This window comes from Aegilops tauschii, chromosome 7 (genome assembly GCF_002575655.3).
Source record: "Aegilops tauschii subsp. strangulata cultivar AL8/78 chromosome 7, Aet v6.0, whole genome shotgun sequence".
NCBI lineage: Eukaryota > Viridiplantae > Streptophyta > Magnoliopsida > Poales > Poaceae > Aegilops > Aegilops tauschii.
This window is the reverse complement of record NC_053041.3, coordinates 558,888,523-558,960,611: the sequence shown is the minus strand read 5'-3', so window position 1 is coordinate 558,960,611 and position 72,089 is coordinate 558,888,523. Positions and strand designations below refer to the sequence as shown.

The window sequence follows — 72,089 nt, the reverse complement described above, 5'->3', positions numbered from 1 at the left end:
AAATGTTCAGGACCTGAAAAAAGTTCTTGAATTGGAAAACTATGTTCGCAAAAATTTAAAATAAAAAATATTAATAAATAAAAAATGAACTTGAAAAAAGAGAATGAAAAATATGTAAATGGAGCAAAATGTGAAAATAAAAAAAGGAGGAAAGGGAAAAAAATAAGAAATATAGAAACAATGAAAAATCAGGAAAAATAACAAAGAAAAATAAGAAGAAAACCAGTTCATGAAAGCATTCTAGAACCTTCGACTTTCTAGACAGCGACCTACTCGCCGAATAGGAACGGACGTGACCATTGAGGAAGTCTCGGCCAAATGGCTCAACGGTCGTCCGAGTGCACGGGCCTCCACGTGTGATCAATCAATCATTTGCTTGGACGCTCACTGGTACGTTGGAAAGTTCCATTACAGTATACAGTATGGGACAACAATCTTTTGTCATGTAATACATGAACACGAATAGACCACCCTAACCTCCTCCTAAAATACAATACAATGGTAACCACATCTTTCCTCGTATTCCTCATATACTTCTTTCTCAGGCATATGGCCATTGCCCTCAGCCGCCACAGGAACCTGATGTCGCCGTCATCATCTCGGAGCATCTAGTCGCTGTTATCATCAGCAACACATTAGAGCTTCCTCGGTCGAATCCACATGCCACCAGGATTGCATCGACACGAAAAAATCTATTCAAACGAAGAAAATCTCGAAGAGTGCATCTTGAAGGACAAAATTTGCCATTTAATCTACATCGACTACTACAATCCTATGTTGTGATCGGTGATGTTTTTTAGCATCCATATATTGACCTAGAATATCGCCAATCTCCTAGACATTGTTCCTTTTCCTATTGTTGTTGTTGGTTGTGTCACATGATCCGTGCCACCTGTGGACATGAACTAGATGTTGGCAATTTCGGCATCACCTTGCTGCGGTCGTTGGTATGTCAATTTTTTGTGTCAATTTGTTTAGCAGTTAGAACAGGTAGCTTATAAGCAACTTTAGACTAAAAATAACAACAACGTGAATGTTCTTAGGAAATTAGACCTTCAAATTTTTATTTTCTGAATGGCCTTTTAAAAGTACATATCTCATTCTCACATATGTTCAAAAATTTGCTTTATGCCTACCATATTTCTATAGCCCGATCCTCGAGCATATTATTTTATTAGAAGGGTGTTGTCGTGCCGGGATATTCTTTCTCCCATTGCAACGCACGGACATATTTGCTAGTACATACACATGTGTCATGCATGTAATACGTAATCAATTTCATCCATAAACAGCTACAAAGATAAAACTGTACATATATCAAAAAGTAGCGAGTACCTTCCTCGAGTATGAACCTCATATGATATTATCTCTGGACAAAAGGATGTTGTTGCTACTATTCTTTCTCCAGCAACATATACTTAGCAGCAGTTCTCCAAAAATTACGGCTTGTCTCTGGCCGCCATGTGTGCTCCCCTACATGCTTTGGATCTGTTCTATTATTGAAGGGGGAGCAATCTAGGTATCACGCAAGGGTCAGGATGAGGAACTGAGAACCTAGCTCGTGCAGTCCTTCCAAAGGGCAACTATCCATCTTGCAGTGTGCTAGCACACGCTGACCGTGGGTCTTCATGTACGCGACCTCCCCGGTGGGCAGGGTATGGCGCCTGCCATACCTTAATTTTGAGCAAATTTTTTTTAAGATACAGAGGCTGCACTGTCCATCGATGCTAAATCCTAAGGCGCCGAATATAGGCCATTTCCCGATCTCTTATTTTCTGTATGGGCCGGCCCTTTTAGGGCTCCAGTTTTCAAAAACGGAAGCTGAAGAAAAGGGGCTGCACTGTCCATCGATGCTAAATCCTAAGGCGCCGAATATAGGCCATTTCCCGATCTCTTATTTTCTGTATGGGCCGGCCCTTTTAGGGCTCCAGTTTTCAAAAACGGAAGCTAAAGAAAAGGGTTCACACTGGGATTCGAACAGGTGCTTCGTTATACATTGCACTAACCACCCCGCCACCGCCAACTGACGTCCAAACTTTCTTATTTTTATCTTTTTTCTTCTTTCCTCCTTCTTTTCTTCTTCTATGTTCGCTTTTCTGTTTTCTTTTTTCTTCTTCCTAGGTTCAACGAACTTTTACCAAATTTGTGAAATTCTTCTTCAAAATCGATGAACTTTTATCAAATTCGATGAACTATTTTCAAACTCAGTGAACTTTTTTAAAAATTTGATGAACTTTTTTTAATTTCGATGAAATTTTCTTCAAATCCGATGAACTTTTTTCAAAATCGATGAACTTTTTTCATATTTGATGAACTTTTTTCGAATTTGATGAACTTTTTTTAGAATCAATGAACTTTATTTCAAATTCAATGAACTTTTCTTTCACTCTTTTGGAATATTTTTTTGAAATCGATGATTTTTTTTCAAAAATCATTATCTTTTTTTAAAGTTGATGATTTTTTTTTCAAAATTCGTGAACTATTTTCAAAGTTGATGAACTGTTTTCAAAATCGGTGAACTTTTTTTAAAATTGATGAACCTTTTTGTAATTCTGATGAACCTTTTTCAAATATGTGAACTTTTCTCTCAAGATTTGTGAACTATTTTTCAAACGGATGAACTTTTTTCAAAATCAATAGACATTTTTCTCGAAATAGGAAAGTGCGCTACAGTAATGTTTGCATGTGTAGAAAACGTACTTAAACAATTCGCTCTGGAACTGGTCAGTAGCACGTTGTTCGTCAGATGGTAACCAGTTCTTGTTCGCTGTTGTCACGACGTGAGTTCGATCCTTGAGGCGAACAAATTTGTGTTAGTTTTTGCTTTTTGGCGCTACCCCATGAAACAGCATATATCGTTGGAATTTTTCTGGGCCGGCCCAGTCGCATCGCCGCATCGCCCTTCGGGCGCCCGTACGACGAACTGGCGCTGAGAGCGCCGGTTAGGAGCTCTCTCCATCGATCGCTAATAGAAAAGGTTAACTTATGGGCCAACGCGGCCAGTGGCCTGATGGGCCGAGACAGCCAGCCACCCACGTCACGAAACGACGAGTCACGGCTGGCCTGGCCAGGTTCGAGCATAGGCTTTTCTCTCGTCTCGACCAGTACTCGACCTCTCGACACGACGCTACGCGGCAACCCTAGCGAGCGGCGGCGGCGGCTGGCCAGGTCTCCAGGAGCCCAGGAGGAGGAGCGGCGGCGGCTGGCCAGGTCTCCAGGAGCCCAGGAGGAGGAGCGGCGGCGGCTGGCCAGGGCGGCGGCACCGCGGCAGCAAGCGACGGTGGCGCAAGCCGGGGCCTAGGCGCCTAGCGGCGGCGGCAGTAGCGGTCCGGTAGTCCGGCCACTTTTGACTCCGGCGCAGTTCTGGCCAGATTGAAGAAGATGGAAAAGAAAGGAAAGGGAATAAAGGAAAGGGGAGGAGGTAATTTCTGAACTTTTCTGATTTTTTGTAGCAAATTTAACAGTAGCTGTAGCTTGAAGCAGATTGTAGATTTGTAGTGACCGAATGGATGATATTTTAACAGTAGCTTAAAGCAGATTTGTAGCAAAATTTAACAGCAGCTTGAAGCCTTAAATTAAATGTGAATAAGCTTGCTAGACTCACAGAGATTTATCATGAGGATTTCTCAGATTATGAATGTGACCATATAGTTGATAACCTAGAGCTATTCCTTATCCATATGAGAAGAATTGAAGACTTTAGAGCTTGTCATGATATTGCAAGCCTAGCTGAAAAGATGGTTGAACTTGAAAGGCATGTTATGTTTCCCGCTGTTTATCGCCTCATTGAGCTGGCATTGCTACTACCGGTAGCGACGGCAACAGTTGAAAGAGTTTTCTCATCAATGAAAATCATCAAGACTAAGTTGCGCAGCAAGATGTCTGATGCTGGCTTAATGACTTGATGGTGTGTTACATTGAGCGAAAGATCTTCAAAAGTATTGATCTTGGTAAAATTAAGGAAGATTTTCAGAAGGAGGGTAGGGCACTGCCATTGCTTGGGTCTTCTAGACGCCATTAAAAGCTTCATTATCGGCATGTTTTAGGTTTTTTCCTATTTAAACATGTCTACATTTTTATTGCATTTGGTTATTGGTTTGTAGTGAGCATTGTTAGTGTGTATTGACTCCTTTGATTCACATAAAAAAAATTCTAATGAGACTTCGCCCCACCTTAATTTTTTTTCGTGGTCCGCCCAGAGCAATGTACTTCAGTCCAAGCATGGCAAATTATGTACAGATAACAACAAAATATTTAAACAAACCTCCAATGTCTTGAACGAAGGAACTCGAACCCCCAACTCAAACCTGAGTACTTCAGTTATTCTTCGGGAGCTCCTTCAAGAAGACGCTAGTGTATTCTGAAATCTGGAGCTCGCTATATGCTAATACCCAGGGTCTCCTTTGCTAATTAATAACTGTCTGCACTGCTTCATACTATTCCTACTCGTCCATAAGAAATAAAGCAGACAAAGCACAAGCGTGATGGTATCAGTTTTAATTTGCATGATGGAGAATTAACATATAATACTTCATAGCACATGATATACCTACCAAATTTCAAACCTGACTTGACCTGGACACATACGTTGAAGCATCTCACCATCCCGCCTTCACCTGCGCTCCAACACCATGCAGCTCATAGTCTCGGGGCCATCAGATGTGGCCTTCTGCGCTGAAGCACCTCTAGCGCCAGCGATCAGCAGGTATATGCGCAATGGTGCCATCTCAGAATCCGTCAGAAAAAGCTCGAGAAGATCATCGGAGTTAGCTAGTAGCCGTACTAAAGAGAGAAAGGAGCGGGATGGGAGTTGCACTGAGAAAAAGAAAGCTGACTTTCACAAAGAGGTTGATCGACTACGGCTAGATGCGCAAGCATCGTACATAAGCACACGTAACAGATGGATTTCTTCCTGCCGCTGACGCTTCCAGTGTTAGATGTTATGTAGATCAAACTTTCTTCATAACATCAATTACTTTACCTGCCAGCACCACGGCAGTATAGACAATCCAGGTAGATTTGGCCATGCAGGCTCAAGGGATGTCTGACCATGTTACAGATGCCACTCTCCATGAAGTTGCTGCTACAGGTTTTGTTGAAGACATGCTGACATCCTTATTGATCTTGAACTCCGGTAGGCACTGGAAATTGTCCGGACTCCATGAACCGTGACAGCGCCAATCTATCAAATCGATTGTGAAAGCGCACATCTATCAATCGAGGAGTCCAGCCACGTGAACAGCACCTAGCCAACCGCCATCTCTTGCCAACGCAACGCCATGGTCCTTGTCAGGATCGAGATGCGGCTGTCTTCTCTACGTCTTGTACATGTCAATCGAGTTTCATGTTCATCCGCATCAATGTTCTCTGGATGAGAAGGCATAGGGAGAAAAATACTGCGTGAAGATTTTTTTGTGCGCGAGGATTCTTCGGGGAAGGATGGATCGTGTAGGAGTAGTTCGATAGATTGTTTTTTCTACACGTACCCTAGATTGGTTTTTTTACAGCCGTGCTATTTTGTTTTTTTCTTAGGTTGCAAAGATTATATGGGTCGATCCTCACCGTTATAACTCGGTCCCACCAGATTAACGGCCGGTAATTTCTAATTAAAGTGGTAATTTTTAGTTCCGCAAAAAAAAGTGGTAATTTTTAGGGAGTCTGTAATTAGTATAAGTAAGTATAAGTATGAGTACAGATAGATTAATTTGCATAAGAATTTTGACATATGCATGCAACGATATCATTTTTTAAATTTGTATATAAGAAATCACAATCCAATCATTAAAAAAAATGTTACATTTGCATATAGTATTTGTTCTCGACGATGCCCGGCCCGCATCCTCGCCGTCGACCCGTTCGCGACGACGTCCTGCTTCAGAGGACCCATGTCCGGGACTGGGCTCCGCCGGGCTGGCACTGGGAGGTGCTACCTTCAGGGGCGTGCCGCTTGTTGAGGAACCCGGCTCCAGGTCCCGTCGTCGACCCTGAGCTCCTTTGGTGGCGTTCGCGTGGGCCACTTTCGGTGCGGAGAGAGCCGGCCCCGCCGGAGGTGGTACGTCGCTGTGTCAGGGAGGAGGACGAGCACGTCCGTTGCTACATGGCTGCTATGGACGTCAGGTTCTCTAATACCTGGCAGGTTCTTCGGGGATCTCACCCGAGCTATGATCCGGTGATGGTTCCTTCTCTTTGTGTGTCCACCGCCCGTGCCTCAGGAACCGCGAGTGAACTAGATTATTCTGTAGTATTTGATCTTTATTAGCTAGCTAGCTAGTGATGTATTCGATATATAATATTCGAGACGATGTATCCAAGATTATATATATTATTCGAGACGATGTATTCGAGATTATATATATATATATTATTCGATAATATTCGAGACGATGTATTCAAGATTATATTCGATGATGCATATTAATTATATGTACTATGATTCAGTTTCTCCTTATTGATTGCATGCATGCATTGTAATTTGAATACTAAATTGTTTTATATTTCTTCTGGATTAGTTAAATAAAAGTTATGGCGGACAATACCGGCAGAGAAGGAGAAGAGGCCCTGTTCGAGATCATACGCTCTCCTCGCCGGCCAGATGATCAGAATGAAGAAGATGACGGCTCCCAATATCTGAACAATACCGGGGAGGGTGATATGATATTCGATTAAGACGGCCGAATTGATGAAGTGCAGAACTATGATTATGATGACGAAGAAAATGTTGATCTTGAAATAACAGAGACCGACGAGATATATTTATATAAGCAGGCATCTGGTGATCATCACATGTTTTAAATGATTTGAAGATATATTAACCAATCGATCTTTCTTTTTTCAGCCTTCCGGATCGAGCAAATCTTCTACAGGCAGCAGGACAGTGCGAGGCCCGGCCAAAAAGTTGAAGCAGGGCGTAAAGTACAACATCAATGCCATCAAAACTAATGGCGAACCAATATTTCCTAAGAAGAATGCGAACAAGTTCATTCGTCAGTGCGGAGTTCTTGTTAAGGACCAACTCCCGATCTCCATGCAAGAATGGAAAAAGCCAGCAAAGCAACGTCCAGATCTTACTTGGGTCAACGACAGAGCAAAAGATCTGCTTTGGGAATCTCTCATGGAACATTTCACCCTACCAGATCATTTCACAGATGCAGATGTGTAGAAAGTGAAGGCCGCTGCTCTTACGAAGATGGCAGTTGCATTCAACAACCACAAGAAAACTATATGGGCCAAGTACGTCGAAGGAGAAAAGAAGACTCTAGAATTCACGGGAACACTGGAGAAGCAAAGAGAGCACTGGCCCGATTTCGTGAAATTCAAGGAATCAGAATTATCGAAGGAATGTTCGAGAGTAAATAAGGCCAATGCCGCAAAAAAGGAGCAGTTCCATAAGCTGGGGCCAGGTGGCTACGCGGTGGCAATGCCTAAGTGGGATAAGTCTGAGCAAGAGATGGTGGATGCAGCGGTCACTCCAGTTACATTGAGCTGCCCCCCCCCCCCCAGGTGCAGGACTTGGTTCTATGCGCATGTGGGGTGATAACCCACAAGTATAGAGGATCAATTATAGCCTCTTTCGATAAGTAAGAGTGTCGAACCCAACGAGGAGCTAAAGGTAGAACAAATATTCCCTCAAGTTCTATCGACCACCGATACAACTGTACACACGCTTGACGTTCGCTTTACCTAGAACAAGTATGAAACTATTTGGCAAGAATAAATCTATGAGTACTTTGCGGGAATAAAACTACGAATAAATTGCAAGGTAATAAAAGTGGATGGATTTTGTCAACAAGAACGTCATTTGTCCCTAGGCAATCGTTAACAAGTACCGGTAATCATTCTTGTAATTTTATATGAGGGAGAGGCATGAGCTAACATACTTTCTCTACTTGGATCATATGCACTTATGATTGGAACTCTAGCAAACATCCGCAACTACTAAAGATCATTAAGGTCATGAAACCCAACCATAGCATTAAGTATCAAGTCTTTATTCCCAGACGTCATACCCCACCTACTCGGATTTATGTTTCTGTCACTCTCGCAACCCACCGTAAGCAAACCATGAACATATTTCAACACCCTACAGCGGGGGCCCCTCACGTTTGCGCGAGACAGAGGGCACCGTAGGACAGCACCATAAATATGTTGGGGAACGTAGCAGAAATTCAAAATTTTCGACGCATCACCAAGATCAATCTATGGAGTATTCTAGCAATGAAGGGAAGCGGAGTGCATCTACATACCCTTGTAGATCGCGATGCGGAAGCGTTGCAAGAACGCGGATGAAGGAGTCGTACTCGTAGCGATTCAGATCGCGGTTGATTCCGATCTAAGCACCGAAGAACGGTGCCTCCGCGTCCAACACACGTGCAGCCCGGTGACGTCTCCCACGCCTTGATCCAGCAAGGAGAGAGGGAGAGGTTTGGGAAGACTCCGTCCAGCAGTAGCACAACGGCATGGTGATGATGGAGGAGCGTGGTAATCCCGCAGGGCTTCGCCAAGCACCGCGGGAGAGGAGGAGGAGGGAGAGGGGTAGGGCTGCGCCGAAAGAGAGACGTTCTCATGTCTGGGCTCGGGAACCATGCAGACATGACCGAGACGTTCTCCGGTCAATAACCAACAGCGGGATCTGGATACCCATGTTGGCTCCCACATGTTCCACGATGATCTCATCGGATGAACCACGATGTCGGGGATTCAACCAATCCCGTATACAATTCCGTTTGTCTATCGGTATGCTACTTGCCCGAGATTCGATCGTTGGTATCCCGATACCTTGTTCAATCTCGTTACCGGCAAGTCTCGTTACTCGTTCCGTAACTCACATCATCCCGTGATCAACTCCTTGGTCACACTGTGCACATTATGATGATGTCCTACTGAGTGGGCCCAGAGATACCTCTCCGTTTACACGGAGTGACAAATCCCAGTCTCGATTCGTGCCAACCCAACAGACACTTTCGGAGATACCTGTAGTGCACCTTTATAGCCACCCAGTTACGTTGTGACGTTTGGTACACCCAAAGCATTCCTACGGTATCCGGGAGTTGCACAATCTCATGATCTAAGGAAATGATACTTGACATTAGAAAAGCTCTGAGCAAACGAACTACACGATCTTGTGCTAGGCTTAGGATTGGGTCTTTTCCATCACATCATTCTCCTAATGATGTGATCCCGTTATCAACGACATCCAATGTCCATGGTCAGGAAACCGTAACCATCTATTGATCAACGAGCTAGTCAACTAGAGGCTTACTAGGGACATGGTGTTGTCTATGTATCCACACATGTATCTGAGTTTCCTATCAATACAATTCTAGCATGGATAATAAACGATTATCATGAACAAGGAAATATAATAATAACCAATTTATTATTGCCTCTAGGGCATATTTCCAACAGTCTCCCACTTGCACTAGAGTCAATAATCTAGTCCACATCACCATGTGATTAACACTCATAGGTCACATCACCATGTGACCAACATCCAAAGAGTTTACTAGAGTCAACAATCTAGTTCACATCACTATGTGATTAACACTCATTGAGTTCCGGTTTGATCATGTTATGCTTGTGAGAGAGGTTATTAGTCAACGGGTCTGAACCTTTCAGATCCGTGTGTGCTTTACGAATATCTATGTCATCTTGTGGATGCTACCACGCGCTATTTGGAGCCATTTCAAATAATTGCTCTACTATACGAATCCGGTTTACTACTCAGAGTCATCCAGATTAGTGTCAAAGTTCGCATCGACGTAACCCTTTACGACGAACTCCCTTTCACCTCCATAATCGAGAAAATTCCTTAATCCACTAGATACTAAGGACAAGTTCGACCGCTGTCATGTGATCCATTCCCGGATCACTATTGTACCCCTTGACCAACTCATGGCAAGGCACATTTCATGTGCAGTACACAGCATAGCATACTGTAGAGCCTACGTCTAAAGCATAGGGGACGACCTTCGTCCTTTCTCTCTCTTCTGCTGTGGTCAGGTCTTGAGTCTTACTCAATACTCACACCTTGTAACACAGCCAAGAACTCCTTCTTTGCTGATCTATTTTGAACTCTTTCAAAATCATGTCAAGGTGTGCGTTCTTTGAAAGTATCATCAGGCGTCTTGATCTATCTCTATAGATCTTGATGCCCAATATGAAAGCAACTTTATCCAGGTCTTCCTTTGAAAAACTCCTTTCAAACAATCCTTTATGCTTTCCAGAAATTTTACATCATTTCGGATCAACAATATGTCATTCACATATACTTATCAGAAATGTTGTAGCGCTCCCACTCACTTTATTGTAAATACAAGTTTCTAACAAACTTTGTATAAACCCAAAAACTTTGATCGCTCCATCAAAGCTTATATTCTGACTCCGAGATGCTTGCTCTAGTCCATGGAAGGATCGCTGGAGCTAGCATACCTTTTAGCATCCTTAGGATCGACAAAACCTTTCTGATTGTATCACATACAACCTTTCCTTACGAAAACTGGTAAGGAAACTTGTTTTGACATCCATCTGCCAGATTTCATAAATGCAGCTAATGCTAACATGATTCCGACGGACTTAAGCATCACTACGGATGAGAAAATCTCATCGTAGTCAACTCCTTGAACTTGTGGAAATACTCTTTGCCACAAGTCGAGCTTCATAGACGGTAACATTACCGTCCACGTCCGCCTTCTTCTCAAAGTTCCATTTATCTCGGATTTCATGGCTTCTAACCATTTGTCGGAATATGGGCCCACCATCACTTCTCCATAGCTCATAGGTTCATCGTTGTCCAACAACATGACTTCCAAGACAGGATCACGTACTACTCTGAAGTATTACGCATCCTCGTCATCCTACGAGATTTGGTAGTGACTTGATCCGAAGTTTCATGATCATTATCATAAGCTTCCACTTCAATTGGTGTAGGTGCCACAGGAACAACTTCTTGTGCCCTGCTACACACTAGTTGAAGTGACGGTTCAATAACCTTATCAAGTCTCCACCATCCTCCCACTCAATTCTTCCGTGAGAAACTTTTCTTCGAGAAAGGACCCGTTTCTAGAAGCAATTACTTTTGCTTCCAGATCTGAAATAGGAGGTATACCCAACTGTTTTGGATTTTCTATGAAGATGCATTTATCCGCTTTGGGTTCGAGCTTATCAGCCTGAAACTTTTTCACATAAGCATCGCAGCCCCAAACTTTTAAGAAACGACAACTCAGGTTTCTCTAAATGGTCTCGTCTCAACGGAATTGCGTGGTGCCCTATTTAAAGTGAATGCGGTTGTCTCTAATGCCTAACCCATAAACGATAGTGGTAATTCGATAAGAGACATCATGGTATGCACCATATCCAATAGGGTGCAGTTATGACGTTCGGACACACCATCACGCTATGGTATTCCAGGCGGTATTTATTGTGAAACACTTTCCACAATGTCTTAGTTGTGTGCCAACTCGTAACTCAGATACTCATCTCTATGATCATATCACAGACATTTTATCCTCTTGTCACGACGATCTTCAACTTCACTCTGAAATTACTTGAACCTTTCAATAATTCAGACTTGTGTTTCATCAAGTAAATACACTCAGCATCTACTCAAATCATCTGTGAAGTTAGAACTTAACGATATCCACTGCATGCCTCAGCACTCATTGGACTGCACACATCAAAATGCATTACATCCAACAAGTTGCTCTCTTGTTCCATCTTACTGAAAACGAGGCCTTTCAGTCATCTTGCCCATGTGGTATGATTTGCATGTCTCAGGTGATTCAAAATCGAGTGAGTCCAAACGATCCATCTACATGGAGTTTCTTCATGCATATATACCAATAGACATGGTTCGCATGTCTCAATCTTTTCAAAAACGACTGAGTCCAAAGATCCATCTACATGGAGCTTCTTCATGCGTTCTATACCAATATGACTCAAATGGCAGTGCCACAAGTATGTGGTACTATCATTACTATTTTATATCTTTTGGCACGAACATGTGTATCATTGCGATCGAGATTCATTTTAGGTGCAAGACCATTGAAGGTATTATTCAAATAAACAGAGTAACCATTATTCTTCTTAAATGAATAACCGTATTGCGATAAACATAATCCAATCATGTTTATGCTCAACGCAAACACCAAATAACAATTATTTAGGTTTAACACCAATCTCGATGGTAGAGGGAGCATGCGATGCTTGATCACATCAACCTTGGAAACACTTCCAACATACATCGTCATCTCACCTTTAGCTAGCCTCTATTTATTCCGCAGCTTTTATTTCGAGTTACTAACACTTAGCAACCGAACCGGTATCTAATACCCTGGTGCTGCTAGGAGTACTAGTAAAGTACACATTCATATAATGTATATCCAATATACTTCTGTCGACCTTGCCCGCCTTCTCATCTACCAAGTATCTAGGGTAGTACTGCTTCAGTGACCGTTCCCCTCATTACAGAAGCACTTAGTCTCGGGTTTGGGTTCAACCTTGGGATTCTTCACTAGAGCAGCAAACGATTTGTTGTTTCATGAAGTATCCCTTTTGCCCTTGCCCTTCTAGAAACTAGTGGTTTTACTAACCATCAACAATTGATGCTCCTTCTTGATTTCTACTTTCGCGGTGTCAAACATCGCGAGTTGCTCAAGGATCATCATCTATCCTTGATATTTATAGTTCATCACGAAGCTCTAATAGCTTGGTGGCAGTGATTATGGAGAACCATCACTATCTCATCTGGAAGATTAACTACCACTCGATTCAAGCGATTGTAGTACTCAGACAATCTGAGCACATGCTCAACGATTGAGCTTTTCTCCCTTAGTTTGCAGGCTTAAGAAACTTGTCAGAGGTCTCATACCTCTTGACGTGGGCACTAGTCTGAAATCCCAATTTCAGTCTTCGGAACATCTCACATGTTCTACGACGTTTCAAAAACGTCTCTGGTGCCACAATTCTAAACCGTTAGCATTACGCACTGAACTATCACGTAGTCATCAAAACGTGCATGTCAGATGTTTCGTAACAACTATAGACGACGATGAGGTTCAGCACACCGAGCGGTGCATTAAGGACATAAGCCTTCTGTGCAGCAATGAGGACAATCCTCAGTTTACGGACCCAGTCCGCATAATTGCTACTACCAACTTTCAACTAAATTTTCTCTAGGAACATATCTTAAACAGTAGAACTAAAGCGTATGACATAATTTGCAAAGACCTTTTGACTATGTTCATGATAATGAAGTTCATCTGATTATTGAACTCCCACTCAGATAGACATCCCTCTAGTCATCTAAGTGATACATGATCCGAGTCAAACTAGGCCGTGTCCGATCATCACGTGAGACGGACTAGTCATCATCGGTGAACATCTCCATGTTGATTGTATCTGCTATACGACTCATGTTCGACCTTTCGGTCTCTTGTATTCCGAGGCCATGTCTGTACATGCCAGGCTCGTCAAGTCAACCTAAGTGTTTCGCATGTGTTCCGAGGCCATGTCTGTACATGCTAGGCTCGTCAACACCCGTTGTATTCGAACGTTAGAATCTATCACACCCGATCATCACGTGGTGCTTCGAAACAACGAACCTTCGCAACGGTGCACAGTTAGGGGGAACACTTTCTTGAAATTATTATAAGGGATCATCTTACTTACTACCGTCGTTCTAAGCAAATAAGATGCATAACATGATAAACATCACATGCAATCAAATAGTGACATGATATGGCCAATATCATTTTGCTCCTTTGATCTCCATCTTTGGGGCACCATGATCATCTTTGTCACCGGCATGACACCATGATCTCCATCATCATGATCTCCATCATTGTGTCTTCATGAAGTTGTCACGCCAACGATTACTTCTACTTCTATGGCTAACACGCTTAGCAATAAAGTAAAGTAATTTACATGGCGTTATTCAATGACACGCAGGTCATACAAAAAATAAAGACAACTCCTATGGCTCCTGCCGGTTGTCATACTCATCGACATGCAAGTCGTGATTCCTATTACAAGAATATGATCAATCTCGTACATCACATATATCATTCATCACATCTTCTGGCCATATCACATCACATAGCACATGCTGCAAAAACAAGTTAGACGTCCTCTAATTGTTGTTGCAAGTTTTTACGTGGCTTGTATAGGTTTCTAGCAAGAACGTTTCTTACCTACGTAAAACCACAACGTGATATGCCAATTTCTATTTACCCTTCATAAGGACCCTTTTCATCGAATCTGTTCCGACTAAAGTGGGAGAGACAGACACCCGCTAGCCACCTTATGCAACTAGTGCATGTCAGTCGGTGGAACCTGTCTCACGTAAGCGTACGTGTAAGGTCGGTCCGGGCCGCTTCATCCCACAATGCCGCCGAAACAAGATAAGACTAGTAGCGGCAAGAAGAATTGGCAACATCTATGCCCACAACTACTTTGTGTTCTACTCGTGCATAGAAACTACGCATAGACCTAGCTCATGATGCCACTGTTGGGGAACGTAGCAGAAATTCAAAATTTTCTACGCATCACCAAGATCAATCTATGGAGTATTCTAGCAACGAAGGGAAGGGGAGTGCATCTTCATACCCTTGCAGATCGCGATGCGGAAGCGTTGCAAGAACGCGGATGAAGGAGTCGTACTCGTAGCAATTCAGATCGCGGTTGATTCCGATCTAAGCACCGAAGAACGGTGCCTCCGCGTTCAACACACGTGCAGCCCGGTGACGTCTCCCACGCCTTGATCCAGCAAGGAGAGAGGGAGAGGTTTGGGAAGACTCCGTCCAGCAGCAGCACAACGGCATGGTGATGATGGAGGAGCGTGGTAATCCCGCAGGGCTTTGCCAAGCACCGCGGGAGAGGAGGAGGAGGGAGAGGGGTAGGGCTGCGCCGAAAGAGAGACGTTCTCATGTCTTGGGCAGCCCCAAACCTCAACTATATATAGGGGGGGGGAGGGGCTGCGCCCCCTCTAGGGTTTCCACCCCCAAGGGCTGGCGGCCAGCCCTAGATCCCATCTAAGGGGGGCGGCCAAGGGGAGGAGAGGGGGGGGCGCCACTAGGGTGGGCCTTAAGGCCCATCTGGACCTAGGGTTTGCCCCCTCCCACTCTCCCATGCGCCTTGGGCCTTGGTGGGAGGGGGGGGGCGCACCAGCCCACCTGGGGCTGGTTCCCTCCCACACTTGGCCCACGCAGCCTTCTGGGGCTGGTGGCCCCACTTGGTGGACCCCCGAGACCCTCCCAGTGGTCCCGGTACATTACTGATATCACCCGAAACTTTTCTCGTGACCAAAACAGGACTTCCCATATATAAATCTTTACCTCCGGACCATTCCGGAACTCCTCGTGATGTCCGGGATCTCATCCGGGACTCTGAACAACATTCGGTAACCACGTATATCTTTTCCCTATAACCCTAGCGGCATCGAACCTTAAGTGTGTAGACCCTACGGGTTCGGGAACCATGCAGACATGACCGAGACGTTCTCTGGTCAATAACCAACAGCGGGATCTGGATACCCATGTTGGCTCGCACATGTTCCACGATGATCTCATCGGATGAACCACGATGTCGGGGATTCAATCAATCCCGTATACAATTCCCTTTGTCTATCGGTATGCTACTTGCCCGAGATTCGATCGTCGGTATCCCGATACCTTGTTCAATCTCGTTACCGGCAAGTCTCTTTACTCGTTCCGTAACTCACATCATCCCGTGATCAACTCCTTGGTCACACTGTGCACATTATGATGATGTCCTACTGAGTGGGCCCAGAGATACCTCTCCGTTTACACGGAGTGACAAATCCCAGTCTCGATTCTTGCCAACCCAACAGACACTTTCGGAGATACCTGTAGTGCACCTTTATAGCCACCCAGTTACGTTGTGACGTTTGTACACCCAAAGCATTCCTACGGTATCCGGGAGTTGCACAATCTCATGATCTAAGGAAATGATACTTGACATTAGAAAAGCTCTGAGCAAACGAACTACACGATCTTGTGCTAGGCTTAGGATTGGGTCTTGTCCATCACATCATTCTCCTAATGATGTGATCCCGTTATCAACGACATCCAATGTCCATGGTCAGGAAACCGTAACCATCTATTGATCAACGAGCTAGTCAACTAGAGGCTTACTAGGGACATGGTGTTGTCTATGTATCCACACATGTATCTGAGTTTCCTATCAATACAATTCTAGCATGGTAATAAACGATTATCATGAACAAGGAAATATAATAATAACCAATTTATTATTGCCTCTAGGGCATATTTCCAACAAAATAAATATACAATCATACCAACCAAGATCACGATTAACCCATAGGACAAAACGGATCTACTCAAACATCATTGGATAACCATAGATCATTGGGAAATAATATATGGAGTTGAGCACCATGTTTAAGTAGAGATTACATCGGGGGAGAGAGTTGGTGTTGACGGTAGCAAGATTGTTGATGTAGATCGCCGTCCCGATCGTTGCCCCGGTGGCACTCCGGCGCCACTGGAAGCGCGGGGTTGAGAGTCCCCTCCTTCTTCTTCCTTGGCCTCCCCCTAGATGGGAGGAGGGTTCCCCCTCTGGTCCATGGCCTCCATGGCAGCGGAGGGGTGGGAGCCCCTCCAAGATTGTATCTCCCTCTCTGTTCTCTTCTGTTTCGCGTTCACCTGATCTGGCCGAAAACCGTTTCTTATATTCCGAAAGATCCGTAACTCCGATTGCGCTGAGATTTTAACACGATTTTTTCCGGATATAAGCTTCCTTGCGCCTGAGGTAGAGCTCCAACCGACGTTCGAGGAGGGCACAACCCACCACCACACGCTAGGAGTCTCTGGCGCGCCCTGGTGTCTTGTGTGCTGTGTGGGCCTCCGTTTGCGGTGATTCCAACTCCGAAAAATCACATATATTCCAAAATAATTCTCCGTAAAATTTTATTGCATTTGGACTTCGTTTGGTATGGATACTCTGCGATACAAAAAAAATACAGAAAACAGGAACTTGCACTGGGCACTGGATCAATAGGTTAGTCCAATAAATCATATAAAAAGTTGCCAAAAATATGTGAAAGTTGTATAATATTGGCATGAAACAATCAAAATTATAGATATGACGGAGACGTATCAGCATCCCCAAGCTTAATTCCTGCTCGTCCTCGAGTAGGTAAATGATAAAAAAGATAATTTTTGATGTGGAATGCTACCTAGCATAAACTTGATCATACATCTAATCATGGCATGAATATTAAGACATAAGTGATTCAAAGCAATAGTCTATAATTTGACATAAAGACATCAATACTCAGGCATCCCAACAAACAATCATGTGTTTCAAAGTATCAACGCTAAAGAAAGCTATCCCTACAAAATCATATAGTCTTGTCATGCTCTGTCTTCTTAACACAAAGTATTTATCATGCACAACCCCGATGACAAGCCGAGCAATTGGTTCATACTTTTGAACGCGCTTCAGCTTTTTCAACCCTCACGCAATACATGAGCGCAAGCCATGGATATAGCACTATGGGTGAAATAGAGTATGATGATAGGGGTAAATATGAAGAAGACAAAAAGTAAGAAAGTCTCACATCGATGCGGCTAACCAACGGGCTATGGAGATGCCCATCAATTGATATCAACGTGAGGAGTAGGGATTGCCATGCAACGAATGCACTAAGAGCTATAAGTGTATGAAAGCTCCATATGAAAACTAAGTGGGTGTGCATCTAATTCTATAATGAAAAATTCCCACTAGTATATGAAAGTGACAACATAGGAGACTCTCCATATGAAAAACATGGTGCTGCTTTGAAGCACAAGTGTGGTAAAGGATACTAAAAATGCCCCTTCTCTCTTTGTTTGTTTATTTATTTTATTTTCTTTTTTTCTTTTTCTCTCTCATTGTCCGGAGTCTCATTCCGACTTGTGGGGGAATCATAGTCTCCATCATCCTTTCCTCACTGGGGCACTGCTCTAAAAATGAATAATGATGATCATCACACTTCTATTTACTTAAAACTCAAAAGAAATAAAAATTACAACTCGATACCTATGCCAAAGTATGACTCTATATGAATGCCTCTGGCAATGTACCAGGATGTGCAATGATCTAGCGTAACATGTATGAAAAATGATGAACGGTGGCTGAGCCACAACTATTATGTTAGCTATATGATCATGCAAAGTAATATAACAATGAATGCTCAAGTCATCAAACAGAAGCAGTGGAAGTTGCATGGCAATATATCTTGGAATGGCCATTGAAAAGCCATAATAGGTAGGTATGGTGGCTGTTTTGAGGAAGATATAATAAGGCTTATGTGTGATAGAGTGTATCATATCACGGGGTTTGGATGCATCTGCGAAGTTTGCACCGACTCTCGAGGTGAGAAAGGGCAATGCACGGTACCGTAGAGGCTAGCAAAATTGCGGAAAGGTAAGAGTGCGTATAATCCATGGACTCACATTAGTCATAAAGAACTCATATACTTATTGCAAAAGTTTATTAGCCCTCGAAGCAAAGTACTACTACGCATGCCCCTAGGGGGATAGATTGGTAGGAAAAGACCATCGCTCGTCCCCGAACGCCACTCATAAGGAGGACAATCAATAATAAATCATGCTCCAACTTCATAGCATAACGAGAGACTATACGTGCATGCTTCGGAATCACAAACCTTAACACCAATATTCCTACTAACCACAACCGTTTACTAGTACCTCCCACATATTATCATCTCTATATCGCAAAACTATTGCAAGGAATCAAACATATCATATTAGTGATCCATAAGTTTTATGTAGGATTTTATGACTAACCATGCAATTGACCAATTCCCGTTGACTCTCTAAATAAATATAAGTGAAGCATGAGAGTTTAGTTCTTTCTACAAAAGACCATGCTCCAATAAATATAAGTGAAGCAAAAGAGCATTCTTCAAACAACGGTTTTTCTATGTGAAGAGAAACAGGCAATCCAAACTTCAAATGATATAAGTGAAGCAAATGAAGCGTTCTATAAAGCCATACTCAAAAGATATAAGCGAAGTGCAATGAGCATTCTATAAATCAACCATGGACTATCTCATACCAGCATGGTGCATAAAAGAAAAATGAAAATTAAACACAAAAGACGCTCCAAGATTTGCACATATCACATGAACGAAACGAAGACGAAAACATACCGATACTTGTTGAAGAAAGATGGGATGCCTTCCGGGGCATCCCCAAGCTTAGACGCTTGAGTATCCTTGAATATTTACTTGGGGTGCCTTGGGCATCCCCAAGCTTGAGATCTTGCCTCTCCTCCTTCTTCTCATGTCGAGACCTCCTCGATCTTTGATCACTTCATCCACACAAAACTCAACAGAAAACTCGGTAAGATCCGTTAGTATAATAAAGGAAATCACTACTCTAAGTACTGTTGCAAACCAATTCATATTTTGTTTTTGCATTATAGCTACTGTAATATCACTTTTCCATAGCTTATTCCACTAATAGAATCAATAGTTTCATCAAAACAAGCAAAACAATGCATCAAAAACAGAATCTGTCTTAAACAGGACAGTCTGTAGTAATCTTAACATTCACCATACCTCTGGTACTCCAAAAATTCTGAAAAAATTAGAAAAAATATAAAATTTTTATAGAAAGATAGTGCAAACAGTTTCAGAACCGTTTGACGTTCCAGTAAAAAAATGTAAAATCGAGCACTACAGCCAAAGTTTCTGTTTTGCACCGCACAAACCAACAAGCAATCTAAACGTCCTAAAGGCAAACCTTGGCACATTATTTTTATAATACAATGGAATTGTACAAGGGGATAATTATTTTTGTGAGATTCTTCATGAAAATTTCTACATTGTTTCCATGAGCATGAACACAAGTGTTCAAGGTCGACCCTCACTTCTCCAACGCATAACTTCCAATCGCTTCTCTTTTGTGAAAAGTTTTAAGTTCCCCTCTATATTTTTTGTTTTTAACTTTATAAAAGCACTCAACAGAAATAAATGACTCTCTAAAACTTCTGGGTTGTCTCCCTGGCAGCGCTTTCTTTAAAGCCATTAAGCTAGGCATAAATTGCTGAAGTAATAGATCCACCCAGATCCCAAGGTATATCAAAGCCAATTTTAATTAGCAATGATTTGGCATTTAGTAGTGAGCACAAAGCAACATATATCAAGCAACGACAAAGTCTAACTCTCTTCCTATGCATCGGCATGTCATACAAGAACAATTCATGCACATCAAGTAAAGGCCAATACATAGCATAATCAGTTTCTTGCAATTTATCGTGTTGGAAACATAGAGAGGTGGAGATATAGTTCCTCTCTCATAATAATTGCAAGTAGGAGCAGCAAGCACATGCATATTATATTCATCAAAATCATCATGTGCAACGGTAAAAGGCAACCCATCAATATAATCCTTAACAAGAGCATACTTCTCCGATATAGTGTAGTTGGGAGAATTCAAAAAGATAATAGGACTATCATATGTGGGTGCAATAGCAACAATTTCATGTTTAACATAAGGAACAATAGCAAGTTCATCTCCATGAGCATCATTCATATTGGCAACTTGGCCACAACCATAGCAAGCATCAAGTTCATCAAAAAGGGACATTTCAAAAGAATCAACGGGATCATAGCAATTATCATAGCATTCATCCTTTGCTAAGAACGAAGGAACATTAAACAATGTATGAGTTGGAGGGTTACTCTCATTAGAAGATAGGCACGGGTGATCAATCCGTTCTTCCTCCATTTGTTCTTCGCTCTCCTCTTCAGTTTTTTCATCCAATGAGCTCGCAGTTTCATCAATTCCTTCTTCCATAGACTCATGCAAAATATTAGTCTCTTCTTGCACAGCGAAGACTTTCTCAATAAATGCATCAATATCATAATTGTATTTATAATTATCATAGCAATATTTAAGGATAGCAAAATTTTCAGGTCTATAAACTAAATCTTCAAACTTTTCAAACAAAGATTCAATTTCATATGCACCCTTAAAAGCAACAAATTCTTCTATTCGTTCCACATCATAATAATCATATATACCTCTAGCATAAGAAGCCAAGGTTTCATTATCATTAAATTCGCATGAATAGGGAAGGTGTGGAACCTCAATCTTAGAGCAACAAGTATAATCATATCTCTGGCATAAATCCCAAGCATACCATTGCAACATTTCAATTTGATCCCATAAAAGTTTTCCCTTTGGACTCAAGCGATAATCCCTAAAGTATTCACGTTGATCCAATGTTACTCCCATTATCAAGTTGAATGGGGTTTTCTCAGGATTATCAAAGTAGTGAATAATATTTTTCACATAACGAGCATCGAGGGTTTTAGGAGGTTCCCCATCTCCATGAGTAGCAAGTACCACTAATTTTTTTGGTGTTTCGTGTTCCATATCCATAACTAAAGATAGAGAACAACTTAGAACAGGAAATAAAAACTACTTAGTGATAAAGCAAACAAGCACACACGAGAATATTCACCCCATGCTATTGCTCCACGGCAACGGCGCCAGAAAAAGGTCTTGATAACACACAAGTATAGGGGATTAATTGTAGCCTCTTTCGATAAGTAAGAGTGTCGAACCCAGCGAGGAGCTAAAGGTAGAACAAATATTCCCTCAAGTTCAATCGACCACCGATACAACTCTACGCACGCTTGACGTTCGCTTTACCTAGAACAAGTATGAAACTATTTGGAAAGAATAAATCTACGAGTACTTTGCGGGAATAAAACTATGAATAAATTGCGAGGTAATAAAAGTGGATAGCTTTTGTCAACAAGAACGTCATTTGTCCCTAGGCAATAGATAACAAGTACCGATAATCATTCTTGTAATTTTATATGAGGGGAGGCATGAGCTAACATACTTTCTCTACTTGGATCATATGCACTTATGATTGGAACTCTAGCAAGCATCCGCAACTACTTAAGATCATTAAGGTCGTGAAACCCAACCATAGCATTAAGTATTAAGTCCTCTTTATTCCCATACGTCATACCCCACCTACTCGGGTTTAAGTTTCTGTCACTCTCGCAACCCACCGTAAGCGAACCATGAACATATTGCAACACCCTACAGTGGGGCCCCCTCACGTTTGCGTGAGACGGAGGGCACCTTAGGACAACACCATAAATAAAATATACAATCATACCAACCAAGATCACGATTAACCCATAGGACAAAACGAATCTACTCAAACATCATAGGATAACCATAGATCATTGGGAAATACTATATGGAGTTGAGCACCATGTTTAAGTAGAGATTATAGCGGGGGAAAGAGGTGTTACACCGCTGCATGGAGGGGGAGATAGTTGGTGTTGAAGGTAGCAAGATTGTTGATGTAGATCGCCGTCCCGATCGTTGCCCTGGTGGTACTCCGGCGCCACCGGAAGCGAGGAGGAGAGAGCCCCCTCCTTCTTCTTCTTCTTCCTTGGCCTCCCCCTAGATGGGAGGAGGGTTACCCCTCTGGTCCATGGCCTCCATGGTGGCGGAGGGGCGGGAGCCCCTCCGAGATTGGATCTCCCTCTCTGTTCTCTTATGTTTCGCGTTCCCCTGATCTGGCCGAAAACCGTTTCTTATATTCTGGGAGATCCGTAACTCTGACTGCGCGGAGATTTCAACACATTTTTTTTTCTGGATATAAGCTTCCTTGCGTCCGAAGTAGAGCTCCAACCGACGTTCGAGGAGGGAATAACCCACCATCGCGCGCTAGGGGCCTCTGGCGCGCCCTGGTGTCTTGTGGGCTGTGTGGGCCTCCGTTTGCGGTGATTCCAACTCCCAAAAATCACATATATTCCAAAATAATTCTCCGTAAAATTTTATTGCATTTGGACTTCGTTTGATATGGATACTCTGCGATACAAAAAACATGCAGAAAACAGGAACTGACACTGGGCACTGGATCAATAGGTTAGTCCAATAAATCATATAAAACTTTGCCAAAAATATGTGAAAGTTGTATAATATTGTCATGAAACAATAAAAAATTATAGATATGACGGAGGCGTATCAGGGGGGCGTTGGACCCGAAGACAGGCAAGGTTTCGAAGAGGGCAAGTCTTAAAGGAGCATAAGATAAGATACTTGTTGCAATAGAAGAGGCTCGAACGCGGGTGTTCACGCCCAACAGAGAGAACGACGAGCTTATGCGCACCCTGGGAAATCCTGAACACCCAGGAAAAACACGAGGCAAAGGCGTTGTTCCGTGGTATGAGGGGTTTGCGGACTGGAACACCGACTATAGACGCCGTGCGAGAAGGAAGATGGAGGAGGAGAAGAAGAGGAAGCTGGAGGAGGAGCAGAGGAAGCAGGAAGCAGAACGCCTTAAAGGCCTAGAATCAAAGCACGCGGAGTTGGCACTCCAATTCTAGCGGCAGCAGCAGCAGATCGACTCACTTAGGCAAGAAAGGGGGTCTCAGCAGTGGCAGTAGCTAGCGGATGATCCAACATTGGAAAGCACCGTCCCATCCATGCCGAGAAGCAGCGTGGGTTCCGCCCCAGGCGAGGCACAGCTGCTGGATAAATACCCCGTGGATGACGTCATGGAAAGCACTAATTGTGAGCTACACTTCAAAATGAAGAAGATCCATGAAGGTGGCGGACGCCGTTGCTTATACAAATCCCCCCGAAGCAACCTTCCTTTGCAACCCGATTCCAGCTGGCTATGCTCATGTCATGGTTGATGAAGTGGTGGACCAATATTCGGGGCTAGAGCTTGACATTCCTGGAGGTGACGAGGAGCACACACTGGGAGAGGCCAAACATCATATCATCCTATGGAGAAAGGATTGCATCATCTTTCCAAGGCCACCGACACCGCGTCAGCGGACTCCTCCTCGAAGTCCGCCACCGCGTCAGCAATCCCAAGTCATCAGCCACCGCCTCAGCACAATCCTGCTCCTTCAAGTCCACCAACGCGTCAGGCCACTCCTCCTCCTCCAAGTCCGGCACCGCGTGGACACTCCTCCTGCTTCGAGTCCGGCACCACGTCAGCCCACTCCTCCTCCGCCAAGTCTGGCACCGCGTCAGCCCACTCATCCTCCTCCAAGTCAGCCACGTCAGCCGTCTCCGCCGCCTCAGCAACAGCGGAAGAGAGCCGCCGCAGCTATGGTGCGTAGCGGTACAAGTCGAGGTAGTACAGGAGGTACAGGCGGAGGCAAGCGATTTCAATATGGTCCAAGCCTCGCGCCTCTTCTGCTGAGGCCTTACGACATGACCGACGAGCAAAACGAAGCCGTAGTGAAAGCCCAAGTGGACGCCCATTTTAGACCCAAACCGCCACCACCGCCAAAGGAGAAAGTGCATGAGGAAATCGTTGACCACTTTATTTGTGTGGCTAAAAACCCAGCTCCCAAGCCTGTTGACTCAGACTATGAGTGCCAAATCAAAAAGGCACATCGAGCACGACAACAGAAGGAGTCGAGCTCGAGCTTGAGCCAAGCAGCTGCCCAAAAAAGCGGGAAAACCGTTCACCAGCTGGGAGAACAGGCGGTGCAATCGATCCCCCCGCTCATTGTACCAACACATGGGAGTACCGGCGCCGATCAGCTAGTAATAACCGACAACCATATAAGATAGGCTAAAGAGATCAGATGCATTGTAGAACAACTCCTAGGCTTGAGCCCATGGAAACTTTTAAAGAGGAGGAGCTAAAACGGAAATATGTCCGCGGCGAACCTCTGGTCAAGCCTAAGGAGGTCAAGAAGCTCTCAACGAGAATGTATGAATTGCATCAATGGTACAAGGAAATTACCAAGACTACCAATCGAGAGTCCCTCATGGTGAAAGTCAAGGAAGATCATTACTTCCATCAGCTAGCTCTGTCTGTTGAGTATTCAGAATTGTTTCAGTTATTCAATCAAGACGCACTCGACAAATCTATCGTTAGTTGCTATTGTCTGTAAGTGATTTCTTTCTGTAATTTAAGTCTCAAGCTAGCTGTAGTGCTCTCGTTGATCATTACCTGTAATTATCCTCACTATATTCTTTTCTGTGATATTATGCAGGATGAAGATGTATGAAATGAAAAAAGCTGGACGCTATGGCATTGGGTTCATTGACCCAAATAACATTAATGAAGAGACATGGAGCTATGAATGGTATAAACAAGAAGTACAGAATAACATGCTAGAGTTCTTGAAGCGCCTCAATACCAATCAAGATATACTACTTCCTTACAACTTTCAGTGAGTCACACTGTCTTGTACTACTAATTCTGTTTTGCTTACTAGCTAGATGTTAATACGTGTATATGGTTTAGGGTAGTTGATGAGTGTTATGCACATGCCCGCTTAATTTATACATGCAAACGTATGCGCATGCAGGTACCACTGGATCTTGTTAATCATTCTAAGTTGAAGAAGGAATACTTGAAGTACTGGACTCACTACTTAAAAAACCTACTGACTACTCAATTGTGAAGGGCATAGTCAACAGGCAATTCCAATCATTATTGAACTTTATGTCGGCCTCTTTAGTTCGTCATTTCCTGATATCAACTAATTCATAATTCCTTTATTCATTTTCTTTGCCGGCAGGCAGGGCTTGGCAAAAGTACATCAAAACGGTTCCAGGCGAATGGAAAAGACAGCTGTATTGGTTTTGACCCAAGGTAAGTAATTAAGTAGTACTAGCTAGCTAGCTAGCTACCATCTCTTTAATTCTAGTTTCAATACCATTAATTATTATCTAATTGAATTCTATTCTCGTAAAGGCCATGAAGCAGGCGCCGGGACCGATTTATGTGCATACTACGTTTGCGAGAACATTCGCATGATGGCGTCCGAAAGGACCAAAGATGCTACACAGCTATGGGTACGTTTGCCAGAACACTATTCACAATTTTTACATCACTATCGATATCTAATCACACAACAACTAATACATGCATATTGATCTCCTTCTTAAAAGTTCAATGAGGTGCGGGATAAGCTCCTACCAACGAATCGCGTAGCGGCAATTCAAGAGAAAATAGCGGGATTTTTGCTCGACCAGGTCATTGATCCCAAAGGAGAATACCATTACCCGCTACCGCCGCCACCGCCGCTAAAGCAGTAATGCCTCCATATATATGTAGGAGAAATTGTATATATATACATGTGTATGTGTGAATGGTGGTGCGAGACATTCGATGATATATATATATATATATGTGTGTGTATATATATATATATATATATATAATTTCGTTACTAGCTAGAACATAGAATAATTTATTATATACATACCCGCGTATTAGATACTCATATTGAATTGTTAGGAAAAAAAAGGAACATAGTAGTTCAGAAAATAATTTATTGGGTATATAATACCCGCTTATGTGCATAATTTCGTTAGTAAGTATTTGATACCCGTATTAGATAGTTAGGAGACAAAAATACGTGTATTAGATACCCATAGTAGGTCAGAAAAAATAAACAATAATACGATTTATTGTATGGCAAGTCTTGCATGCTAAATATTTAAAAATGGAAACAAAATGTAAGAATGGAAAGCCTTGCATGAAGAATAGTTAGGAAAGAAATCAAACAATCATTGTGCAGCGAGATACCTACCTAAAACAAGCAAGATGCCCGAGCACCTAGGTGTCCCAGATAATTTACCCCTCTCTCTCTCTCTCTCTCTCTCTCTATATATATATATATATATATATATATATATATATATATATATATATATATATGTATATATATATATATATATATATATATATATATATATATATGTATATGATCGGTTCTACGAGAAATTCTATTTATATATATGCATATATATGCATAATGTGTACAATATGTAGTATCGTAAAATACCAGCAAATGAAAAACAATTAAATGGAAAACACAAAATTAAAGGAAAAAGAAATCATGAACCCAAAACCCCCCAAAACTTTTAATACCGGTTGGTGTTACAAACCGGTACTAAAGGTCTCCCCGCCCCCGGCGCTCGCTCGTGCCACGTGGTGGCCCTTCAGTGACGGTTCATGCTGAACCGGTACTAGGGGGGGGGGGGGGGTGCGACCTTTAGTCCCCACCCTTTAGTGCCGGTGGGCCTTACGAACCGGTGCTATAGCCCGGTTCTGCACTAGTGGAGGGATTTTTTTTGTTTTCAAGACCAGGTCCCGCATGTAAGTGACAAAACCCCTTTGCCAGCTATCAGGGGCAGTTTGCTCCAAAGTAACGGTCAAACGTCTTTGACCGGACGGAATGTTGATGGAAGGGCATTTAAAGTAAGGGAAAATCTGATGATGCTCGAAAAGTAAGAGCAAAGTGGGTAGGAACCAAGTAACGATAAAAATGCAACTGTCCCTTTGATTTGATGAGGCTCTCTCGCCGGTGTTGAGGCCCTGAGGCTACGCCAAAGGCAATGGAAACTCTGACCCCCACATAAAAGGAAAACTAACGGGTCTGCCGTGAGGACAAGATGTCATGATCTGACGGTAATTAATTATGTGACTTTGATGAGCTTGCTATTTGTGTACTTCTTGGTCATTGTACTCTGGATCATTCCAGGATTTCCGTGCCAGGCTAAATTCATCCATGTTCGGCTACTGAGAAGAATCGATCCTTTTTTTTTTGCGAGGTGAGAAGAATCGATCCTTATTACTTTGTTTATTACAGTTTTAAATATATTGCAATCAATAGATCTCCATTGTTATATTTAAGATATCTCAGTTACTACATTCTCAAATATGTGGACATTTTTTCCCGATTGTAGTTTTGAATGCACATTGTTATTTTGTTATAAAAGAGTCAGGTAAACATTGTTATTTCCTGCTCCTATGTTTAATAATGAGACAAACAAATGGTTTGTGAGGTAAACATTTTTCTAGACTTGGATGTTAACGTAGACGGCGCTATTACATCCTCTCCTCATCATGCACGAAAATGGTCATGCAATTAAAGAGACACATCAAAGCCTGTATGCACCTCAATCTTACTTCATTGGTTGTTATCTGACGACCAATGGCGAGCTGTACGCATTTAAGCTCAGATTTACGTCATACTAATCATCATTACTGGTCTGCTCAACCATATGAGTATCCCCTTTACTATTGCTATGTGAACATGGTCGTCATATATATTTGGCTAAAAATAGACAATGAGGTGAGCTATAGACTTGGCCGGTAGCGGCTGTGCAGCCCTAGAGCATGTAGGAAATGCTCTAGGCGACTTCTTAGACCCTCCACTTTGTAGGCCAAAACCGGTGCCAAAGTCAATTTTACTTCATTAGGCACCCGGTGCCCTCCACTGCCTAGCAGGTGCCATAATTTTTTTGAGAGTCGGAGCATCTACTTTCTTCGATACCAAATCCATCTACGCAATATATTAAGCGCGTCATCCGTCCTTCTGTAAGAACTGCCAATGGGCCAGAAACATCATCTGCTAGTGGGGTAATCTGGGCTGATATATACTAGTTTATGTACATGGGTCCTAGCTCTAATGGATGCCAAATTCTTTCAAGTTGTGTGGGCGGTGCTAAAAAAAATTCTTCTAGCATTGATGCGCGCGTGGCATACTTTTCAGAGTTTTGGCACCGCCTACATGGTGGAGGGCCTTAGAACACTAATTATAAACTTCAATGCTACCAGTAGTATAATAGAATGTGAAAACATGGCGAGTAACTAGCTTTGCAATGTTAGGGAGATATGTCTATGATTGTCGAAACACTGGAGTTAATCAAGCAACGATCATGGTATAAAATTATCGAAAATGGATTGGAATCGTGGTTCTTACAGGTTGGTTTCCACTTCTGAACTATTTTGTGTAAGTTATGTGCTAAGGACTCGAGGGGTTCCTGGCAACCTTGCTACAATAGCAAGAAAATCGTCAGTAGTAGTCCTGTATAAGATTTTATGTAAGTTTTGGTCTATATTGCTGGAAATTATGACAGTCAATTTGATTCACAATAGTTACAGAAATTTGGCAGTAACTAAGCTGAGTTCAACAAGGGGAAAATATACCTGCCAGAGATGCCCTACCTAGGTCTTGCAATTTGTAATATATTTTATATTTTGACTATAGTTCTTCTACTCACGTTCTTAAGAATATATGTGTTGTCAACCTCAGAAATAAACAATGCATATTTGTTGATCACTAAATGTCGACACACTTCCCTTGCAAACAATGACAAGATATATAAAGCATGATGAGAAACGGTCACCACAACTTTGACAATAATTTGAAAAATTGAGCTGAGGCATAATGCTATAGAAAAACTGTATCATCGTGTGGCTGTGATTTTTTTTAAAAAGAATAATATGCACAAACAACTGCCATACACGTGGTAATTAAAGTTCGACAACATATGACTATAAACTAATCATTTCCAATACCCCGCATCTATTATTATATACTGAAGCACAATATAGTAGATAAATTAAAGACATGCTAGAAACAAAACCTCCAAAAAACATACCAAACACACTGAACCCATCCGTGCTGATGCCGACTCGAGGATGCCTCGGATCTGCCGCTTTGTCACCATGTAATTCATCAAACTTTTTCCACGCAACACCATCCGATGTGTGTACAATCATCAGATTCCCATTTGCATCTAGTTCGGTTCTTTTGCCCGTTTTGTGCCATGTCATCTGTCTGGCCGTCTCTTCGACCATGAAAAGACGTTGAAGTCTTGGTACGATTGGCATATACCGAAGAACACTAACGGGGATTTTGGTCTGTGTCTTCTCACCCATACCGTTGTCTACCACAACATACCTGGAAGACTTGCAAATGGGACAATAGTTCAAGTCCGCATAGTCAAGCCTAAACAAGACACATCCTTTCTCACAGGCATGTATCTTATCATAGGGCATCTTCAGTGCACGGAGGATTTTGTCCGACTGGTACAGGTTTGCAGGCATTACATGGCCTTTGGGTAGAAAGCGTCCAAATACTGTCATCATTGCATCGTAGCATTCTCTGCCCAAGTTGAACTGAGCCTTCAGAGCCATTACTTGTGAGATGGCATCCAAGTGACAAAGCTCAGTGTGCTCATGGAGCGGACGTTTTGAAGACTCCAACATTTCATTGAAGGCCTTTGCAGATTCCTCCATCTCCTCGTCCGAATCCCGAGCATCATCAAAGTCTTGCACCATGTTTTCCATCCCGGTACCATGCTCGTCGGTGCGACGACGATCCACCTCAGCTCGGTCACGTTGGGCAGACTCACCATGAAATGTCCACACCGTATAATCGGGCGTAAAACCACTCTTCTGCAGGTGTTTGCCCATTTCAGCCTCTGTCCTCTTTTCCCAATTGCCGCACCGTAAACAGGGGCACCAGGTTTTCCTCTGGCCATTTGCAAATGCGGCTCGCACAAACCCCTTGGTTTTTGTGAACCATTCAGTGCTCCATTTGTTCTGACCAGTGTGACCGGTGTACATCCACGCACGATCACTCATCTTGACTTTCAGAGCTACTAGACACACAACAAATATATATATATATAATTCACCATGTATGTATTCATCAGTTGATCTACTTTGTCAATTTTATTACGTCCATGCAACCTACACTCTAATAGGTAATGATAGGTCCTAATCCCACCCGAGTATGTTTAGATTGGGTTCATTTTCCCATGCTATGCCCCGGATCCTACGCAAAATTTCGGCAGCACCTCCCCGCTGTTCTCCTGATACACGTCTCTGCAATAAACAGAGAGGATGTGTACCCGGAGAATAACAGGGGAGGCACTGAAGAAATTTATGCGTCGGATCCGGAGCAAAGCATATGGGAAAACGAACCCAATCTAAACATACTCGGGCTGTCCATGGATAGCGTTGGACAATTCGAAAGAATCAAGGTTATAAATATGCAAATGCATGCATATTTATAACTATGACGCTTTCGAACGGGAGACACATATTGGTTACGCATACTGATGATTCAAGACACATATATATCTAGCTATCAAGTTTCATCGGAATAGATCAAATAATTAATGGGGGAGGAGGACATGTCATTTGTGCTCACCCACGAACGAAGGGGCAGAGCTCGTCAAACGCACGGCGAGGTCGTCGAACACCAAACCTCGCAGCGATGAAACAACGGCACATTTAAAACTACCCGATCAACACAATTATATATGATGTTTTTCATAACAAAATTGAAAGATATATGACCTAACTAATAATTCACAAATATATGACCCCGTCGGCTTCTGGAAGGCCAAAGAACACCTTTTCGGGAGGTGTCGGGGGTCGGGGTGTCGTGTCGGTCTCGGGGTGCCGTGTCGGGGTCGGGGTCTCGGGGTAGGGGTGTCGGGTCGGGGTGCCGGGTCGGGGTCGGGGTGCCGTGTCGGTGTCGGGGTCGGGGTGTCGGGTCAGGCTCGGGATCGGGGTGTCGGGGTCGGGGTCGGGGTCCGGGTCGGGGTCTCGGGGTCGGGGTGTCGGGGTGTCGGGGGTGTCGTGTCGGGGGTCGGGGTGCCGTGTCGGTGTCGGGGTGGCGTGTCGGTGTCGGGGTGCCGTGTCGGGGTCGGGGTGCTGTTTCGGGGTCGGGGTGTCGTGTCGGGGTCAGGGGGTCGGGGGGTCGGGGTGTCGTGTCGGGGTCAGGGGGTTAGGGGGTCGGGTGTCGGGGTGGAGTCGGGGTCGGGTGTCGGGGTGTGGTGTCGGGGTTGGGGGGTCAGGGGGTCTTCTCATTCTTCTACTACTTCTACTTCTTCTCATTCTTCTACTTCTTCTCATCCCCCGTCTTCTTCTTCTTCTTCTTCTTCTTCTTCTTCTTCTTTCTCCTCCTCCTCCTCCTCCTCTTCTTCTTCTTCTTCTTCTTCTTCTTCTTCTTCTTCTTCTTCTTCTTCTTCTTCTTCTTCTTCTTCTTCTTCTTCTTCTTTCTCCTCCTCCTCCTCCTCTTCTTCTTCTTCTTCTTCTTCTTCTTCTTCTTCTTCTTCTTCTTCTTCTTCTTCTTCTTCTTCTTCTTCTTCTTCTTCTTCTTCTTCTTCTTCTCCTCCTCCTCCTCCTCCTCCTCCTCTTCTTCTTCTTCTTCTTCTTCTTCTTCCCCCTTCTACTTAACCTAAACCTAAACTAAAAACCTAAACTAATTAAAACTAAACTATTTAAACTAATTAAACCTAAACTAATTAAACTAAATAACCTAAACTAATTAATTCTAAACTGAAAAAACTTAAACTAAAAAACCTTATCTAAACAGAAAAAAAACAAAAAAACAGAAAAAATGGGAGGGGCTCACTGTGGGGGGCGGCGACGGGTCGGGGAGGGGCCGGCGACGGGGGGCCGGGGCGGGGCGGTGGAGGAGGCGGGGCGGCGGGGGCCCGGCCGGCAGGGGGCCGGGGCGGCGGGGGGCCCGGCCGGCGCGGGGCGGTGGAGGAGGCGGGGCGGCGGGGGCCCGGGCGGCGGGGGGGCCGGGCGGTGGAGGAGGCGGCGGGGGGCGCGGGGCGGCGGGGGGCCGGGGCAGCGGGGGGCCGGGGCTGGAGGGCGACGGGGCGGTGGGGCGGCGGGGCGACGGGGCGGCGGGCGGCGGGCGGCGGCGGCGGCGGCGGGGTGGGAGGAGAAGGGCGCGCGAGGACGAAGTGAGTAACGGGCGGGGGGGGGGGTACCTGCCGTTAGTCAAGTGCCCTCTTTGCCGTCCGCCTTTTTGCCTCTTTGCCGTCTGCTAGCGGATGACAAAGAGGTGGGCCGTTAAGATTTTTTCAAACGAGCGGGGGGTGGGGGCCACCACACTCTTTGCCGTCTGCCAGCGGACGGCAAAGATTCTTTGCCGTCTGCTGGCAGACGGCAAATAGCTGGCGGATGGCAAAGAGCTTCTTTGCCGTCAGCCTTTTCTTTGCCGTCTGCTTATGTGTAGCTGATGGCAAAGAGCTTCTTTGCCGTCAGCTAGCAGACGACAAAGAGCTGGCAGATGGCAAATTAGCTGATTCCAGTAGTGCAAACTGCAGATGAACTCTGAAAAATTTACTAAGTGTTTGCTTATATAGAAAAGCCATTGGTCCCAGTTCGTGACACCAACCGGGACCAATGCCCCCTTTAGTCCCGGTTGGTGCCACCAACCGGGACCAAAGGCCTCTTTTCAGCAGCCCAAAGGGCGGGAAGCGGCGGCCTTTGGTCCCGGTTGGTGGCACCAACCGGGACTAAAGGGGGGGCATTGGTCCCGGTTGGTGCCACTAACCGGTACCCATGCCCCCCTTTAGTCCCAGTTGGTGCCACCAACCGGAACCAGAGGACATGTGCTGCCCGCGTCGCGGCCAAAGTTTAGTCCCACCTCGCTAGTTGAGAGAGCTCGAGAGTGGTTTATAAGCGCTGCTGCGCCCACCCTCTCGAGCTCCTCTCAACTGCAGGCTTTCGGGCCTAACCATACACTATGTGCCTGTGGGGCCTACTGGGCCACGTGCGGGCCTGAATTCTGGCCCATGGTTGGGTTTCTAGTCGTATTCAGGCCGTGGTGGCCCAGTAGATGGCACTTTTTTTTCTTTGTTGCTTTATTTATTTTATTTTGTTTCTACTTACAACAAAATACTTACTGTTGCTATTTTTATTTATTTTATTAAAGTTTATTTTTTAATTCTTTTTTGCTTTTAGGTCACAAAAATTATAAACTTTCTGTTAGTGCCATTAGTTTTCAAATTTGAATAGTTTAAATTTGAATTCTTTGAAATTTGTGTGAATCACTAGTTTGTGATTAACTTTACTATAAAAATAGATTTTGGAGTGATTCTTTTTTCTGCTATTTAATATTAGTGTGTTTTATGATTCTATTCAAAAACAGATTTTGTTATTTTAGTTTCTAACAAAAAATCTTTATGATAATGCTTTTTGCTATTAAAGTTTCTAATAAAAACATTCTTTATGAAAACTCCTTTTGCTATTGGAGTTTTATAAAAGCTTTTTAGTTGATTCTTTTGGCTATTGAAGAATATTATAGTTTTGTTTTAGTTGATCATAACAGCATATTTTAATTGATTATTTTTAGTTCATTCTTTTTGCTATTAGTTCATGAGCTATAAATGACCCTGTAATTGAAAAGCACTACAAATGAACTCTGAAAAGGTTGGAAGTTGGCATGGTGTCATCATTTCACCCACATAGCATGTGCTAAAAAGTTGAGAGGGTTACGGCAAAAACTGGATGCACTTCGTGTACAAAATGGACAATCTCTTTCGAAGTATGAGGGTTTCGAACGAAAACTCATCAGTTACAAAGGGATTTCATTTTTTTGAACTTATTTGAACTCCAGACTTTTTGTGTGTTCAAAATGCACCATTCAAAGCCACATCATCAATTTTCAACCCTTTCTGACTTCATTTGTTATTTTTCATGCATTTACTGATTTTCATGAGCTATATGACCGTGAAATTGAAAAGCACTACAAATGAACTCTGAAAAGGTTGAAAGTTGGCATGGTGTCATCATTTCACCCACATAGCATGTGCTAAAAAGTTGAGAGGGTTACGGCAAAAACTGGATGCACTTCGTGTACAAAATGGACAATCTCTTCCGAAGTATCAGGGTTTCGAACGAAAACTCATCAGTTACAAAGGGATTTCATTTTTTGAACTTATTTGAACTCCAGACTTTTTGTGTGTTCAAAATGCACCATTCAAAGCCGCATCATCAATTTTCAACCCTTTCCGACTTCATTTGTTATTTTTCATGCATTTACTGATTTTCATGAGCTATATGACCGTGAAATTGAAAAGCACTACAAATGAACTCTGAAAAGGTTGAAAGTTGGCATGGTGTCATCATTTCACCCACATAGCATGTGCTAAAAAGTTGAGAGGGTTACGGCAAAAACTGGATGCACTTCGTGTACAAAATGGACAATCTCTTTCGAAGTATCAGGATTTCGGACGAAAACTCATCTGTTACAACAGGCATTTCAAATGAACTACAAAAAGGTTGAAAGTTGGCATGGTATCATCATAATAGTTGTGGAGAGAAAGTCTTCACTTTTTCTTCGCTTGTGTCCTTTGCTTATTGCGCCGTAACCATGGATAATCTTCATCGTTTATCAGGATGCTTGGATCAGCCTTGACTTTGAAGGGAGGAATTTCATGAAACTTTTCATAATCTTCAGACATGTCTGTCTTGCCCTCCACTCCCACGATGTCCCTTTTTCCTGAAAGAACTATGTGGCGCTTTGGCTCATCGTATGATGTATTCGCTTCCTTATCTTTTCTTTTTCTCGGTCTGGTAGACATGTCCTTCACATAGATAACCTGTGCCACATCATTGGCTAGGACGAACCGTTCGTCAGTGTACCCAAGATTGTTCAGATCCACTGTTGTCATTCCGTACTGTGGGTCTACCTGTACCCTGCCTCCTGACAGATTGACCCATTTGCACTTAAACAAAGGGACCTTAAAATCATGTCCGTAGTCAAGTTCCCATATGTCCACTATGTAACCATAATATGTGTCCTTTCCCCTCTCGGTTGCTGCATCAAAGCGGACACCGCTGTTTTGGTTGGTGCTCTTTTGATCTTGGGCGATCGTGGAAAATGTATTCCCATTTATCTCGTATCCTTTGTAAGTCAATACAGTCAAAGATGGTCCCCTCGACAACGAGTACAGCTCATCACAAACAGTGTTGTCACCTCTGAGACGTGTTTCCAACCAACTGCTGAAAGTCCTGATGTGTTCACATGTTATCCAGTCGCCGCACTGCTCCGGGTGTTTGGAGCGCAGACTGTTCTTGTGTTCATCGACATACGGGGTCACCAAAGTAGAGTTCTGTAGAACTGTGTAGTGTGCTTGAGACCAAGAATATCCGTCCATGCATATTATTGAGTCCCCTCCAAGTGTGCCTTTTCCAGTCAGTCTCCCCTCATACCGCGATTTAGGGAGACCTATCTTCTTAAGGCCAGGAATGAAGTCAACACAAAACCCAATGACATCCTCTGTTTGATGGCCCATGGAGATGCTTCCTTTTGGCCTAGCGCGGTTACGGACATATTTCTTTAGGACTCCCATGAACCTCTCAAAGGGGAACATATTGTGTAGAAATACGGGCCCCAGAATGACAATCTCGTCGACTAGATGAACTAGGACGTGCGTCATGATATTGAAGAAGGATGGTGGGAACACCAGCTCGAAACTGACAAGACATTGCGCCACATCACTCCTTAGCCTTGGTATGATTTCTGGATCGATCACCTTCTAAGAGATTGCATTGAGGAATGCACATAGCTTCACAATGGCTAATCGGACGTTTTCCGGTAGAAGCCCCCTCAATGCAACCGGAAGCAGTTGCGTCATAATCACGTGGCAGTTATGAGACTTTAGGTTCTGGAACTTTTTCTCTGGCATATTTATTATTCCCTTTATATTCGGCGAGAAGCCAGTCGGGACCTTCATACTGAGCAGGCATTCAAAGAAGATTTCTTTCTCTTCTTTCGTAAGAGCGTAGCTGGCAGGACCTTCATACTGCTTCGGAGGCATGCCGTCTTTTCGTGCAAACGTTGCAGGTCCTCCCGTGCCTCAGGTGTATCTTTTGTCTTACCATACACGCCCAAGAAGCCTAGCAGGTTCACGCAAAGGTTCTTCGTCATGTGCATCGCGTTGATTGAAGAGCGGACCTCTAGCTCTTTCCAGTAGGGTAGGTCCCAAAATATAGATTTCTTCTTCCACATGGGTGCGTGTCCTTGAGCGTCATTTGAACAGCTAGTCCGCCGGGACCCTTTCCAAAGATTACGTGTAAATCATTGACCATAGCAAGTACGTGATCACTGGTATGCATGGCGTGCTTCTTCCGGTGATCTGCTTCGCCTTTGAAATGCTTGCCTTTCTTTCGATTGATGGTTGGTCGGAAGAAATCGACGATGGCCCAGGTACACATTCTTCCTGCATTTGTCCAGGTATATACTTTCAGTGTCATCTAAACAGTGCGTGCATGCGTGGTATCCCTTCTTTGTCTGTCCTGAAAGGTTACTGAGAGCAGGCCAATCGTTGATGGTTACAAACAGCAACGCGTGCAGGTTAAATTCCTCCTGTTTGTGCTCATCCCACGTACGTACACCGTTTCCATTCCACAGCTGTAAAAGTTCTTCAACTAATGGCCTTAGGTACACATCAATGTCGTTGCCGGGTTGCTTAGGGCCTTGGATGAGAACTGGCATCATAATGAACTTCCACTTCATGCACATCCAAGGAGGAAGATTATACATACATACAGTCACGGGCCAGGTGCTGTGATTGCTGCTCTGCTCCCCGAAAGGATTAATGCCATCCGCGCTTAAACCAAACCATACGTTCCTTGGGTCAGCTGCAAACTCAGCCTAGTACTTTCTCTCGATTTTTCTTCGCTGCGACCCGTCAGCGGGTGCTCTCAACTTCCCGTCTTTCTTACGGTCCTCACTGTGCCATCGCATCAACTTGGCATGCTCTTCATTTCTGAACAGACGTTTCAACCATGGTATTATAGGAGCATACCACATCACCTTCGCAGGAACCCTCTTCCTGGGGGGGGGGGGGGCTCGCCGTCAACATCACCAGGGTCATCTCGTCTGATCTTATACCGCAATGCACCGCATACCGGGCATGCGTTCAGATCCTTGTACGCACCGCGGTAGAGGATGCAGCCATTAGGGCATGCATGTATCTTCTGCACCTCCAATCCTAGAGGGCATACGACCTTCTTTGCTACGTATGTACTGTCGGGCATTTCGTTATCCTTTGGAAGCTTCTTCTTCAATATTTTCAATAGCTTCTCAAATCCCTTGTCAGGCACAGCATTCTCTGCCTTCCACTGTAGCAATTCCAGTACGGTACCGAGCTTTGTGTTGCCATCTTCGCAATTGGGGTACAACCCCTTTTTTGTGATCCTCTAACATGCGATCGAACTTCAGCTTCTCCTTTTGACTTTCGCATTGCGTCCTTGCATCGACAATGACCCGGCGGAGATCATCATCATCGGGCACTGGTTCCTCTTGATCTTCAGAGCTTCCCCCATTGCAGCATCATTGGGCACATCGTCTGGTTCCTCTTGATCTTCAGCAGCTTCCCCGGTTGCAGCATCACCGTATTCAGGGGGCACATAGTTGTCATCGTCCTCTTCTTCTTCGCCGCCTTCCATCATAACCCCTATTTCTCCGTGCCTCATCCAAACATTATAGTGTGGCATGAAACCCTGGTAAAGCAGGTGGGTGTGAAGGATTTTCCGGTCAGAGTAAGACTTCGTATTCCCACATGTAGGGCATGGACAACACATAAAACCATTCTGCTTGTTTGCCTCAGCCACTTCGAGAAAATCATGCACGCCCTTAATGTACTCGGAGGTGTGTCTGTCACCGTACATCCATTGCCGGTTCATCTGCGTGCATTCCGCTAAACCGTACAAATCTCAAGGAAAATGGAGCTTTGAGGTCGAGCTTCGAGAGGAGAAAGCTTAACTACTGTGGCTCGGGCATTTCATCGAACACCTCATGTGCATAGGAGGTGAGCTAGAGCACCACAAAGCCCTCCCCTCGCCGGCCAGAGAAAAACAGAGCACTGGAGTGCTCTGCTCGCGGGCGAGGGGTATATAGGCACCTCATTGGTCCCGGTTCGTGGCATGAACCGGGAGTAAAGGGGGCGCATTGGTCCCGGTTCGTGGCACCAACCGGGGCTAAAGGGGGGGCATTGGTCCCGGTTGGTGCCACGAACCGGTACGCATGCCCCCCTTTAGTCCCGGTTGGTGGCACCAAGCGGGACCAAAGGCCTTGTGCTGCCCCGCGTCAAAAGTTTAGTCCCACCTTGCCAGTTGAGAGAGCTCGAGAGTGGTTTATAAGCGCTGCTGCGCCCACCCTCTCGAGCTCCTCTCAACTGCAGGCTTTCGGGCCTAACCGTTCTCTTTGCCTGTGGGGCCTACTGGGCCTTCTGCGGGCCTGAATCCTGGCCCATGGATGGGTTTCAAGTCGTATTCAGGCCGTGGTGGCCCAGTAGGTGGCATAATTTTTTTCCCTGTTTTTTGTTTTCTCTTTTGCTTTATTTATTTTGTTTTGTTTCTACTTACAACAAAAAACTTATTTATTTTATTCCATTTTGTTTCTAATTACTTATGTATTTTACTTTATTTATTTTATTTATATTTACTTTACTGCTGCTATTTTTATTTATTTTATTAAGGTTTATTTATTTTATTTACTATAGTTTATTTTATTTTATTTTATTAAGGTTTATTTATTTTATTAAGGTTTATTTATTTTATTTACTATAAAAAAATGAACATAGATGCGCCTATAGAGAAAATTCAACCTAAATTCATAATAAATTTCTATGAAATTCAAAGAAATTTACTCTGAATTTAGGTCAAATTCCCTGTATAAGGGCATCTATTTTCACTTTGAGAGGAGCTCAACAAGGCAGAGAGGGACGGGCTTATAAACCGGTGTGAGCGCCCTTCGGTTGGCGAGGTGGGACTAAACTCTGACCGCAACTAGGACCAACCCTTTAGTCCCGGTTTGTGGTATGAACCGGGACTAAAGGGTGAGCCTCTGGTCCCGGTTCAAGCCACCAACCGGGACCAATGGTGGTGGGCCAGGAGCGAGGCCCATTGGTCCTGGTTTGTCCCACCAACCGGGACCAAAGGGGCCGGACGAACTGGGACCAATGCCCCCACGAGGCCCGGCAGGCCCCTGGCCGCACGAACCGGGACCAATGCTCACATTAGTCCCGGTTCGTGACTGAACCGGGACTAATGTGAATATTGCCCTGTGACCAAAGCCCAGTTTTCTACTAGTGATGGCCCAATCGGACCCGCGACACACCAGATTCACGTACCAAGGTACCCCTATGCAGCCATCGTAGATCCCTTGCCCGCTCGCACTGCCGGCCCAGACACATCTTTCACCGTTGCCTCGTCCCGATCGAGCTTCACACTATGGTTGAGGAACCACATCCCGCCCTGCAGTGCACCCAGCCGAGGAGGAAGAGTATCCACCTCACTGTTTATGTTGGCTGGGCTTTGCCCGGCGGCGCTGAGGGGAAGATGAGGTGTAGGGCATACTTATGTTAGCACGAATAGTTCATCGTGATTCATACTTCAATGCCATGTTGTCGAGTCAATATGATATAGAAATGACCACAAGGGTAATTATCTGCACAATTGTGTGAGACACAAGCTAGTTTTCATTATTATAAAAACATATAATGGGGGGGGGCATGTTCTTCTTAGCATCTATGATATTAAAGCCTTCCTTATATCGATTGATGCCCAATTGAAGCACGCTTTCGAAACCAAGGCTCCAAAGATGAGTAAGGGGTGTAAACTTAGTTTACATAAAACAATGTGTCTAATCTGAAATTTGATTATCTTGGTCGAAACAATGTGTAGTCAATTTGGAGATATATATCACTAATGTAATTATCTCCTTATGTATTTGCACATTATGTTTTAATTAAGATTATGCCCTAATTTTTGTTATATTATTTAACAATAACGACTAATAGCATGGTTGGAAACTAAACATTTTTCTGGCAAATTACAAATATAAATTATTTTAATCTGAGTTATGGTTGCAAAGTTATATGATCAGTTTAACATATTCTTTGTAAATTATAAAGACCAGGGACCTAAACGGGCTGAAAATAGAGTGAACGGGGCATACTGCAGCTGAACTCGGAATACTAACTAGTGCCCATGTGCGCGTGACAGTTGATACAGAAGTTGGGCTGAAGCCCAACAAATAGAGAGAAAGGAGAGGAACTTAATATTGGACCGTGGGTTATTTAAAAAAACACATTTTTTTAATAAAACATACAATGGCGGACGGGCAGAAACACTCCGTACTTTATTAGTAGGTATATATAGAGCCTACATGAATCCCTGATCATATGTGGAGGAGGCGGACTAGGGATGTGGTCAAAATCAATGTTGATGCTGCTTTCGAGTTGAAACACTCTCAGGTGCAACAGGCGCTATTGCCCATGATGGAAGAGGGAACTTCATTGCTGCTGCAACATGGTTCTTTCCTCAGGTGACCAGCGTTGACTCAGCGAATATGACAATGATCCGGAATGGATGCAGGGAGGATTGGATGTAACAAAGTGATCATTGAGTCACATTGTAGCTTTGTGGTGCAGCAGTGCAACAACCAGAAATGTATGTGGGCTCACATGTTGCAATGGTACTTGAGTGCAAACATTTAGGGTTGGAACTTGTGAGTATCTTATATACACAGTGTCGCCGTGAAGCAAATGAAGTGGCTCACAATGTAGCGAAGAACTCATTAAGTGAAAAATCTTCTATGTTTGGGAATCTATAATCCCTGATTTTATTTCTCACTATATTGTAAATGATATGTCTACTAGAAGGGTTGAGCGCGCTTTGCTGCGCCGTTGGTGTTGTTGAGTTTCTTCGAAAAGTAACCACTCCGTTTCAAAATATATTGTGTATTACTTTTTTCAAAAGTCAAACCTTTTATGTTCAATAAAATTTGTAGAGAAATAAAGAGAAATACATAATATTAAATTGATATTTTTAAATTCATCATGAAATCAATTTCCACACTTTTTTGTTTAATATTGTGGATGTTGATAAATTTGCTCTAAACTCGGTCAAAGTTGAAGAAATTGGACTTTCCACAAAACTAATACCCCTTATATTTTGGAACTGATGGAATATTTAGTTTGGCGGGTGGTGGAGATTACTTTTTAAAAAGTCAAACCTTTTAAGTTCAATAAAATTTGAAGATAAATATATAAAAATCCATAATATAAAGTCAGTATTTCAAATTCATCATGAAATGGATTCCGTACTTTTTTGTTTAATATTGTGGATGTTGATATTTTTGCTCTGGACTTGGTTAATGTTGAAGAAATTTGACTTTCTACAAAACTAACACTCCTTCCACTCCCTTATACAAGGCCACTTCATACTTTTATGCCTAAGTTTGACCATTAATTTTATCAACAAAAAGTGAGTTATATGCCGAAAAAATATTTCATTGGATGCACATTTCAAAGAACTTTTTGATGATATATTTTTTATCACATATAATCCATATTTTGTTGACCAAAATTATAAGTCAAAATTTGGCATGAAACATGAAGTGGCCTTGTATAAGGAATTGGAGGGAGTGCCCCTTATATTTTGGAACTGATGAAATATTTAGTTTTGTGGGTGATGGAGACTATAGAGTGTGTTTTATTTTTATTATAGTACGGTCATTTGTTGGGTCTTTAGTGGTGTGATTCTGAGTTATCCGCTAACCAACCTATATTTATGTGGGGAAATTTCGGTGTCGGTGGTCGCATGCATTACTGTATTGGTGCTAGAGTATCACATGGTGGCGCTTCTATTTTTCCAGGTGGTGGGAGGGTGCGCAGGATTGATATGTTTTTATCGGCCGGTTGCTGCTAATTGATTTGCAAAATCCTTTGCCCGGTCAAAATCATAAACCAAATCCAAAATTGAATACCTCAATTGAATGAAAGAGCTTTAAAATTAGGGAACGTAGTGAATTAAAAAAATGGATGTGAGAGTTTGAGAAAGTGTTGACCTGGTCAAAATCAGTTGACCCAATTCTAAATTGAATACCACAATTAATTTTGAGGCCTGAAAAATTAGAAAGCATAGTGTATAGTATAAAAAAATTGAATAAGAGAGCTTTGAGAAAATGTTGACGCGGTCAAAATCGGGTGACCCAATTTTAATTGGAGACCTCAATTGAATGCGTGCTTTTTAAAACTAGAGAGCTTAGAGCATCTCTAGCAGATCCCACAAAATCCCAACCCGCAAAAGTCTTTTGCAGTTCGCGGAAAAGTGCATATGCAGGCCGACATGTCAGACTCATACCCCGCAAAATGGACCCGTAAAAGAGGATATTCGGGGAATATGCTCTTTTACGGGTCGGCTACGCGGGGTCTGCTCGGGCACCGCCGCGTCGACCCGCAAACCGAAGACGCCCATTTCTCGGATTTGATATCGGTTCCGACAAATAAGTTCAAATTCAAACAACATAACACAGTTTATGCGCAGTTTAGTAGGACAAACGCAAAAGAGGGTCTTGCAAAAGTGACGACCACGTCCGGCATCATCTTGGTCTTGCAAAAGTTCACTATAGTAGGACAAACGCAAAAGAGGGTCTTGTAGTCGAATGCGGCGAACGGGGCTTGATCGATGTCAACGACGTTGGTGTCCAACAAGTTCACGAACTCGGCAGTTGCATTGTTCGAACCATCGCTATAGTGAACGATAACAAGTCACGAGCTATCACAAATGGCGAAAAGCAAAGAAAATTGACATGACCGAAGACGCATACCTTCCGGCCATTTCGTCAAACACCTTGCTTGCGATGGGAGCAGCACCGTTGAGCGGCATCGCCGGCGAACCTCTTTCCGGGGCGGAGGGAGTGGATGAAGGAGCCGACTTCTTTGTAGCCGGAATCTTCTTCCGCTTTACGCTGGAGACCTTGGCGACCTTCTCCGCCACCGGCCGGGATCGTGCAGCGGAGTTGCCGCCCGGAGCACGGGCCTTCATGGCGGAGGCAGCCGGATTCCAGCCCTGCACGACCACGTTGCCCTGCCGCTTGCGGGCAGGCGCAGTGGTGCCTTGGGCGACGGTGGGGCCAACATGGCCGGCGACGAGATCCCCGAGGGGATTGAGCATGCGCGACCTCGACGGTGACAGGGGACAGCAGGGAGTCATCCATGGCGGCGAAGGACGGCCGGGGAAGATGCACCGAAGCGTGAGGTGGCGGGGCAATGGTGGCAGAGGGTGGGGGAGCGGGAACGGCCGCGCGGAAATGTCCCTCCGCCAAATCTCGCTGCGGATAGGGGCTGAGCTCGGGTCGTCCTCCCACCCCGTGAATCAAGAGGTCGGGGGAGATCTTTTGCCGCGCCGCGCAAAATTTTTTACGGGTCGGCCGCGAATCCGGTGTCTGATCGGGCATGTTTTCCCGCCCCAACCCATATTTTGACGGTTATTTTGCAGGTCGGGGCGGGATGCGGGGTCTGCTAGAGATGCTCTTAGTGTTATAGAGGATTATCTGAGGAATAAATGTGTTGCTTTACAAAAAGGTATATAGATATGCTTCCGCCGTTCTTAAATATAAGTCTTTTTTAGAGATTTCAATAATGGACTATATAGGAAGCAAAATGAGTGAATCTACGCTCTAAAATATGTATATATACATCCGTATCTAATTTATCTTCTTATGTATTTACACACTATATTTTTCTAAAAGGTATATAGATATACTCCCTCCATTCTTAAATATAAATCTTTTTTAGAGACTTCAATAATGGACTACATACGAAGCAAAATGAATGAATCTATACTCTAAAATATGTCTATATACATCCGTATATAGTTTATATGGAAATCTTTAAAAGACTTATATTTACAAAACGGACGGAATATACCCCTAAAGTATTTGTACATTATGTTTTTGTTTTTATTGAGGGATGTTTATGCACATTATGTCGACCTAAGCTAAACCTAAAACCTAGAAAGATTGTCAGAATCTGGACGGTATAAAACATCGAGAAACCCGCCGCCCTGTCCTCGCCCAAATCCCACCGACCACCCAGAGCGCCGCCACTCCCACAGTACCGCTGAAATGCCGAAGTCGCGAAAGCGGAAGGCCACCGTGCCGGCGGCGCCGCCGCCGCCGCGCCGCCCACGGCCCCGAATGGAGTACCGCGCGCGGTCCGACGAGGCGTGGTACGGCGCGCGCGTGGTTGTGCAGGATGGCTGGCTCCGCGTCATGTTCGAGAATTCCACCGAGGATGCAGACGAGTGGTACAATCCAGGGGCTGACTTCGCATCCCTGGGCGACGTCGAGGCGCTCCGCGCCAGGTTCCGCCGGGAATGCCCGCCCCTCGACCACGCCCGCTGCGGGGATGTCCGCCCGGGCGACAAACTCTGCCTCGCCTGCGATATCCACGGCGACGTCGAGGAGCTCAAGTACTACGACGCCGTCCTCGAAACCGTAAGTCCTCCGTGTCTCGTCCTACTCAGCGCGTTCGTCAACACACGCATATGCTTCGGTAATAATAGGCGCCGACCAAATATGCAGGTAGAGAGGGCAGCGCACGGCGTGGAGCAGTGCGCGTGCCGTTTCACGGTCCGCTGGACGGAGGGGCCGCGCAGTGGTTGCTTGGACAAGGTCGGCATCGAGGTGGTCTGCTGCGTGCCGAAGTCACCGATCCAAGATCCGGTGCTGAGCGAGTTCCTGGACGACCTGACAAAGAGGTTCGCCGAGGACCAAGGGACGGCAACGGCAGCGTCTCAGCAGGCAGACCCGACCCCGATGAGCGAGGAGGAATTGTGCGGGTACAGTCTCGCATACTCCTCGAGTAATAATCTTTTCGTCTTGTAATGAAGGGATTTAATTTCTCCCCTGAAATCATCAGAGATTTGATACATGACACCCATGGGCTAAAAGAAAACAAAAGAACTCTGTAGGGATCTACAGTTAGTTTTAACAGACGCGATCGACACACTAGTGACACCACCATGTGTATGTCTTGGCTGAACCGTCGCTATGTTGTCCAATATAGAAATGCGGTTCCCAGTATTGAGATGCTTAGTACGAAGGCAACATAAAAAAAGGGTTCTATTGGGCACTGGCTTTATTAGAATATTAGTTCAAATTCATGTAGGACTTTTTTATGTTGTTTTATTGTATGCATCTTTCATAAAGTTGCTATATTGTAGAGCAAAGTTTTCTTAAGATGATGTAGCAAAATAATTATTGGGAAGAGATGTTTAATTTAATTAAGTCGTTTAGGCAAAAGTAATAGGTGAGAAAATGAATGAACTAATCGACACATTTAACAGTTTTAATAACTAAACAATCAAGCTTCAAAACTGTTATGATTAAACTATTGTTGAATTTCATGGTTAACATTGTACAAATTTGACTTTTACATTATGAATTTTTTAACAATCTAATTGAATTTCATGGTTACTATTTTACAGGGTACTTCTTTCATTGAAGAGGGCACCAAATAGTTCGACCGGAAAACCGTGAAGAGGAGGTATGTTACCGCATAGGTTGATATCTCTGTCTGCTCAATAAGAGAAAGTGTCCAAGGAAAACTCAGTTTCATTGAAACATGGAAACCGAAACTTGCGCCTTTGGATCACAAACCTTTGGTCGAGATTAGTCTACATATTTACCAGATTATGCAACCTGCTTCTCGGTGGGCATTGTGCACACAAATCCTTTTTATTTGTACCTATACTGAAATGAATCCATTAAAGTTAGCATTGCATGTTTGGAGTTTCGGACCTGTACTCCATGCCTTTGCTGTTTTCAAATTTAATTCCAGTAAATTTTATGTGTGTTGTTTTCAGATTTAATTCCAATTTAGTTAATGTGAAAATAAAATCTCCTATCGCATGTTGTTTTGGTCCAAACATATAAAACTGTTGATCATTAGCCCCTTAGGTTGATCATAATTTTTTTGGTTATCCTTTGTTATCAAAAGTCAGTAAGCCTATGCTCACTCGGATGTGCAACATGGTGCCACATGCAGGTTTTTCTTTGTGTTCAACCGGTCACAAAAAAAATATTTTCTCTCAAAGAACAAGGAGCATTGACGAGCGGTAGCCAGTGTTTGCAAACTAGCTGCTGTGTGCTCCAATACCCTCACCAGTTACTACCTACGAGAGAGCGGATGTTTGAAAAAGGATAACATATACGAAATCGAGCGGACCATGTGCCAGTGAGCAATAGCATGAGGGAATCAAACCCAAACTCATCACTGCCGACTTAGGGAGCTCACGCTAGCAGTTTGCTTTTTTCCCCAAACGAAACATGGGTATTGACTATTGGTAGTCCGTTTGTGAACTCATTAATGTGTCCACCCATGTCATCGCGGTTTATAAATAGATGTGGAGGCGAGAATTTAGAAAAAGGAATATTTTGATAAATGGCACACCTTTTTGACTTAGACAAAATGACAAACCATAGTGTCATTGCCATGTAAACACAACATCCGTAGGAGCGTATGGACAAAAACTAGTCGACCCACAACCCAGTTAGCGAGCCACAACAACCCTGAATTAAACCAAACCCCACCGAATTTAGGACCCTCGCGCCAGTGATATTCGCCCAAGAAAGGGTATTATTGAGTGCCAATAACCATGTACATTTGGATTTTTTTTCAAGAAGGAACACGGGCATTGACTACCAGTAGCCATAGTTTGTGAACTCGCTCTCGTGTGCACCCATGTCACCATTTCTTATAACCAACGAGGTAGAGCGGGCATTCAATAAGGAAAAAAATGACAGTATGATACACCTTTGTTAGGCTTCGACAAAATCAATATATGACTTCTCAACCGAAGCAAATAGAAGTGACGCACCACCATGTGTCTTCCCTGAATCATCTGGTAGCATCATTTAGTTCAATCAAGCACCTTGGTCGTGCCCACCGCAGGTTTTCTAGATCCTCGCCGGAGATCTTCATCGCCCGTTGCTTCCATAGAGACTAGCCAATCATCAATATACTGAAAAATTAGATGAATCGTAGAGGACAGTCATGGGGAACTATCCCTAGAAACACACTCTACGCCATCATTCTCCAACAACTTGGTGGGAGGCGTTCAAGCAATAATACAACATGTTGTATTAGGTTCAAGGGAGCCACAAACATTTGAAGCACATTGGATAATACCCCAAACAAACCTCCCACAGAGCACCGAAACAAAAGACGGCCAATAGACCTATCATGGGCACAAAAAGGACAACCTTTCTCCCCCATCCACCTACGATGCAACAGAATGTCTCTGTTTAAAATACTACACTTCAGTAATCTATGGTGGGATTTTAAATTTTCCAATGAAATCTACAACCATCAAAGGGGAGATGATACAGTTGTTCATAAAAGTATTTAACTGTGAAAACTTTCTCAGGAATAGTTTTGAATGCACACTAACATAGGACAAGTTGAATGCCACCGGAAAACAAAGTTGTGTATATAATTGTTCATCTAAAGCACCAGAAATACCATTGTGTTCCTATCCTGTGAGAGACAGAATGTGACACATTAGGCATCCTGCCTTGATAATGATAACAAATGAAGACATTAAATGACGATAGTTGTCTACCGCATATGACAGCTTGAATATATCTTGTGGTGGGAGCGCCCCATCAGCACCACTTCTATCTTTTTTTTTTTTTGCGAATGGGAAACTTCCATTGATCAGGATGGTTCAATACATTCAGCAGCACATAAACTAACAACTTCTACAGGCCCAGAAGAGAGCCAAACTGCAGTGCGTACTGTATGATGGCCAAGCTGGGCAAGCATATGGCGGGCACCATTTTGTTCCCGGCGAATGGCTACAACACGCGTGTCGCGTACACCATTCAGGAGCCTTTTAGTTTCATTGGACCAGCGCTGTCAAGGGTGAACGATCCCTTTCCTTGTCGCCCATCATAGATGCAGCAGTCACACCATCTGTTTCGAGGATAAATGGTGCGCGACTTCATCCAGTGGCCAGCGCAGCTCCTTCCGTATATGCCGCAACCTCAGCCTCCAGCGCACCACTTCTATCTGCTATGCTTTAGAAATTATGCAACATAAATACTCATGCTCCACATTTGGGAAGTGCTAATTCAAACACATGATTTTATTTCTTAATTCATTATATGCACATGTGTGCCTATTTTGGAAGCTTTTCATATTGCCATCCAATTCTAGCGAGTCACCCTGAATACAACAATGGCGGACACACATGTTAAACATGATCTTTAGCTCCAAGAAAAAAAAAACTCTGGGTACAATTTCAAGGCTCAATGAGTCGCCTCAAAAATCAATAAAAGTTTGATTATGATCAATACTACCATAACAAAGTGTCTCATAAAACTGACAAGTACAAAGATAGTCAAGTCAAAAGTGGTTCATCCAACACCGACATTACCAATAATGGGTTGCAACAATACGAGTGAGATAAAACTTTTGAGACCATTGCGAATATTCTTCTATATCTTGTCGGTCAAATGCCAAAAGCAAGTCACAATCATTTAACATTCAGCTCAAATTAAAGGTACCAAAACTTCCACTCTAATTGAATAATTTCTCTAAATTTCGCTAGAAAACAGTAAAATATAGATTATCAAGGGAATTTGCTGTGGAATTTTTGTGTAGATAGCTCGTTCGTCCTCTTCTCTCTATGTTACTCATATTTTCTTTCCAGTCGGTCAAAAGCGCCCATACCTCACCTCAACAAGCTGGGCTGAGTTTACGATCTTCTTAAGATGCTTTGTATCTCTCGTGTGCATATGAGCTGACTCATGGACCATCTGGCCATGGTCCTCATCCTTCTTCTCCATTGTCCAACCGAAAACACAAAGGTGAACATGGTTCCCCGCGCACCCACATAAATAGTAAATTAAAAAAATACTGGAAAAATTGAAAAAATTCTGAAATTTTGAGGTATGAAACTTAGTCGACCATTCTATTCATGTGTGAAGTTTCGTGATCTATTGACATCCATTGTATTCTTAATGAAGAAAATACAACTGGGACCATACTATTAATTAAACAGTGTTTTTAATATAGCTTCGATTTTGTCATTTTTGCCTAGATTACCACGGATGTGATTTCTTAGTGAAACTTCATACGTGAGTATACCAGTTGACTATGTGAAAAAAAAACAGATTTATCTTATTTTTTCTAGTATTTTTTCCCAATTTACTATTCATCAAGGGTGCGTGTGGAACCATGTTCACCAAATCCATAACCATTGCCCAACATAATATTTGCAGAAATAATGAGGTTCCCAGTTTTGATAAGCTTATAGTACAAAGTCAACATAAAAAGGGGATCTATCGAGCACTGGATTTATTAGGCTATTAGTTCAAATTTATGTAGGACGTATCATATTTAGACCTTTCATACATAAGGTTGCTATACTGTATGCCTCTTTTCCGTCTGATTGAGAATTCATATCGTCTGAGATGGTTGCTTCTGCTTGACACTTAATTGTTGGTGGAGTCAGGTATCCATCAGCAAATCCATTTTAACTTATTATTATTGTTGGTTTTATGTTCTGCAAACATATTTTATTAGTCTACTAGTCATCAACCCGAGCATCAAGACGGGCTAGCACTTATAATATTAAATATGACAAAGTTGAAACAAAATAGAAATGCTGAACAGTAATATGAATATGTTATTATATAATAATATTATTATTATATTGGAAGACAACATGGTTATATATTCAAAAGTTATTGCATGTATCATGTATTCGTGACATAAGTTTCAAAAATATTATAAGATGAAGTACCCTACTGTAGCATATATCTTCCTTCCTCCCCCCTACCTAAAAAAGAAAAAAGATGCATGTTCCTTTTATATGTGTACAACATTTAAACAGAAGTCCTCCCTCTGTAACTTAGGAGAGCAGATAATTAATTTCACCAAGTTTGTTTAATTATAATAGAATTTGTTTCTGCACACCAATATCAACGTACGTGATTTTTTTTTAGAAAAGGAGGAGGACCCCCGGATATCAATGTACGTGATACTGCAGCAAATTATAAGTTCTTGTCTTAACCAATAAACTCATATTTTCTTTTGTGATTTTCTCATACCTTAAAGGCCATATATTATTCAGATTTGAGGTTCTTTTTGTAACCAATAAACTCTCACATTATTTCTTTTGTGATGAACGAGGCTGAGAACTGTGCGATAGATTATTCGTATTTAAATTGTTCGTGCCAAACAAATCTGGGACATGGATGCGTCGAGGAGATATCCGAGGGGGAGGGGGAGGGGGAGGGGGAGGGGGAGGGTGACAGGGCTATGCGCGGCATGGCGGGCTCCTGGGACATGGATGCGTCGAGGAGATTCTCGGGTGCATCTCGACATGCGGCGGCAGGGGAGGGAGCGTTGTCGGTGGTGTGGTCCAAACCTCTTAGTACCACATGTGTGGTATTTATCAGGGTCCTAATCCTGGGTATTGACTGGATCCAAGTCTTTACTTGCCTAGCGCCGGCGGTTTTATCTAACTTCTAGTCTGTACTAACGTCCATAGTTGACAAACATCCGCTTTAATCCCCTTGAAAAAAAATCTATTGAATATTTTTTTGACAATCCTTTAAAAAATATATTGAATCTATAACACATGGGAGATTTATTTTTTGAGCTAGCATATAGAAAAATAAATGAGATGTATGTTAGATTCAATTGTGGGAAAAAAGAAATTATAACTGCAAAACCCCTGTCTTGTGACGATTGGCTCCTTCTACTTCAAATTTCAAACAGCCTGTACAACTCCTTCTAAATGAACCATTATGGGATAAAATAAGGTACTCAGTTCAATAAAAGTTAGAAAAATAAGGTAATCGAATATATATGTTAGAACTTGGAAAACTGATATTAAAAAGTCGAAGAGGAATACAAGTAGGAGATCCGGATATGCATGTTCGAGTAGATTGTACCTGCTAAATCAACATATCATGGGGTAATATCATGTAGGGGAATATACATGCTTGGGTTGCGTGATTGGATCATACCTACTATCAGCATCACGTACATCTGCATGATGGATTGCTGTACTTGGAAATTGAGATTCAAAGATCGAGGTCGAACACGTAATTAGTATATATGATGGATTGTTGTAGTTGGAAAGTGCGATTCAAAGGTTGAAGAGGAACATGATTAGGGAGCCGAGCACACTTGCTTTGATAGAGAATAATCACGACCACCGGCCATAGGTAGGAGAGCAGGATTGAAGGGGTAGAGTACATATCTATATCTATATCCACATCTATATTTTATATCTAATATTAAAGGACAGAGACTTTCATAATTTTTCATACGTCATCTTTTTATATCCGTTGATTTTATATTAATTATAGAGATTGACGGCCAAGATTGAAATCCTTTTGGTTCATCCGTTGTTTTCTTAGGAATAGACTCAGAAAAAATCCGTCTGCTAAAAAAAATTGCACGCAGTGGGAGTCAAACATGGATGGCGAGTCATGCGTACGCATCGCACGAGCCATCTCACCCAGCCAATGCTTTTGACAAAAGCTAGGAAGTCCAGCCTCAAGTATGGAAAAGCGCAGATATAATTTAACCTTTTTTTAGGCAAAGATAAAATTTAACTGGGCTGACCTCCAGACGCCCCATTTTGGTCTGGCCCACGTATGCTCTGTGGTTTCTTTTCTTTTCTGTGTTTTCTTTTTTGTTCCTTTTGATTTCTGTATTTCCTTATTTATTATTTATTTTTCTTTATTTTTTGTGTATTATACAAAATTCCTTGCGTGTTTATAGATGAAAATATTTGTCGTATTTAAGGAATTTCTCACCCTATATCAAGAAAATGTTCATCATATTTCATCAAATTTTCATTCTGTAAATTCAAATTATTCTCCATATATCACTAAAATGTTCAATATGTATTAAAATATTGTTCAGTGTATATAAAAAAATGTTCAATGTGTATTTAAATATTTTTCAGTGTATACCACAAAAATGGTGTGTATTTTAGAATTGTTCAGCGTATATTAAAAAACTGTTCATATATAAATATATAAGTTGCACATCGTATATAAAAAATTCAATAAATACTCATCATTTCAAAAGTTTCTTCATGTATTTCAAAATTTTGATCACTTTTTTCAAAAATTGTCCATGTTTTAAAAGTTTGTTTGGATCCGAAATGTGTTCATAATTTTCATGCATTATTCACAACTTTTAAGATTTTTTTCACGTTTTTCCAAAGAAATGTTGACAAATTGAAATAACGATTGCCGCTGTACTTAGTACATTACATTTAGTGCTGCGCCTCTACCGGTTAGCAATGCATCTACCCATTGGGTTGTCGGGAGTTCGACTGCACACATGCCATTATATTTTTTTGTGACATTTATACATTCATTCAAAGTTTGGGAATGGGCCGGCCCATTTGCGCGCCCGCTTTAGCGAAGCTCGCCTATTGGATGCACACGGGCATCCAATAGGAGCTCTCTATGGAAAGTTAGCGTACCAATCCCTTGCTCGCTACTCAATTGGGCCTTAACCTGTTTCTTCTATGGCACAAAAAATTACGTACGCGGGTGCTCATGTTTCATCTGTTGTTACCGTCCCATGTGAGCCGTCGTGTGCCCGTAAAAATTAATCGAGGATCAAAACGCATTGGTAACTGATGCATGAAAAACGTATTAGTAACAGATGCTATCGACACTTACGTCCTCCATGTCTGGCTTGGACCGGAATAATCAACCGACTACGCTAGCTATTATGTTAAATATATACCCGTAACCTCGACCCAATCGTCCCCTAACCGCCCACTTTGCCCACGTGATGCTATCGCCTCCTCCATGTATGCCTCTAGCCTCAATCGCATATCAAAGCCGCGGGCGTGACATCCAGATTGTCATCGAGGTGTTTGAGGTGTTCGACACGGGACTGCACACCGGTCTCTCCCATCGTGAAAGCACACGATCACTTGGTGTGACCGTGTGAGCATCACGCTGGACTTGATGTAGGCCTGTCCAGGGGGTTGTGCGAGAGGTGCGACCGCACAGGGCCCCCATGTCGCAGGGGCCTCCAATTTTGGGCCAACATTGTATATTTTTTGTTAGGCTATTAAATTTCTTTGCACTGTTTTAGGCCTGTGGCCTGGTCTGACCGCTCGAGCGCTCCCTCCTAATCGCGATCGATCGCATGCCCCGAAGCATTTTCCCAACTCCCTCTCGGCCAGCGCTCTGCCCTAATCTACTTGGCGAGGCACGACGGCAAGAAGTAGGATGGCAGGGGCAGGCGGCAGAATTCGCCCCAAAAAATCAAACAGTAACCAGCGCCAGCAAGTGCCAACGCCACCAAGAAAAGCAGAAGGCAGCTGCTGCTAGCCGGCGGTCAAGCGCCCGGGCCTAGGCCAGATCGATTTACGGATTAATCAGGTGCGCCCAAGATCAAGCGGATTTAATTTGGCTATTTTTCTATTCAATAATTTAATGGCTAATGAGTACGTTGTATATGCACATCAGTTCTGAAGTTAACTAATAAAATTTTATATGTTTATTTTTCAACTGATGTAATCTTAATAGAAGATAGTTGGCTTATTAGATATATTTCATAATAGTATATGAAATACCATCTATTTAAAGTTTATATGACTTAAATGAGAGTATCCTTTAGTCATATTAATATTTTAGTTACAAGAATTTTTCATATTTTAAGGCATCATTCGCATTTCGCACCGGGGCCCCCAATTCCTGAAGACGGCCGTGATTAGATGGCCTTACGCGTATGCACACGATGGACCGGGTTCTCCAACCGTGACACCAGTCTCTGCCATCGCGAATACACTCAACTATATGATGCCACACTCACACATAGCGTGGACGTGATGCGGTACAGTACATGCATGTGGCGGGATGACACGCTCGGGCAGCATGCCGGCCTCGACCTCATACGTGATAGATGTGCATGGCAAGGCCCATAATCATAATAGTGCTGGTGGTCTTGACGACTGATCCTTTGCCCCGCCATCTATAATTTAAACATGAATGCTTGCACAGCTAGCTAGAACTTCTAATCACCAGGTATGTCTTCTCCAATTAGTTTTCTCATTCTCCACCTTGAGCTCCTTTTCTAATTTTAGCTGAAACTTCTTAACTGAAGACAATAGATCCTAATGAGATCTCATATAAAAGAACATCTATGATATTAATATTTTTCATTTGAGACATTAGGGAAAGGCGCAAGTATAGATAAGCACCTCTAATTGTTTTCACACAAGTGACGGTTGCCCATGAGGTTGCTGATAGACGAGCACATGATATTTTGTTCTCCCGTTGCAACACACAGTCATATTTGCTAGTAGATTTTAATGTTGGAGGCTTTTACGGGCAATCAGCCACATCATGATTTGTTTTCCCTTTTCCGTTGAAGATTCTTTTTTGACTTGCGTTCATTAGAGCATCTACAGCTGGAATTTGCAAATCCGTTCCCTCAAAGGCGGGCGGACGTGATCGGACGCGTCCGCGCCTCTCATATTTCAACCACTTAATCCATACGAAGCATGCAAAAGTAATTCTACGTACTACATACAATGTACTACCCTATTTACTCTTCGTTGTCTGAGATGTCCACGACGACGGTGCCGGGCGCCGGCTGGACGGACGGGTAGGAGGGCCCTGCCTCATCCTCCTCCTGCTCGACCTCATCCATGTAGGCGAGCATCTCCGCCTCATCCGCGGCCTGCTACGCCTCCATCTCCTGCCGGCGACAGTGTCTGGCCTCCGCAGCCAACTTTGACCGGAGGGAATCGAGGATGGCCTGCTGCTCCGCCTGTAGATCTATGTCGCCAGCGTCCCCCACATCCTCCTCCTCTGGCTCATCCTCCTCCTCCTCCTCCTCCGGATTCACTGCATCTGGAGGTACCCCCGCGACGATTCAGGCTTCGTGCCTAGCCCAGATCTGCTCCGACGCTCCGGTGTAAGAAATGGCCCGCTCCTCACATGGCGGCATGGGGGCATGACTACTAGGCGGACAGGTGGAGTGGAAAGGGGCGGCGACGGCAGATAGGTGAAGGAAAATGTGGATAGATGGTAGGGTTTCGGTGCCGCCGATCAACTTAAATAGCCGGGCTAGGCACTACGCGTCACGGTGGAGCTGCGCTACGCGGCGCCACCGGTCCGACGGAGGAGACGAGCTTCGGACCGCTGGGTTTCCGGGCATTTCCGGCTGGGACCCCGCCATTAGTCTGACGTGGCGGGCATGCCCGGGCGCCCACATATCAGCCCCTCATTTTGGCTGGATATGAGGGGTGCCGGTCAGCCCGGGCGTTTGGGGCTCGTTTGAGGCGTCTGTCTGGGTCGAAAAATTGTGACCGGTTAGTGACCGTGAGGGTCGCCCGAGCGTTTGAGGCCGGTTTGGGGCGTCCGGATGAAGATGCTCTTTAAGTTTTCTAGGGACGGAGGTTTTCCCTTTTTTCAGACGAATGGATGGAGGTTTTTTAGATCCGTTTTTTTAACTTTAGCGACTTTATTTAAATAACAACCATGTCTTTTACAATAAAAGGGATCAAGAAGCCCGGGGGTTTATCATTCCACACCTGTGTTTCTTGTCCTTCGAAACTGAAGCGAGCAAGTTCGTGAGCACAATCATTAGCTTCTCGCACACAACGACTTATAGTTGCTTTGCCGAAAGAACTCATCAATCATCGACAATCATTGGTAGGCTCCAGGCACACAATGACTTATAGTCGCTTTGTTTTACAACGTTGAACTTGTCATATGCCTTTTCCTAACGGACATGACCAACTCCGTTATCCAAGTTAGAGGAATGGATGGAGTTTTTGTTTTAAAAAATTGCTTCATTTGTTTTACGACGTTGGACGTGTCAGATGCCTTTTTCTAGGTGACAAGACCATCTGTATTACAGAAGTTTTCCTTTTATCCTGTCCGTAAATTCTATAATTCAATGGTGTAAGTAATTTCAATGATGTGGATTAGTAAGAGAACTTGAAAGGTGCCTCATTTGTTTTACAATGTTGGACGTGTCAAATGCCTTTTTCTAGGCGACATGACAACTCTGTTACGTGAGTTTTCCTTTTATCTTGTCCATAAATTCTTTAATTCAACAATGTAATTAATTTTAATGATGTGTATCAGTGAGAGAACTTGAAAGGTGCCTCCAATTAGTATATATAAGATAAGATATAAGACTGATGTATTGGGCCTTATTTGAGATGGGCCTCAGGCCGTCATACTCCTTGAGATCACCCATTGCCGACCCTGACAGCATATATCATTAGTAAAATAGGCAAATAGTAGTTCAAATTGCTTAAGAGGATCTAGCAAAAAACATGATTGTGAAGTAACACGTAAGGTGTAAAATAAATGAATTACTAACTAACAAGGATAACTATAAAAAAATCAATGGTCGATAAATCTTATTCGGTGCTTATGATTCAACTATCTAACCGAGTTTCGAAGTAGGACAAGCTTAACTTTCTACAACTTGATGCTACTTAAATCAAATGCATGCTACCTTGGTAGATACATAAATTCGCCAATGAAATGAGTTCCATCTATCAATTATTGAGAAGAGTAGTTTAATTTACTTAAGATGCCGGGCAAAAATAAATCGTGACATTGGAAAATGAATTAACTAATGGACACATTTAACAGTTTAAATAACTGAAAGATGAAGCCTCAACACTGTTATAATTGAACTATCATTAAATTTCATAGTTAAAATAGTACAAAATTGACTTCTCTTTCACGATTTTTTTCAACTATATAACTGTATTTCATGGTTATTATTTTAGAGAGTAATTTTTTCCTTGAAGAGAAAATCACAACGGTTAAAACCGGAAGATCGTGCTGAGGGGGGTCTGGTATCGCATAGTTTGATATCTCTATCTGTGCTCAATATAGATAGTATCCAATGGAAACAGGAAATCAAAACTTGTGCAGTTGGATCTTAAATCTTTGGTCCAAATCAGTCTACATGTTTCTTGCATTTTGCAACCTTCTTATTGGCGGCCATTGTGCACAAAACTCCTAGTTATTTCTACCTATACTGGAATGAGTCCAAGAAAGATGGCACTGCATGTTTGGAGTTCTAGACCTTATTTTCCATGCCTTCGTTGTTTTCAGATTTAATTCCATTAAAGTTTATGTATTTTTTTCCAGATTTAACTCGAATGTAGTAAATGTGAAAATTCAAACTCCTCTGGCATGTTGTTTTGGTCCAAACATATACATTTTCATTCCATTCCCAATTTCGGGATTGATAAAATGCATATACATATTAATTCGATGGTCCTTATTCTTCCGGAATGTTGGTCTTAATGCATTCTCGAGACAGAAATATATTAAAGAAAGTTATCATGTAGGCAAAGAGAACGGTGCGTTTATATTTCCTTGGTACCGAGTGTAACAGGTTGTTGCTTGAAAAATTGAGACATATAAAGACTGCTAGAGTACCCGCCCATCTGGAGGCATTGCGCGCGCTGTGCGTTTTCCACCGCTCGATCGAGTAGCTACAGTGTTTTTTTGGCTGCTGACGACTGGTCAACCGTCCACTGTTTTCCACGTTCGTGGCCGCTTCAAGAGAGGATGACGGGTGGGGTTATGAGGCTGAGGGGGCCAGCGAGCAGAGGGTGTGTTTTTGTGGAGGGAGTTGACGGGATGGACTAGAGGAGCAGCGACGAGAGCGAGGTCCAATCCTCTCCCGAAACCTAGCGCACCAGGACCAATCCTCTTCCTCCTCGAGCCCCACACCACTCCGCCCCGTCTCGCCTCCCCTGCTCCTCTCGCACCGCCGCCTTCTCTCCCGTCCCACTTCCCCGGTGCTCGAGGTGCATCAGCAGGGGCTCAACTACGTTCGATCCAGCCGGATCAGGCGCAGGTCGCCGGCATCCGGTGCTGCGTGCAGTGATTCTGGATCGGGCTCAAATCTCCGTCAGGAGATTAGGAGCGGCTACTGCAGTGATTCTGGATCGGGCTCAAATCTCCGCCAGGAGATTAGGAGCGGCTGCTGCGGTGAGGGCAGTAGAGCTGCAGCAGAACCCACCTGGTCGAGCCCCCACCCGGACGGCTGCCTGTAGAGGAGGAGAGGTCGAGGATGGCTCCCATAGCCCGTCGCAGGTGAGATATTTCTTCACCATTTACTCGTCTTTGCATGGTAACCTGAGCTCATCTCCTAATTCATGGCTTCCTATTTTTTTTGTTCTTATGCAGGTAGGGTTAGCGAGGAGAAGGTTGTCCTCAAAGAGACATCATGGTGGCTTGGCGGCCACCTCTCCTCATCTACTTCTAACAAGTGCAGGTTCGATGGTTCATGGCATCGTCGCCATCGTCCTCGACAGTAGAAACATGAGCCGTAGAGAAGGCCGACTCTCCCGCCCGTCATCCGTCCACTCGAGGCGCCCGTCATCCGTCCACTCGAGAAGCCCACCCAGCCACCCGTCATCCACACCCCCATCTCCTCTGGTTGTTCTTGTCTCTTCATGCAGGTGAGCTCCATCCTCCTCTCCCCCACCCCCCTTCTCTTTTGATTTTGTGCTGGTAGATGTGTTTGTTGTGGTTTCTGCTGCTGCCAGGCTTGCCTGCTGCTTGGCCTAACTCTACTTGTGCTACTGCTATGTGCTACTATATGTTGTTGGTTGCCTCCTTGGTTATTTGTGAATCCGAAAACACTTTGTGAGAAGCAAGGATTGAAGAGAAGGCTATGAGCCAATGAGAAGAGCTTCATTTTTAGTTTTTTTTAAGAATTGATGAAGGACATGTCATATGTTCAGTTGCCAACATTCTCTCTATGGTGTATGCACTTGTTGTTCATTGCATTGGAGGGAGAGGAAAACTCTTTATGAGAAGCAAGGATTGAAGAGAAGTCTATGAGCCAGTGAGAAAACCTGAACTTTAGTTTTATATATAAGCATTGATGAAGGATATGTCATATGTTCAGTTGCTTACATTTTCTCTATGGTGTATATACCTGCTGTTCATTGCATTCGAGGGACAGGACAACAAGAGTAAGAATGCCTTGTGGTGTGAAGGCAGTAGCACGCAGCTCCAAGTCAAGTGCATTGGCCTCAACGGCAAGAGACCAGTACCATCAGGTTCGCTTGACTGCTTGCTAGGTTAGTGGTTCATCTCTTATTCTTCTTCATGTAGGAAATATAAGGTGCGTATATAGAAGAGTCCATACTGGGCATCCTTTCCTTTTTTAGTTTGTGTAATCCATGCCAAAGGGTGTTATATATTTTCATAATTCTTACCGCTTACTTATTTTTTCGGCAACATAGATTTAAATGTAGTAACGCGTGTTTATGCTTTGCAGCCCAACATTGAACAACACCCTTAATAAAGCTACATGGTGGACGCGAATTGTCATATTTTGATCGACAAATCCGTTTGAATAGATTATACTTGATTGATGATTATCAGACGATTGCAGTCTACCCCAGGGTGAGTTTATCCGTTTGGTTTATGCAAAAATGCTTATTTGGCTTCATGTGTAACATGATTTTTTAATATCTAATATTTGTTCTGTCCAACATGAGTACACGAGAAAGAAGTAAATGCTACATTACTGGTGCTTGCCAAGGGATAACAGAGTTCCATTGTAAAATGAAATGCCAGGTATTGAGGGCTAGACTGTACACATGGCAAAGATTAATTTGTTATGGTGAAGCCAAAGCTTTAGTGTTTGATTCATTGGGTGTCATCTTTGTTAACTTATTATTAAGCATGTCAACTATGTATTTTTTTCCCACATGAACGATTGAGAAAAACTCTGCTTTTTACGACATCATGACTCATGTATTGTCATGTCTAAATATTTGAATTTTATATTGATGTTTTGACCGTGGATGCCAAAACATCACAGTTTGCCTGATAGAGTGAATTCCATTATAAAATGAAGCTCCTTCCATCAATTAGATAGCTTTTATTAATTTGATTTTTCTATTTTGAAGATACATATTGGTTATTTGGATGCTTTCATTTAAAGATTTGCAGAGATCAATGAGGATTCGGACGGCGGGGAGGGGACTGGTGATAGGAAACATAGGTCCAAGAAGAAACCAAAGAGCATGGTGAGTTGTTCCCCCTTTTCAAATTTAAAACCTAGACTAGAATCGGTCAATTGTAATTTGGTAATATTATTAGGAAAGCATAATATTTTCCTACTACCTTGCTATAGCTTCGTGAGGTAATTATGTAGCTATATATGTGTTTGTTTTTTACTGTAGTGAGATCACCTATTTTAATTTAGAAAATAGAAACATGAAGTATGGTTATAAGAATCTAATAGTAGATGTTCTTAGCATGAACAAGCTTTGTAATGTACCTACTAACTAATAGCACAATCAAATCTTTCCCGAGCTGCGTCCGTCAAACATGACTGGGCATGCTCTGTTTTACTTTACTAAGAGTAGTATGTGGCCGGTGCTCTAATATTCAACCATGTTCTTGAATTGGGAATTATGTTTATAATAGTTAAACTGCTTGTGTGTTGGTCTCATGTATATAAGTGAAAGAAAATAAAAAACAGATGGAGGAAGGGAACTGCTTGCTTTTCTTTTCCTTTTGTTTCTATGTTTGATAATTACTCCCTATGATGGGAGGGTTTGAGAATAGAAATGTCCTACTCTTTGATCCATTTTAGTGTGAACGGCTCGATAGCAAGCGTGGCTGTCTGCTCCTCGCCTCTATTGGTTGTGTCTCTGTCTTCCCCATGCGCTGCGCCACACGCCTATTTGTGGCTTGCGTGCTGCTGCTGCGTTTATGGTGTGTTGGCTTGATATGCGCGTGCGTGTGGTCCCCAATCGCATGTTTGACAAAGTTTCCCATTAACAACCTAGCTATAATGTGTACAGATGATATAATACTATGAAATAGACAAAAAAATGGTATCTCATTGAGAAATTTGTTTATTTAGATGCCTAAAACAAACAAACAAAAACAGGTGATAGAATCCTAACCGGATATTCACTTGCAAGATGAGACTTGTAGAGATCGTAAACATGAGTCATGTGAAAAGCTCTATATTTGCTTTCGAAAGAAAAAGGTGCATTTGGACCAATAAGCATAGCAACTGCAGCAGCTCCACCAGGTCGAGCTGGTCCCTCTGCATAAACCTGAACATAATATGGGACAGCAAATGAATGTTGCACGCAGACAAAAGGAAGAGAAACTGAATCCACTTAGTGCAACAGTTAGATGGCTATATTGGATGGCTAACCGTGCTATCTGTGCAGACTACAAGGCCGTAACGTTCATCCCAGCATGGACTTTGGACCGAAGTCACACCAATTCAAGAGGGAAGTTGTTCCACCATAACATGCATTACTGGAGTCAAACTCCCTCGATGTCGGTATTACCACTTTCCTGTATTTGTGACAAGTGTCAACAGTAGCGACTGAGTGACTGAGACTGAAACTGAACTAACAAACAACTAAAAGAACTAGAAACCGTGAATTCATAAAGATCAACATTTAGAGGGTGAATATATGTGGGATGCTATTCCATGATTTACCTCTAAAAATTGCATCAACCACGTTTTGATGGATTTACTTTTGTCTATCACTGTCTTGCTACCAACCTCAAGGCGACCAATTAGCTTGAGATCAATGTAGTACTTTTCCAGCAGGGATTTGACAATTGTCAAGCTGACACAACTTTCCAACTTGAGCATTCAGATACCGAACAGAGCATTGCATTAAATATATATACATATTTGATCTAATTGCTTCCTAGGTAACATAGAAAATGAAAGTATGTATCGAGTTGGGTAATGGCCTCTCCTAATTTTCTTGCAAGGGCGAATCACGTCGGCCATCACTTCTAGACTGCCTCGAAGGCTCGACGTAAAGCTCAACAAGTGCCATCGCCACTGTCGTGTTGTTTTTATTCTAACGCGATCTACTTGAGGTGAGGTCGCCCCATTATTTACAATGCGCTCAATCATCTATTACCATTGCCATGGTGTTCTTGTTGCATATGTGATAATAGTCTACCTGCATTTTTTTGGCTTGCAGACCGGGAGACAAGATTCTATTGGGTCCAGCTCCTAATGATTGATGATGTATAATTTGTCTAATTCTAGTTCTTGGAGCCACCCACTCCTCACTTAGTGATAGTCATGTAGTTTCTTATGTGTTGCCCTGAAAACTGTACTAATTGTAATTCTGTTGCTCTCAAGTTTGCTAATGTGTCGTTGTGTAGTTACAGACGTCTTTCACTTGACTGGCTTGACCTCTTACAATTATATTGCATATTTTTAGATGATATTGGCACTCACTCGGGCATCGATTTTTTCTGTGTTCATTGGAAGTTTTTTTCAAACTTCATCTTCCTTTGTGCTAAATTTTCTTCCTTATTGAACTATCGGTCCAATTGTAGGTTGTGTGTTGCACCCAAGGTTGGATATATGGTGATATGGTAAAGCCGATTTGGGAAAGCGGGTGTACAGTGTGCATAAGTTAAGAAAACAAATTATAGTCTGTGATGTGATCATTGCATTTTAATTTTGTGTATGTGATCACCTCAAGTAGGTAAATACTGAATGCACTTCTCTGGCAAGTGCACGCATCAAGGTGCCATTTTTTACTCAATAAATTTCAAAACAAGGCATGAGACTGCCACTCTTTTATTGCATCGTGTAAAGATATGTGGTGTGAGGAAAGGACAATTGTGGCAGCTCATGTTTTAAAGTGATGGCGAGCTGACAACGCAGCCATTATTTGGGCAAGTATTCTGAAAACAGGAATTGCATGCAGTTTAATGGCTATATGGTTGGTGAATCGCTGTCGATATACTGGATCTAGCAAGCAGTGAGATAATGGTAATGTAGGTGGTAAAGTTGAAGTTGATTACCCCTGTGATGAAGATCTCCATGTGCTTGTTGTGGGCGTGCTTGTTCAGTAGTGAGGGCCCGGGGGCAGCTCTCTTCCACCATGTATGCTGAATGCATTCCATCTGAAACAAAATTGACTGTGTGCTTAGAGCAGGTAAGAAAATGGTGGCTGCGTCGCTGGTTGCTGGCCGGCTCCATGTATTGCTAGATTGACACACTTCCTTCGGCTCTATGCGGTGGGTGCACCGATCAATCTCCTCCTGTCAAAGTTGGCAATTGAAGCAGCAAGTTAAACTTGAAGGGAAGCATCAGTCCACAAAAATCAGCCACTCTCATCCTCTGTAGTGCACGGCGCCCTCCACAACAATTGAAGCACGAAAGCAGCATCTCTACAAAAACCAGAGCCCAATCCAATGACTTCGTTGCTCGAGAAACACCCTACTGAACCCAGCCCAAGACAACAAACAACAAATCCAATACCAGATGAAACAATACAAACCAGATCAGGGCAGAGCAGCAGATCGAGCAGACGGAAGGGAGAGACGGATGATCTGAACAGCAGTGGCGTAGATCGTATGGACGGGGAAGCAGCGCCCCAAGAAGCAGTCGCGGGAAGCAGCACCAATAGCCGGAACATCACGGCGGCGGCAATCCTACAACCACTGCAAGGAGCCGAGGCGTACCCAGCACCACCCAAATCACCAATCTCCTCTGTCCAGAGCTGCGCTGAGTGGCTAACCGGTGGGAGGACATGCGCACAGGCAAACCCACACACACCAGACACACGTGGTTTGGACCAGCGGGAGGCTTCACACACCGGACACGCTGCTATTGCTTTCTGTGAATGTTGTGGCCCACAGGTCCACCCGTCCACCCGTGAACGCTGTGGCCCACTAGGAAAACACATTTCTGAGTGCTCCCAGGTCCCAACCATCTATTGCCAGGGTTTTCTGCACAAAAAATCTATTGCCAGGGAAATCCCTGAAAAAAATCTATTTCCAGGTAGTTTTTCTTTTTAAAGGGTCTATATTATCGGGAAGGTTTTATTCACATAAACAAGTGTGATGATTGGTCAAAATCTTACCCCTCAATTGTTTTCCGAAAATGATTTAGATCTATTATCAATGTTCACTGGAAATACAAAGCATATAAAACATGATAAAAAAATACATTGAGATTCCAAGACCACTGCATACACTATGTTGTTGATGCGCCGCTGTCGCCGCTTCCCTACCGGAGCCCGCTTGACCTGGTCGATGATAGTCAAAAAGTTCCGTGCACGTGCCCCTAAGGACCAGTGCCCTGGAGCTACAGTCATCGTTGTTGAACCCTTGCATAGATCTGAAGCACCTGACACCACTCGTCACATGACGAAAGACCCTAACTTCACCGCCCCAGGTAATGTTCACGAGTTCATGTATTAAATACATTTTATTGTGTCACTTGTGTTAACTCTTTTTTAATGCAAGTTTACAGCTACTCGGTGTTCCTAATTGTAGGCTCAACTATCTTGACCTACCAATGATCTAATTTGTGGCATTATTACCTTAAGATAACATTTGCATTTAATTTCCTTTATATATAGGGGTATAAGTTCTTACCAAATGTACTCAAATATACGGTTATTGAAAAAATGCAAATATGTTCAATACGAACATGATTTTAAACGGGTCTTTGCGTCATTTGGCGCAACTGGTCATCTAGTAACTAGAAATCTCAAAGACAACATCTGTAGAGAGATTCAATGATGATTCATTCAATATCCTCACCTCAGGTGCACCTACAACTAGTTGGTGTCTCAAGTGCAGATTTACGAACAGATACAACACAACAGATTAACCATCTACTATTTAGGACAGTCGTCACGACGCTTGGTAGTTCCTATTAACTAAGAGAAAAGGGGAATGTGCTAAAGATTATAATATCAATTGGAGTCCCATGTATACAATGAACTGATCCTTTTTTACTTGGGCTTTATCCAGTACAAAATCCAAATGGTTGGCCTGCAGTACGAAACAATTAATTAGAAGTACATATGTCACTAGTAGAAAACATACCTTTGATCCGGAGCATTAGTCCCGGTCAGGTTTGGGCCCGGGACTAATGTGATCATTAGTCCCGGTTCCAACGGCTAGGAGCGGACGGGGGTACGGCCACCTCTCGTCCCGGTTCCAATGGGCCCTCTAATCCCCCCAGCCTGCCGCCACCCCTTTAGTCCCGGTTGGCATCACCAACCGGTACTAGAGATGGATCTTTAGTTCTGGTTGGTGTCACCAACCGGGACTAAAGATATCCCTCTATATAGATGCTTCGTCCAGTCCGAGCCCACGCTCTCCTTTCTCTCCTCTCTGTATCCTTCTCCTAGCTCGAGCTCATCCTTCATTTTTCCCAAGACAAGATTGGAGGCACCCATCTATCCAAGGGTTCTAAAAGGTTAGCAACTTCATCCTTTCATCTCTCATTGCTAGTTTAGCTCGTTTCATGCTCTATAAGTATAGTGATTTGCGGGTTATAGTTTGGGAGTAATTATGTGAGAGTTTATTTGATTTATATGCAATTTGAGCTCAAATTAATTTCTTAGTTTGCATATGTGTAGGTGTGGTTTACTTAGTGCCTTCCTGTCCCCGTCCTCACCGCCGTTAATCGCCCATGCTGTCCCGTCGCCGGCACCACCTTGGTGAGCCTCTTGTTCTTATCCTTGTAATAATAATAGTAATAATCTTATTTGTATGATTAGATAGTTACTTATATAATTTTCTTACTTGTATGATTGTTTGTTATATATAGTGCCATGGTTTTGATATCGTTCCCCGTCGACCCTCGTCGGTTTATGATTCGGATGTGGTATATTATCTTTTATAACTATTTGTTTAATTTCGTGTTTAGGTGAAGCCCTGCGCAGATCACATCACCATCACCGTCACACGCCGTTGTGCTGACGAAACTCTCCCTCTACACTTTGCTGGATCAAGAGTTCGAGGGACGTCATCGAGCTGAACGTGTGCAGAACTTGGAGGTGCCGTACGTTCGGTGCTTGATCGGTTGGATCGCGAAGACGTTCGACTACATCAACCGAGTTAAGCTAACGCTTCCGCTTTCGGTCTACGAGGGTATGTGGACACACTCTTCCCCTCTTGTTGCTATGCATCTCCTAGATAGATCTTGCGTGATCGTAGGATTTATTTTGAAATTACATGCTACGTTCCCCAATAGTGCCATCCGAACCAGGTCTATGCGTAGATGATATGCATGAGTAGAACACAAAGAGTTATGGCGATCATAGTCATACTGCTTACCACCAACGTCTTATTTTGATTCTGCGGTATTGTTGAATGAAGCGGCCCAGACCAACCTTACATGACCACGTTCATGAGACCGGTTCCACCGACAGACATGCAACTTGTTTTGCATAAAGGTGGCTGGCGGGTGTCTGTTTCTCCAACTTTAATTGAATTGAATTTGACTACGGTCGGTCCTTGTTGAAGGTTAAAACAGCAAACTTGACGAAACATCGTTGTGGTTTTTGATGCGTAGGTAAGAACAGTTCTTACTAGAAGCCCGTAGCAGCCACGTAAAACTTGCAACAACAAAGTAGAGGACGTCTAACTTGTTTTTGCAGGGCATGTTGTGATGTGATATGGTCAAGACATGATGTGATATACGTTATTGTATGAGATGATCATGTTTTGTAAAAGTTATCGGCAACTGGTAGGATCCTTATGGTTGTTGCTTTATTGTTTGAAATGCAATCGCCATGTAATTATTTTACTTTATCACTATGCGTTAGAGATGAAGCAATAGTTGGCGAGACGACATCGACGCTATGATGGAGATCAAGGTGTCAAGCCGGTGACGATGGAGATCATGACGGTGCTTTGGAGATGGATATCAAAGGCACAAGATGATGATGGCCATATCATGTCACATATTTTGATTGCATGTGATGCTTATCTTTTATGCATCTTATTTTGCTTAGTATGGCGGTAGCATTATAAGATGATCCCTCACTACAATTTCAAGGTATAAGTGTTCTCCCTGAGTATGCACCGTTGCGACAGTTCGTCGTGCCGGGACACCACGTGATGATCGGGTGTGATAAGCTCTACGTTCACATACAACGGGTGCAAGACAATTTTGCACGTGCGGAATACTCGGGTTAAACTTGACGAGTCTAGGATGTACAGACATGGCCTCGGAACACTGGAGACTAAAAGGTCGAACGTGAATCATATAGTAGATATGATCAACATAGAGATGTTCACCATTGAAGACTACTCCATCTCACGTGATGATCAGACATGGTTTAGTTGATTTGGATCACGTAACCATATGCCTCAAGGGATGTCTATCTAAGTGGGAGTTCTTAAGTAATATGATTAATTGAACTTAATTTATCATGAACTGAGTCTTGATAGTATTTGCATATCTATGTTGTAGATCAATAGCTCACATATAGCTCCCCTCTTTTATTTTTGATATGTTCCTAGAGAAAACTAAGTTGAAAGATGATAGTAGCAATGATGCGGACTGGGTCCGTGATATGAGGATTATTCTCATTGCTGCACAGAAGAATTATGTCCTTGATGCACCGCTAGGTGACAAACATGTTGCAGGAGCTGATGCAGACGTTATGAACGTTTGACAAGCTCGGTATGATGACTACTTGATAGTTTAGTGCGCCATACTTTACGGCTTAGAACCTGGACTTCAAAAACGTTTTGAACGCCACAGAGCATATGAGATGTTCCAAGAGCTGAAATTGGTATTTCAGACTCATGCCTGTGTTAAGAGGTATGAGACCTCTGACAAGTACTTTGCTACAAGATGGAGGAGAATAGCTCAGCTAGTGAGCATATGCTCAGAATGTTTGAGTACTACAATCACTTGAATCAAGTGGGAGTTAATCTTCCAGAAAAGATAGTGATTGACAGAGTTCTCTAGTCACTATCATCAAGTTACTAGAACTTCGTGATGAACTATGATATGCAAGGGATAACGGAAACGATTCCCAAGCTCTTCGCGATGCTGAAGTTGACGAAGGTAGAAATCAAGAAAAAGCATCAAGTGTTGATGGTTGACAAGACCACTAGTTTCAAGTAAAAGGGAAAGAGAAAGAAAGGGAACTTCAAGAAGAATGGCAAGAAAGTTGCTACTCCCGGGAACAAGCCCATGTCTGGACCTAAGCCTCAAACTGAGTGCTCCTACTACAAAGGGACTGGTCACTGGAAGCGGAACTACCCCAAGTACTTGGCAGATAGGAAGGATGGCAAAGTGAACAAAAGTATATTTGATATACATGTTATTGATGTGTAATTTACTAGTGTGCATAGTAACCCCAGGGTATTTGATACCGGTTCAGTTGCTAAGATTAGTAACTCGAAACAAGAGTTGCAAAATGAACAGAGACTAGTTAAGGGCAAGGTGACGATGTGTGTTGGAAATGATTCCAATTTTGATAAGATCACCATCGCACACTCCTTTTACCTTCGGGATTAGTGTTGAACCTAAAATAAATGTTATTTGGTGTTTGCGTTGAGCATGAATATGATTGAATCATGTTTATTGCAATATGATTATTCATTTAAGTCAAAGAATAATTGTTGTTCTGTTTACATGAATAAAACCTTCTATGGTCATACACTTAATATAAATGGTTTACTGAATCTCGATCGTAGTGATACACATATACATAATATTGATGCCGAAAGATGCAAAGTTGATAATGATAGTGCAACATACTTGTGGCACTGCCGTTTAGGTCATATTGGTGTAAAGCGCATGAAGAAACTCCATGCGGATGGACTTTTGGAATCACTTGATTATGAATCATTTGATGCTTGCGAACCATGCTCATGGGAAAGATGACTTTGACTCTGTTCAACAGAACAATGGAGCGAGCAACTGACTGTCAGTGTGGAACGACACCTATGGGATAACAAGAATCCCTACTACGGTTGCCGGGGCGCAGGGTTGCGAGAAGAGCAGGATTAGTAATCAGCACAAGGGTCGTTTACCCAGGTTCGGGCCGCGAGGATGCGTAAAACCCTAGTCCTGCTTTGGTGGGTGTATTTCAGAGAGTTCTTGAGCTCTCGAACTAGCTATGGTGGGGTGCGTGGTCCCAAAGAGTCGAATCTTTCTCCAGTACGCCACGGGCCTCCTTTTATAGTCAAAAAGGGGCTGCCACAGTGGCATACAGGAGGTGGAAAGCCGTACAGTATTGCGAGCTTATCGCTCGTATTACAGGAAAAGACGCATTTAATGCACCGCTGAGGTGTCCCCTAGCTTTATCGGGGACGGGGGCGAAGCCCGTCCGGTCCGTCGCTGCTCTTCCACGCTTCGACACGCGCCCTGGCCAGCAATGCGTGCGGCGCCATGTAGGCAGGCATGCAGCTGAGGTGGCGCGGTGGTGGAGCCTCTACGAAGATCTGCATGCCGCCACGCGGGCGCTTGATGAGTTGGCCCGAGAGCTGCATGTTGCCACGCAGGTGCCTGCTCAGCTGGTTGAGCTGGCAGCTGCATGCGAACGGCGGCGGAAAATTGGTTGGTGCAGGCCTGGCAGTGGCCCTGCTGGCATCCTTGGCGAGGGCCTTGCCGGGTGGCCCGGCAAGGGTCTTGCCGCGGCGCGCTGTCGTCCCCGGCAAGGACCTTGCCGGGGGGTCTGGTGGCCTTCCTCGGCAAGGATCTTGCCGAGGGTCGTCGTCTTCTAATCCTCATCTGATCTTGAGTGTTCCTTGTCTTCACAAAGATCTGCATGACACCACAGAGGTGCCTCCTGAGCCCTGGCCCAACCTGGTTAATGGTGTGGGCTCAAGGGTGGCTCGCTCTATTGGCGTTTGGGCGTGCTGCCCCGGCAAGGGTCTTGCCGGGGCTGCTGAGGCTGTCCCCGGCAAGGGTCTTGCCGGGGAAACTGCTCCGCCCCTCTGCTTCTTTGCGTCCCTGGTCTTGGTGTTGCTCTAGCTGCCTCGGGCTTCGGTTTTACCTTGGTTCACCTCCCCTGCTCTGCTTGATGTGGCCGTGGGCGCGGCTCCGATTGCCCGTGCACAGGTAAAGGGGTACAAAGGTGCGCCCCTTCTTTTGGACACCGACAGGAGCCCCCGGGCCTGGGCCACACATAAGCGAGACACGTTGTTGGGCCAAGCCCAAAACGGTGCGCGGGCAGGCGGGGCGGTTTTTACTGCGGTGAAACTTTTTGCGCGCTGCGCCTCCCATGACCCGCGCGCGGCATGGCGCGGCATGGAGTGGTGCGCGTGACGTGGGCGGCATGCGTGGGGCGGTTCCCGCACGCATGCGTCACATCGCAGTAAATGGGCAGCGTGACCCGCGGCTTCCCCGTAAAAAGGGATAACCGTGGGCGCACTGTTCCTTTACGCTCCGCGCAATCCCAATCTCGGAAGCCTCCGCTCGTCTTCCTCTTCTTCCCCAAGCTTTCCCCCTGCTCGCCGCCGTTGTGTTTCCGCCGCCCCCTGCTTTGCCCCTCTCCCCCAGCAGCCATGGCACCGAAATCCGTCAAGGGCAAGGGTGTGGTTAAGGATGCCGGAGCGGCGGAGACGCCGGAGAGTGCGCTGGCAGTGCAGCGGACGCAGTCCGCCTTCTTCCCCTCGACAGTTGACGTGTTCGAGCTTCGGGAAGCCTCCAGGCCCCTGTGGGGGGTGAAGACGGGGGGAGAGAAGTCGGGGCATCCAGCCACGCGCGTCATCCCTGCCAACTGCGCCAAGGCTGCCCCAAATCGGTACCCCTTCTTTGTCGACTATTTTTCCTGCGGGCTTTGTCCTCCCTTCTCCGATTTCTTCAGCGACATCATGCACACCTTTGGCTTCCGCCTCTTGGATTTTACCCCAAATGCCGTGGCGTGCATGGCCCTCTTCGCGCACCTCTGTGAAGGCTTCGCCGGGGTGCACCCCAACACGGCGCTCTTTCGCCATTACTTCTCCCCTCGGATCCAACCAGGGGGCGCCATCTCCGGTTGCATCGCCTGGATCTCAAGGTCCAAGGGGGCGTATCCGGAGGGCGCCATGAAGGGGAGGTGGGAAGAATGGCGGGGCCGGTGGTGCTGGATCGAAGAGAAGGACCCGCCGGCGTTCTGCGAAGTTCGCTGGGTGCCGCCGGTCCGCAGAAGCGATTGGAGTGACATCGACGCTGATGACGAGAAGCTCACGGTCGCCACCACCAGGATCCTTCGGCTCACCGAGGCCGGGCTCACCCTTGAGATGATTGGGGCGGATTTCATCCGCCGCCGGATCGCTCCACTGCATAACAAGGGGAGGCCAGCCTGGCTCTTCACGAACCCCGCCGACATCATGCAGCTTCGCCCCGGCCTCGACCATAACTTCACAGTGATGGGACATGCCCATTTCTGCCAGCGGCTCTTCCAGCTCGATGTTGGCCGCGACGGCGAGGTCGAGCGGACCGACAAGGTTGCGAGGGCCGCCGCGAAGGCCGGCAAGGTCTTCAAGGGCCTTTGTTCAAGCTGCTGGCGGGGGTGGTCCCGCTGCGCAATAACTCGCGCCGGACCGAGATCATCGCCATGATGCCGGACTGCAATGCGCATGGCCCTGATCCGAGCTGGAAGGAGTAGGAGGACGTCGAGGTGCAGTAGTTCTTCGACACTCTGCACGAGGGGTACATCAATGCCGACGCCGAGCGGCTGCTCGTCTAGGACACCACCCAGGCGGAACTGGACTACATCGCCAACAGGGCGAGGGAGGCGCAGGTCGCCGAGGAGGCCGGCAGCGCTGGTGGTGTGGTGGACAAGGCCGCGATGGCCGGGGAGGAGGAGGAGCTCGCCTGATGGGCGGCGGCCGTCGGAGAAGCCAGCAGCACCGGCACCGAGGCTCC

The 72,089-nt window shown here is 44.0% G+C and overlaps 2 protein-coding genes and 2 long non-coding RNA genes across 4 annotated transcripts; 3 read left to right on the top strand and 1 right to left on the bottom strand.

Annotated features, from left to right (window-relative positions):
* The first annotated feature begins 3,083 nt into the window (after nt 1-3,083).
* Nucleotides 3,084-3,603, top strand: LOC120968157 (uncharacterized). Its single transcript, XR_012189677.1, has 2 exons — nt 3,084-3,210; nt 3,253-3,603. It is a non-coding gene; the product is annotated as an uncharacterized lncRNA (long non-coding RNA).
* A 40,807-nt stretch (nt 3,604-44,410) lies between these two features.
* LOC141020615 (uncharacterized) lies at nt 44,411-44,990 on the top strand. Its single transcript, XM_073504395.1, has 2 exons — nt 44,411-44,931; nt 44,987-44,990. The coding sequence occupies exons 1-2, from the start codon at nt 44,528-44,530 to the stop codon at nt 44,988-44,990; spliced, it is 408 nt and encodes a 135-aa protein (XP_073360496.1). The 5' UTR covers nt 44,411-44,527.
* A 2-nt stretch (nt 44,991-44,992) lies between these two features.
* On the top strand, nt 44,993-46,248 carry LOC109773506 (uncharacterized). Its single transcript, XR_012188519.1, has 2 exons — nt 44,993-45,243; nt 45,892-46,248. It is a non-coding gene; the product is annotated as an uncharacterized lncRNA (long non-coding RNA).
* Nucleotides 46,249-56,574: 10,326 nt separating this feature from the next.
* Nucleotides 56,575-64,188, bottom strand: LOC109773494 (uncharacterized). The gene is made up of 4 exons (XM_020332188.4): nt 63,754-64,188; nt 63,275-63,514; nt 61,381-61,536; nt 56,575-56,680 (listed from the first exon to the last, which is right to left on the bottom strand). Exons 1-4 carry the CDS (start codon nt 64,186-64,188, stop codon nt 56,642-56,644), a joined length of 870 nt encoding a protein of 289 aa, XP_020187777.3. The 3' UTR covers nt 56,575-56,641.
* Between the last annotated feature and the right edge of the window lie 7,901 nt (nt 64,189-72,089).

Excerpts from the sequence above, each read along its gene's own strand:
- LOC109773494 (XM_020332188.4), bottom strand. The coding sequence starts at position 64,188 with ATGGTTGGGACCTGGGAGCACTCAGAAATGTGTTTTCCTAGTGGGCCA. Across the intron at positions 63,515-63,753 it reads TGCTGCTCTGCCCTGATCTG|GAGGAGATTGATCGGTGCAC; the intron begins GTTTGTATTGTT and ends CAACTTTGACAG. Across the intron at positions 56,681-61,380 it reads ATCTTGCAAGTGAATATCCG|GGTCGGCAATGGGTGATCTC; the intron begins GTTAGGATTCTA and ends ATATGCTGTCAG.
- LOC141020615 (XM_073504395.1), top strand. The coding sequence starts at position 44,528 with ATGCCGAAGTCGCGAAAGCGGAAGGCCACCGTGCCGGCGGCGCCGCCG.